Here is a 67258-nt window from a genome sequence, read left to right as displayed (position 1 = left end):
GCTGCAGGGAGCCGTCCCCACGGAGCTGGTTTTGCTTTAACCAAGCCCCATCCCTCTGCTGCTCTGAGCCGTTTCTCTTCCTAAATCCTGCATTACATCGAGAGTCTTTTAAAGCGTCTGCAGGGGAGGCCTGGCTGCGGTTTCAGGGCATTTTCTGTTTAACTCGCATTAAAGTGTAGCAGAGTTACAAGTGCATTAGCGGTGCTGCTCCCAAATTGCCGCTGTAACCTCTGCCCCCGGCCAATCCATCTTGCTGACACCCATTAAAATGAGCTCATGGTGCCGTTTTTATGGCCGGATTAAGTGGGGGATCTGCAGCCCGGGCGGTCGGGCGAGGGCGTCGCGCTGCTAATGATCCCTTCATTGATCTTTAATGATTTCCTACATTAGCACAAGCAGCATTAGCCCCGGCAGCTCCAGGACAGCCGCTGGGTGATTCACTGCAGCGAGCCCACAGCTGCACCTTCCCCCTTTGTGCAGCAACGGGCAGAATTCCCTGGGCAGAATTCCCGGAGAAATTCCATTTCCTGGGAGAGGACGGGCGGCTCTTCCTCCCCTCGGGTTTCCCACCCGGGGCTGGGATCTGCCCCAAAGGAAATTGCAGCACCAGGACTCGCCCAGCTGGGCTTCAAACCCTTCCCTGAGGCTGCCAGCCATGGGAAAGGCCCCAGGATGGCACCTGGGGACGGCACCTGGGGATGGCACCTGGGGATGGCACCTGGGGATGGCACTGGTGCTGGGACATCCTGGGGCTTTCCTGTGGCTTCCCCGAGTGTCCCAAAAGCTCGGCTGCCACCAGGTCCCCGAGGAGCCACCGCAGCCCCAAGGAGCTCTGGCTCCACTGGGTGATCTCAGGGCTGACAAGAAAAGTCCTAGAAAAACTCTTTGTTCAGCCCTGGGACAGAGGAGCTGCCTAAACAAATGAGGCTGCTCAGAGGAGGCCGGGTTGGAAGCCAAAAAAAGACAAACGGTGGCTCTAAAGAAAATAAACAAATAAAGCAGGAGCTCGTTTGCATCCCTCAGCCCTCAGCCCGACCACAGAGGATATTCTGGGCTGACAGCACAGCCAGTGTCTGACACCTGGCCCCAAACAGCCCAAATCCTCCCCAAAATCTTGCCCAGGCTCGTCCCCACCCCGATGCCGTGGCACAGAGGGTGCAATGGATGCTTTAATTATTACTTGGCCAGGTTTGAGCTGCTGACCCAGGGCTGCTCTGGGTGAGGGGTTTCACTGTCACCCCAAAAAGAGACCTGAGGCCCCCAAAAAGGGCATCACCTAAGACCTCAACAGTGCTTCAGCTTCTGTGGCCCAGGCAGAGGGGAGAAAGGAGGGAAAAGCCTCAGCTGTGTTAGGGAGAGCAGCCTCTGCTTGCTTCCTTTATTTAATTTATTTATTTTATTTTTCAGGCTGATTTCTTTTTTTCTTTCAGGCCACCCTGCATGGCTCAGTGTGCAGGGTGGCAGCGAGGCCTCGGGGAGAGGAAATGGATTTTCTGCAGAGCAGAAACCGAGTGAAAGGCAAGAAAACAAACAAACAAACCTCCCTGGAAAAGAGCACCCAGGCACAGGACAGGCTCAGTGGGAATTGGGCACTGCCAGCAGGAACAGAGCCCTGAACCCCCAAGAGCTCCTGTGGAGCAGGGCTGTGACCCCAGTTCCATGGGGTGCAGCTCCAGCCCCCCTTACAGACACCCCTTGTCCCTCCAGGAGCCTTTTCCAACTGGGAAAACCGCCGGGGATCAAAGGAAGGGGCTCCCAGAGCTCTGGGTCCTCCCAGCACAAAACCTGGGAGAGGATCTGGGCAGAGACCCAGCCCTGGGGGTTTTCATCCCATCCCACGGGGATCCCATTCCCATTCTATGAGATTCCCATTCCCTGGGGTTCCCATTCCCATTCCCTGGGGCTCCCATTCTCATGGGGTCCCCATCTCATGGGGTTCCCATCCCACAGAATTCCCATTCCCATCCCCTGGGGTTCCCATCCCATGGGATTGCTGCTCACATCCCCCAGGGTTCCTGTTCCCATCCCATGGGGATCCCATTCCCATCCCATGGGGATCCCATTCCTGTCCTGTGAGATTCCCACTCCCATTCCCATCCCACGAGGTTCCCACTCCCATCTCCCGGGGTTCCCATTCCCTGCGGTTCCCATTCCCATCCCACGGGGATCCCGTTCCCACCCCGGGCACCCCTCCCTGTGCCCCGGGCACCCTCGGCCCAGCGTGGGGCTTTGTCTCCCTCTAGTGCACGGAGCTCCGGAGCCTCCGGCCAGCGGCCGGGCCGGACAGGGCAGCCCGGACACGGCCGGAGCCCGTGGGCAGTGGTCAGTGCCGGACAGGGCACCCCAAACACGGCCAGAGCCCGTGGGCAGTGGTCAGTGCCAGACAGGGCACCCCGGACACGGCCCGGTGTCCCAGCCCCTCTCCTGTCCTGTCCCAGCCCCTGTCCTGTCCCAGCCCCTGTCCTGTCCTGTCCTGTCCTGTCCTGTCCTGTCCCAGCCCCTGTCCTGTCCCAGCCCCTCTCCTGTCCTGTCCTGGCCCCTGTCCTGTCCTGTCCTGTCCCAGCCCCTGTCCTGTCCCGGCCCGGTGTCCTGGCACAGACAAGGGTGTCCAAGCAGAGCCCGGCACCCCCGAGGTGGGCACAGCACCCCGGGTTTGTCACCTGCGGTGCCACAGCCCCCTCCTTCCACCCCTCCAGTCCCTGCTGCGCCTTCCGTGTGTCGTTCACACCAAAATCCTGGCACGGGCTCTGGTTATCCCTGCCTGGCAATCCCACTGAAATATCCATTATTCATCTATCTGTCCGTGATTCATTTATTCGCTGGGAATCTGGAGGCAATCACGAGGGCACTCCTGGTCATTCTGCCATAAAAGCATTTCTGAGCCTCCTCCCTGCCAACGCGAACTTGTCTCTTGTCTCTTGGTTTGAAGCACATTAATGAGCCATTACAGGGCTGGGCTCTGCTGCCCCGTGCCAGCGCCTCGGAGATTCTGAGATTGAGATAAACAAAGGGGGTTCCTTAATGAGCTCCTTAATGAGGGCTGGGCTGGGCTCAGGAGCTCCCCGGGGCCTCGGCCACACCACACCAGTCCTAAAAACCCGTGGCAGCCCAGGAAGGGCCAGGAGAAGCCACCAGAGCCGGCCAAAGGGCGACCTCAGCACAGTCCTGGCGAGCCCAGGACAGTGAGTGCCCGCCTGGCACTGCCACCCCCTGGCACAGCCCCTTGGGGACAGGGACAGCAGGGACAGGGTCCTGGCAGCCTCCCTGCCCTGCCTGGGTCACACCCGTGTCCCAGCAGTGCCGCCCCAGGGCTGGCCTGTCCCCAATTCCCCCAATCCCCCCAATCCCGGCCCAGGGTGACCCCAGCCCGGCCCCGCAGGTGTCACCGCAGGGAGGGGGGGGGGCACATTCATTGAATTTCTTTATTTTATTTCGGCAGTCCCTGGAGGGACAGGGAGCTGGGGGCTGTGGAGGGGAGCACAGGGGCTGGGGGAGCAGGAGCAGTGCTGGGCTCCAGCTGGAGCCGCGTCCTGGATCCCAGCAGGCACAGAAACGCTGCAGAGATGGATTTTGCATCCATCCTTGTGGCTCCTAGAATATCTTCATAAGCCACAATGTGCCCTTAATCCCACAACAAAATCAAGTCAAAGAGCAATTAATATTCTGATACCTGTGGCTGGCTGAAGTGATATAGAGCTGAAGATTTCTTTTTCCATTTCACTCCAACTGTGGTTTTGTTTTTTTCCAGCCATTCTCTGGTCAGTGGTTTTAGGGGCACCAAGGTTCACTTTTGTGGGTAACCTCCACTGTTAGCTGTTGATTTAATTAACTCAGGCTCCTCTGCCTCCTTGACCATACCAACCCCAGCAGGGCTGGAGAGCGAACGCAGGATTAAGGTCGGGGGTGAGGGGTTTGAGCTTAAGCTTTAAAATAAAAGCGCTGAGAAATTAAAAATGATGACTCTGAAGGACTGGGCTCTGCCATTGCAGGATTGTTTAATCCTAAACTCGAGTAGGAACAAACTTTTGTTGCCTAAGCTTGAACCAGGAGTTAATGGATGAGTCCAGCACCCAAAAGTGAAGGCGCAGCCACAGGGATGCTGCGAGGGGCAGCACCCAAGGGCAGCTCTGGGTGTTTTGCTGAGATTTCCCACTACAAAACCAGGGACTATTGGAATTTCTGGGCAGGTCAGGCAGGGAGGCACCCCCAGAGCCTGGGGAAGGGACCTGCTGTCCCCAGGAGCTGAGGCTCCGAGCCCAGGTGGGGCTGGGAGGAGAAGATTCCGAGTCCTTCATGTCAGGATCAGGGGGAAAACGCCCAAAGCAGGATTTACCGACACAGCCCCTCCTCTGGAGCCCAAAATAAACCCAGCCCCAGCCCCAGACCCCCAGAGCACCCAGGGGTGCTCCCTGAGCAGCTCTGACCTTCAGCAGCAGCCCCAGCCCCGGGTGAGCCCTTGGCCCCGGCAGAGCCTGCCTTGTTTTTAGCAACCTCGTTGAAATTTAAATTGATTTGTTATTTATCCAACTGACAACAAAGAGAGAAGAAAACAGTCCTAACTCAGTGCACAGGGGAGATTGAATTCCTGTATCACTGTCAGCTGCATTAACTGACTTCCTGGAGCTAAATTCAATTAGGGCAGCATTCCCAAGCATTAATAAATCAATACCGATGCCATTTTGATATATTTTGAACGTCTTTCATTATACATTTCAGGGCAGGGATTAGGGCTGAACTGGAAGTTAATGGGACGTGACAGGGCGGGTCGGCCCTGGGAGGCAGAGCCTGGCAGCTGGAATCGCTTTGTGCTGCAAAAGGTGAAACAAAAGAGCTGCTCGAGTTCCCTGTCGGGAACGATCCCGGCCAGGAGCTCTTCAGAGGAGCTCGGGGCCGGCGGGAAATCTCTGGGATGGAAACGGAGGCACGAAGCCCCTCCCGCAGCAGATTTCGGGAGGGTTCACACCTCGCCCTTGTCTCTCCCTGGAGCTGCCCTAAGAGAAAGGCTCGAGGCTTCCTCGATACTGGAGCAGAAAAGGATCTGAGGAGATTCCCCTGCAGCATTCCAGGCCTTGGAGGGTTTGTAAAAACCAGGGAAAGCGAATTTCGATGGGCAGAGAGTGACAGGACAAGGGGGGTGGTTATAAATGCACGGAGGAGAAATTGAGGTGGGATATTGGGAGAAAAATTCATCACCCAGAGAGGGGCGAGGAGCTGGGGCTGCCCCTGGATCCTGGCAGTGCCCAAGGCCAGGCTGGGGCACCCAGGGGCACTGGAAGGTGTCCCTGCCATGGCAGGGCTGGCTCTGCATGGATTTTAAAGTCCCTTCCAACCCAAACCCTTCTGGGACCCCAGAACTCTGTGGCATTGGCATTTTTAACCCTAAACCCAAAATTCCAGTGGCGCAGCTGGGCCCTCCCCAGCTCCCCGGGGCAGGAGCTTTGGCAGCACCCCTGGATGAGAGGAGAATTCCTGCACTGTCACCATCACATTTCCCAAAAAAATCCCCTTGCCCAGGGTTTTCTCCTGGGAAGCTGAGAAGCCTCAGAGGAAAAAAAAGGAAAACAATAAAATCTCATTTGCTTCTCCTGTGTTGTGCTGCTTTGGAACGTGGTTTGGACGTTGTTTATCCAACATGTGAATTGTTTTTGACTCAGTGACCAGTCAGGGTCAGGCTGTGTCGGGACTCTGGAAGGAGCCAGGAGTTTCCAGTATCATTCTTTGCAGCCTTCTGGTGACAGTCACGAGATCCTGTGCAGGGTGTGCAGAGCTGAGTGCTTGACAGGTTCAGTTCTGGATTTATAGAATGATACAGTAGAATAAAGTGCTTAATTAGCCCTCTGATACCCATGGAGTCCTCCTCATCATTCTCTCCCTTCATTGGGACCAAAAATATCCACTACAGTGGATCTTTTAACCTTTTTAAAGGTTAAAATATTATTAATATTTTAATATATTTAAATTATATATATTATATTATATTATGTTATATTATATTATGTTATATTACATTATATTATATTACATTATATTATATTATATTACATTATATTATATTATATTGTATTACATTATATTACATTACATTACATTATATTATATTATATTGTATTACATTATATTACATTACATTACATTATATTATATTATATTGTATTACATTATATTACATTACATTATATTATATTATATTATATTATATTATATTATATTATATTATATTATATTATATTATATTATATTATATTATATTAATTTTAATATATTTTAAAGGTTTAAATATTTCACCTTTAAAAAGGTTAAAATATCCACTGTATCCGCTATATTTTAACCTTTAAAAAGGTTAAATATTGCCACCCCCGGTGCCATCCCTGGCCATCAATCACTCACCCGGAGCCCTGCAAAGCACCAGTGAAGCCTCTCCCTCCCCCCAGGCCATAAAACAGCGCCTTGCAAAGCGCAGCCTGCGCCTCTTCAAGGCTTAAAAGCATCTGAACGGCCTGGAGGGACCATTCCTGCTGCACCTGGGGATGGATAAAGATGGAAAATAAAAAAGACCGAAAATAATCGGGTATCGACGGGGCTGCTGCGCTCAGCTTGGAGGAATTGGCACGGCTCATTCAGCCCTTTGGGACGGGAGTGGTGTGGGGTTCCTCCGGGTTTCTGGTGCAGAAAAAATGGAAAATGAAAAGTCTGAGGTGGCTCCTGGCTCGTTCTCAGTGAGATTGTCGCTGCTGTGTCCCCAAAAAGCCTCTACAGGGGTCAGGGGCACGCAGAGGAGGGCCCTGACCCTCCACAGAGACCCTTCCCCTCCCACCCAAAAACTTCCTCCTCCAAGCTTCAAAGCCCCAGAAAATCCCAGTTTTTCCTCTGCCAAGCAAGCCAGCCCCCTCCAGTCACATTATCCCACCCATAAAATCAAAATATGCCATTAAGAGCAAGCCAGAGTCAGGAGTGCCCTTTGAAAACCAGGTGTTTCCACTTTCAGGGGCACCAGAAGCTGCAAGGGCGCAGGGTTTATGAAGATTTTCCATGCTTGACTTGGAAAAACAAAATAAATCCATGGAAGGAGCCCCGAGAGGGCAGGGCCAGTCCCATCCTCTTGCAATTCATTAGATGCTTCCTCCTCCCGGGGCAGGTGCTGATCAAGGCAAGGGGCAGGAGGTGGAAAAAGCCGCCCCATTTTTGATCAAAACCGGTCAAATCCCAACAAAACACAAGTGGCTCTTTTGTCCAAGTGCCTTCCAAAGCCTTGTAAAAAGGGTAATGATTCCATAAAGCTCAGCCTTGGGTGGTTTGGGGGCAGCTCAGCTCAGACACCAAAATGCTGAGGGTCCCCAAATGAGCTGTGCCCTAAAAGGTGATGCTGAAAGCCAAATTAGGATTAATCCCAGCAGGGATCGGGGTGTGGGGCAGGCTCAGCTCCTTTTCACAGAATTATGGGAGTTTTTGGCCTTCAAGCCCATCCAGACCCTGGCAGGGACACCTCCCACCATCCCAGGCTGCTCCCAGCCCCATCCCATCCAGCCTTTCCCAAATTCTTCCACCGGGGCTGGGCTCCCCTGAGGGGGTCTGAGAAGATCCAAACAGAGCCGATTTTGCCCCAGCTGTGGCTTTGCCAAACAAAATCTGGCATTTTCTGCCCACTGCTGAGGGATCTGAGGGGGTTTATGGCTCCTGCAGGGGTGGAAACTCGGCTCTTGTGGGGTTTTGACTTCGCTTGGCCACGGAGACCAAAGCAAACAAACGAACGTTCAATTAACCCCGGGCTCAGGGAGGATTTCCCACCTCGGCCACGGGCAGCAAACCCTCCTGGATGCGATGGCAGTGACTGAATCTGGGCAAAACAGACCCAAAATCAGAGCCAGGCCCTCCCAGCTCTGCCTGCCAGGCTGCCCAGCGAGGGCAGTGGGTGCTGCTGTCCCTTTGTCCCCCCTCAAGGACCACCCAAGGGTGCACCCGGGGGTTTTTCTGGCCCGTCCAGTCTCCCTAAAGGGCATCCCTCCCTTCCCCAGGCAGCCAAACCCCACCCAGCCCCAGCAGAGAGCCAGATCCCCTCCCCAGTGCACAAAGAGGATTTATTCCCTCTCCGCATTCCACTTTAATTTCACATCCCCAGCAGCCCCAGCCCCTCCACCTGCCTCCCCACCCACGTTCGTGCCAGGTGAGACCCCAAACCCAACCACCCCCAGGGCTGGTTCCCCCCAACTTCCCCAGCTGAACCCGCTCGGGGGGGAGAAGGAGAAGAAGAATCAGGAATGGCTTTGCCCAGATGTGTTGCACAACCTTTAAAAAAGCAGAAGCCTCGCTTGCAGAGAAACCTGTGCTGGGCAGCCCCGAGGAGCCCCAAACCTCCCTGCCCACAGCCCTGATGAGCAAGAGCTCATCAGAGGGGAGGAATCCTCCGTCCCCACGCCAGGCATGGCTCCAGGTTGGGTCCCTGCTGCCACCAGCCCAGGCAGGGGACACAGACCCAGGCCTGGAGAGTCCCCAGGAGAGGCTGGATTCCTCCTGGTTTTAATTAATTAAAGATGTAAATCCCATGGCAAAGAGAGCTGGGGCCGTTGGGCACAAAATCCTGGGTATGGATGTGAAAATCAGCCAAATCTTCGACGACCCAAGAGGGAGAGCAATAAAAGACTGAAAACGGGCCCATTCCAGAAATAGCCCGGGCAGTTCCTGAATTACCTCGTGTTAATGGAGCTGCTGTGCTGCGCTGGCAGGACACCCAGAGCTGCCCTGGTGCCCAGCAATCGATGCAGGAGAGCTCTGCTGGCCCGGACGGCAGGGATGGGGATCCCACAGACCCCTAAAACCAAGCCCAGAGCAGGAACCAGCTGGACAGAGCAGGAACACCCCCCAGCTGCAGTGCAGCCCAAACTCCTCGCTTTTCACCCCAAACAAAGCTCTCCCTGCCCTCCCTGCTCCCAACACCAGACCCATCTCAGGGCCCAGCCCCTCTCCCTTTCCCTCCTTGCCTTCACTTCAGACGTGACCTTTTGATTTCTCGGGTAGAGTGTAAATTACATGTCGCCAGCATAAAATATTAAATCCAATTTATATTTAATTATTGATGTTATTATGTATTCCATAGTAATGGCAGCAGGAAAAAAAAGAAGATCTCCACCCCACCATTAAAGAGCTCGGTTGCATTAGCAGCTTCTTGAGGTTAAGATTTCTTCCTCCGCTCCTTCTTAACCGTAAGATTGATGGGGATGGGGGGATTTTGTAAATAGTCTTCCAGAAATATTTTATCTGATTATTGTACCTATAAAAGGGAGCCGGGAGGGGGAGAAGGGGCCTTTTTCAACCGCTGATAATTTGCTCAGCTAAAGGGCAAAGAGCTCCCCAGCAACCCCAGTGCAGGCCCCACAGGCAAAGAGGGGCCCTGGAAACCAGGCTGGGTTTAAGGAGAGAAAAAAAACCAAAGCTGGTGGGGAACCACAGTGGTTTTTCCAGCTGAGATTTAACCAGTCTGTTAAACTCCAGCGTGAGGTTTTTACTAAAATATTAATCAATTCTGCTTAGACTTGATTAAGGTAATTTTCTCCCCATTTATATTTAATGTGGGAGCCACCCAAGGTGTGCAGGGCTTGGTTGGGTTGGGTTTGTGGACACCCAGTACGGACTGGGTTCCCACCAGGGTCAAGCTCATCCCACCACCCCAAAGTGCCACAAGGAAACCCCCAAATCACCTTCAGCCCCGGCCACAGCAGCTTCAGGTTCACCAAAACACGGCAATAATTCCATTTATTCCGCAGTGCCCACGCCCCCACCAGCTCCTCACTCACCACAATAAAAACAGCATTAAAACCAGCATTAAAACCAGCATTATCCCCTCACTTTAAAATTCAAATCAATAGAGCAAATGGAGAGAATCCGACTCAAGAAAAGTCAGGAGAAGGAATCCATCTGGGGCTGCCAGGAGGCCGCTAAGTGCTGCGGTGTCACCCGCTGGGTGACAGCCTCTGGGAGCTGCCAGCTTTGGGGGCAAAGCCTCTCCAGCCCCCTGGGGCCCTCCCTGACCCAACAAAGAAATGGCCAATCCAAAAGGAACGCTTCCCTGACGGGGCTCAGAGCAGCCCGGGCAGAACCAGGGGACACGGCCTCAAGCTGCGCCGGGGAAGGTGGAGGCTGGATATTAGGGAGAAATTTTTTGCTGGAAGAATAACAAAGTTCTGGGATGCTCTTCCCAGGGAGGTGGTGGAATCACCATCTCTGGATGTGTTTAGAAAAGGGCTGGACGTGGCACTTGGTGCTATGGTCTGGTTGAGGTGTGAGGGCACAGGTTGGACTCGATGATCTTAAAAGTCTCTTCCAACCTCATCATTCTGTGATTCTGTGATTCTGTGCTGGGCAGGAGCTGCACAGGGGCGCCCAAAGGCTCTGCAGGGCTCTCTCCTTTCCCTGAGATCTTGCTCTAAAAAAAAAACAAAAAAATCCATTTAAATTTGCTCTTAAAGCAGCGTTTCGGAACGGAGCTTTCTCACCTTTAACTTATGGTCAGAAATGCCCCTCAGCAGCCTGGCCCAGAAGCCTCCAGCCGGTCCAAGGGATCACCCTTGGGCAGCTTTTCCTCTCCTGCAGCTCCAGGGCCGTGCAGGGATCCCCAGGTGAGCTCAGCTGCTGCTCCCCCACCTGTGCCGACACCCCAAGACCGGCGGGGCCAGGGCTGCAGAGCCTCCCGCGATCCTGCCCCGCTCCCCAGCCTCCCAATTTCCCCCTTTCTGCTGCTTTGCTTTTCCCAGGGCTCTGTCCCACGAGGATCTGGGCAGCGTTTGAGCCATTTCAGCATCGCAGCGGCCCCGAGGAGCAGCAGCAGCTTCCCCAGCTGGTGCTGGCAGCAGCTCGGGAGCAGCGCCAGCCCTTCCGCGGCTCCTCCGTGCTCCCATCGCCGCTCTTGGCTCTTTTATCTTCTTCCCTTTTTCTTTGGGCTTTTTTTTTGTTTTTGTCCCCCCAGCGGCAGGACCGGCAAACCCTCCGTGCTCCACGGCCAGGTCCGCATCACTGCCATCCTCATCATCATCGCCTCCCATCCCGCTCCGTCCTGGTGTTAATTAACGCAAATTGTCGCGCTAATTATCCCCTTCAATTACGGTCTGTGGTGCCCAAACCATTTCCAGCAGAATTCTCAACCCGGACCCCCGATCCAGCAGCGATTCCCGAATCCCATTCGCTCGCAGCCCCATCTCCCCCTCTATTTAAAGGACATTTCTGTGGAGAAATGACAGCGCGGCCCGAGGTGTTTCAGAAACACCCAAAACCCCCAGAAAGTGCCAAATCCCCACACCAGGACCCCGCCACAGCCTGGATCGTCTTTAATCCCATTTTTATCCCTGCAGCCCCCAATCCGGGTGGCACCAGCGCATTCTGCAGGTGACAAAACCCTGCTCTGCTGCGGCCGCGGGGCTGGGGCTGCCGTGGGGACACGCAGGGACGGCGCAGGTGACAAATCCTGGCCGCGGTGACAGAGACAAAGCCCGGCCACGGTGACAAACGCGGGCAGAGCCACCGCGCCGAGCTGACGCCTCCCTGCCGGGGCACGCTTGGAATAAAACTCTGGAATAAAACTGGAATAAAACTCTGGAATCGCTCTGGAATAAAACTCTGGAATAAAGCTCTGGGATCACTGCCCCGGGGGGCCGCGGTGTCCCGGCGGGGTGCGGGACAGCGAGAGGCCGCTCCCTCCTTTGTGACACCCAGGACGGGACCGAGCCCCCCACTTTTGGGGGAGCAGAAATGTCCCGGCTCGGGGAGGAGGCAAAGGACGAATCCCGGGGCTCGGTTTGCAGGGCAGGAGGCAAAGGGAGCGCGCAGAGGGGTGAATCCCAAACCCCCTCGCCGCCTCCGGGCCCATCTGGGTGCGAGGCTCCAGGATGGAGCCGTTTCCCCCTCTCCGCCCCCCGGGCTAATTTTACCCGCTCTGGCCGGAGCTCGCAGCCCCTGGTTCTCGTTACCGCCCCGCCGCGCTCCAGGCACGCAGCATTTTTGCAAAGTTAACAGGGTAGCAGAAATATCCTTGTTTTGGTTTTTTGCCTTTGGCCACTCCAAAGTTGCGCTTCCAAAGTTGGGAAAAAGTTACGAAGTAGCAAGAGGCGGGGGGGGAAAATAAAATGAAATAAAGTAAAATAAAGTAAAAAAAAAATATAAAAAAAGAACGGCCCAACTCAAAGCCAAGCGACGGAGATTAGACAAAAGCATAAATAACCTCTGGGCTCTGGGGGGTTGATCGTGCTCCAGGGCGAAAGAAGGGAAAAAACTCAAAATGTAAAAAACTGCAGTTTGTGTATTTAATAAACAAAAAAACCCAACCAAAACAAGGAGAATGTGCCCAGGCAGTGACGCCAGCCCGGCCCTGCGGAGGGACCCGGCGGCTGCAGCTCCCCAGCCGGGGTCCTGTCCCACAGCAGGGGCCTGGTTTGGGGCAAAATCCACAGGTTTGGATTTCCTTCTCCTTGGCACCGCTGGCACGGCCCCAGCTCGGGCACGGGGATGAGCTCGGGGGGTCAGAGACGGAAAACGGGGGAGAGCAGGGAGGGCAAGGCTGGCCCCAAAAGGGACAAATGGCCCGCTCGGAACGGCTCGAGGGCCCCAGGACTGGCTGGAGCTGGTGACAGCTCCGAGCAGCACCGGGAGCTGTCCCAGCCCCTGCCGAGGGGTGAATAAACGCATCCAGGAGCCCCCGGGCTCGCAGCAGCCCCGAATTTCTGCATTTTCTGTGTTTCGCATCCCGAGGGCCGAGCGGGAAGCGCAGCGGAGGGAACGGGGACGCTCGAGGGACAAAGCGGGGATGGAACCCAAAGCTCCGCGTCCCTGGAGCCATCCCGGCCCCGGGGACAGCCCGAGGTCCCGGGCGGGAGGAAGCGGCCCCAGCGGAGGGTGAGGAAGCTGCGGAGCCCTGGTGAACACATGGGCGAGGAGCGAAAGCCAAATGCAGAAGGAAGCAGAAGGTGACAGCGGAGATACCGTGACTAAAGGGACCTTCCCGGCCTGCGAGGGAACCGGCGCTGCCCGAGGCCGCCCGGGATGTGCTGGGAGCGCGGCGCGGCCCTGATAGCATCAAATGGTACCCAGGTGGTTCCGAGGATGACAGATAAAGGCGGCGAGCGGGAACGCGATTGCAGAAGTGACACCCGCGCCGCTCCTCGGCCCGGCGCGGCGGTTTCGCACCTCAGGTCCCAGAGCACATTCCCCAAACCCAGCCCTGGATGAGCATCCTCAAAGATTTCCTCACCCCGAGGCTGGCAGTGTTGGGGCAGGGCTGGGCAGCATCCCCGCACCTCTCAATGCCCCCATTCCCAAAAAATCCCCTCTCAGCCCCGCTCTCGGGTGCCTTTTCCCCACACCCGACCGCACCGACGCTTCTCCATCGGGGAATTATTGCCTTCGGTGCCTTCCTCAGCTGCCACAAAGGACGGCAGAGCTCGAGGGGCTCCCAAGACAAAACACGAACCTCCCAAAATCGCCTGCCCGGCAGCCGGGGGGGCTCTGGGTGAGGGATGCTCGGGGCAGGAGCATCTCCCGTGGGACGGGCGGGACGGAGCAGCCTCGGAGCAGAGCTAAACTCGAATTCCCCCTGGAACTGAGATCCCCGGGCAGGAGCAGCAGCCCCAGCTTGCTCGCAGCCTTGCTCCGCTCCTTTCACCAAAGTCTCACCATATTAAGCAGCTGAACTGCATCATCCGAGGAGTGTCAAATTGGTTTTAGATGGTTCTAATTATAACCAGGAAGTTTTAAAGTGTGTGGGTGGAAAGGAATGCAGCAGATTAATTTAATAGCAGTTACCACGGCACAATGGCGCTTCAATTAAGAGTTCTTTCTGACTGGGATTTGTTGGTTTCGTGTTTTTGGTTTTTTTTTTTTTCCTTTTCCCTGTTAATAATAAATGTCACAAATGAGAATAGACATATTACTTCATCAGATGCTTTGGCATATCTCTTCGCAGAGAGCCTTTTGTGCAGAAATAGTAGCTGAAAGGGTAATTTTATGGGGCTTAGCACTCACTTAACACTTTAGGAGCCAAAATCGGGCCTCAGCAGAAACCCAGGAAGCTGCACCTGTTTCCATCCCGCTGCAGAGCCACAAAGAGCCCTCCCCGCGCTGGGGAATGGTGTGTGAGGCACGAAGCCGGGGCCAGCATCCTGCTCCGGCGGCTGGGGAGCGCATGGCGAGCGCGATCTGCGCTCCCGGAGCCTCCTCCCGCTTCCCCGGCCTGTGAACCCCGAGCCGGGGGTGGCCCGGGGGCACGGAGGGAGCGGGGCAGGGAGGAGGCTCCGTCCCTTTGAACAGCGTGGGGGTTCCCAGTCCCAGGTGTCCGGACGGGAAGCGCCGCTCCCGGCCCTGCCAAGAGAGAGGGGCCGCGTGTGGGGCGGGCTCGGGGCCTCCCCGGGGCCGGGATGCGCCCCACGGGTCCCTGTGCCACCGTGTCCCTGCAGAGGGGACAGCGCAGCCCCGTCCCTCCCCTGCGAGCCGCTCTCATTAACGCCCGGCGCTAATTACCGCAGCCCCGGAGCGCGGCCGGGCTCGCCGAGCCCCGGTTCCCTCCCGGGGAAGGTTCCCTCCGCTGCTGGAGCCGTTCCCCGGCACAGGGAACCCGCCCGGCCCGGAATCGCCTTGGTCGGGGTTTGTTTGGTCGGGGTTTGTTTGGTCGGGGTTATTTTTCCCTTTGAGAGGTTGATTCTGGTGGGTTTCGAGGGGGAGCCCGCTGGGATGGGGGGCAACCCACGGAGAGCCCGAGGCAGGCTGGGAAAACCCTGAAATCCTGCCCCATAGAGTCCTTCTGCCCCATAGATCCTGCCCTATGGATCCCCTGTACCCCACAGATCCTGCCCTATGGATCCCCTGTACCCCACACATCCCCTGTACCCCATAGATCCTGCCCTATGGATCCCCCGTACCCCATACCAGCACCAGCCTCATTTTAATCCTTTAATGATGCCTGGGGTGTGTTTCCCATGCCAGACACCCCCCAAACTGCCCCGCTGTGGGTCAGGGACACATCCCCGGCACCCCAAACTGCCCCGCTGTGGGACAGGGACACATCCCGGAGCCACCTCAGCGCCCCCTTCCCCTTTTTCCCCCCGGCCCTGCCCAAGGAGCCCGGGGGAGCTTCCCCGGCCACGGCCGAGTGCTGGAAAACAGCAAAGCCCGACCGCTATTCCCCAAAATCCGGCTCTGTCTCGGTGATTTGTGTCCGCTGCGATATCGAACCGCTGCCTGGAGGGACTCGGCTACTTAAAAACCCCGCGCAGGAGGCAAACAGGGAGATTTATTATTTTACTTTTGTGGTTTTCAGATAGTTTATGACACCGGGCTAATAACTCCCGAACCAAAATCTTCATTGATCCGGGGGAAACGTGACGTTATCCTCCCTCCCCGGGCCCCCGGAGGGGCTGCTGCCCTCCAGGGATGGCTCCATCCTGGGGGTGCTCCCGCCGGGTGTCCACGGCAGGGACAGGAGCAAATCCTGAGCAAATCCTGAGCAAATCCTGAGCAAATCCTGAGCGCCCAGGGCACCCTCCCGGCTCTCCCGAGGCGCTGGGATCCCTTCCAGCATCACCGCGATTGTCCCTGTCCCTCTCCCAGCTCCCTCCGGCCTCCTCCTTCCCCTCAACAGCGCCAGCAGGACCCCAGGTCCACCTCCCCGCGTTGAGGACATTAATGAATTGTCACTTGTCGCGTGGCCACGCCCGGCTCTCCATCCCTGCAGGTTTGGGGCGCTCCCCCATCCCAGCGGGGTGAGGCACAGCCGGGCTGGCACCTCCCATACAGGGACATCGGCCGGGTGTCCCCGCGGGGACACGGGCACGGGGAGGTTCGTGCGATAAAACCCCAAATCTGCCTCATTTCCCATGCACCGGAACGACCGCGCTGCTCTCAGCCAGGAAACCCCGCCAGGTTCCGGCTTTTAGGGGAAAGGACGAGACCGGAGCCGCCCCCGCCGCGGGCTCCGAGAGGCTCCCAAAGGAGCGGCCCTGCCTGGGGAGCTGGGGCTCATCGGCCCGAGGGGCTGTGGGTCTCAAACTGCAATCCTGCTCTGGATCCCAAACTGAGAAATCCTGCTCTGGATCCCAAACTGCAATCCTGGTGTGGATCCCAAACTGAGAAATCCTGCTCTGGATCCCAAACTGCAATCCTGGTGTGGATCCCAAACTGAGAAATCCTGCTCTGGATCCCAAACTGCAATCCTGGTGTGGATCCCAAACTGAGAAATCCTGCTCTGGATCCCAAACTGTGCATCCTGCTCTGGATCCCAAACCATCCCAGCCCACTGCGGATCCCAAACTGTGCAATCCTGCTTCCCCAGCCTGCTGTGGATCCCAAACCACCCCATTCCCCCAGCCCACCATGGATCCCAATCCACCCCACCCCACTGTCCCCAGCCCACTGCCCCAATTCCAGCTCTGATCCTGGGCTGGAGCATGGGCAGGGGGGGCTTGGGCAAGGCAGCTCCTCCTGAGAGCACCAGGGACACCCAGCAGGACCCTCCCTGTGATTCCAGAGGGAAAACAAGGAGGATTTCCCCCTTTGCCCACCACAGGGACACCCAGAGGACCCTCCCTGCGATTCCAGAGGGAAAACAAGGAGGATTTCCCCCTTTGCCCACCACAGGGACACCCAGCAGGACCCTCCCTGCGATTCCAGGGAAAGCAGGGAGGATTTCCCATTTTTCCCCCCGGCTCTCTGCTGGCATTAAAGACAAACCACTGCCATCATTTGAACTCCACGATCAGGACCTAATTCAATCCCACCCTGCTCATTGTTGGAGGGCTGAGCATTAAACTGAAACCCTAAGCCGGGCCTGCAGTCATTTGGCTGGGGAGGAATTGATTTTGGCCATCAGCACTTTCTCATTTTCGATGGAGTCCCCACGTAACCAGGTTAATTTCTGTTAATCCCATTAGCCAGGTACTTCTGGCTCTCCAGCCCAATGATTTTGTGTCTGATCTGAAAGATTGTAATTGCAACCCAAGAGGACACAAACAGGAGCCTGTGATGGAGAGGAACCGGCCTGACACAGACCCAGCTTCTCTTCCACCTAAAAACCAAACTCTCTCCAAATTTCCCCCTGGTTAATGACCACACACAGTAAGTTCTGTCCCTAATTAATTTCCCCACAGTCCAGATCCCCCCTTTTGCTGGATTAATGTTATTATTACAAGTTTGATTGGGTCCTGTGCAAGTTCCAGGCCCGGTTTTATTTTTCTTGACTCAGGTCAGTGCTGGGTTAGGTGTAACCCTAACCCAAGGGCTGCCCGGGGGGGCTGATCCCAGTATCCCACTGGAGCCAGCCCAGGGCCCCCAGCCCTGAGGGAACCCCTGGCACTGCCCCAAGGGAGATTTGCCCCAGGTCTGGATCCCCAGCTGGGGGAAATGGGGGTTCCAAAGGGGGGGAGTTTTAAACTAAAAGAGAGGAGTGCCCCCAAAACACCCAAGGTGTGGCAGGGTCCCCACCTGGCTGGGGACATCGGTGCCCTGTTGTCACTGCTAATGAGGGCTGGGAGTGGGGTGAGCATGCCTGCAGCCCTGCCTGCATCCCTGCACCTCTCCCTGCATCCCTGCATCCCTGCCTGCATCCCTCCCTGCATCCCTGCACCTCTCCCTGCATCCCTGCAGCCCTGCCTGCATCCCTGCATCCCTGCACCTCTCCCTGCATCCCTGCAGTCCTGCCTGCATCCCTGCACCTCTCCCTGCATCCCTCCCTGCATCCCTGCACCTCTCCCTGCATCCCTGCAGCCCCGCCTGCAGCCCCGCCTGCATCCCCTGCTCGCTAGGGCTCCTTCCTTCCGCAGCCGCCGCGCTCGGAGCACGCCCGGGCCGGGGCAGCAGCTGCGGAGCACTCGGAGCTCGCTCGGGCAGGAAACGCCGGCGGCTCCCGCAGCTGCGGGGCTGGGCCGGGGCTCACACGCGAGGGACACGTGGCACGGGCTGGTGGCACCGGGGACACCGGGAGGGGACAGCGGGAGGAAGGGCTGGGCTGGGCACCGGGACAGGAGGGACCTGCGGGGACACGGGAGTGACCACCACGGAGTGTGGGGACAGGGGAGTGACCACCAGAGCTCGGGGACATGGGAGTGACCATCAGAGCTCGGGGACACGGGAGTGACCATCACGGAGCTGTGGGGACACGGGAGTGACCATCACAGCTCAGGGACACCAGAGTGACCATCACAGAGTGTGGGGACACAAGTGTGACCCACGGTGGTGCAGGTCCAAGTTGTGGCACTGCAGGTCTGGACTGTGGCATTGCACACCCAAACCGTGGAATTGCACACCCAAACCATGCAATTGCACACCCAAAATATGGAATTACACACCCAAACCATGAAATTGGAATTGCACACCCAAACCCTGGAACTGCACAGCCAAAACATGAAATTACACGCCTAAATCACAGCACTGCACACCCAACCCCTCCATATCCCTGTCCCCTGGGCTGGGGGTCACACTTCTGGGGTCCCAGGCTCTATGACCTCTGGCACACTGTCACCATTACTTTTCCATTACTTTTCCATTATTTTCCCATTATTTTTCCGGGAATCTCCCAGGCCTCTCCTTTCTCCCTGCCCCAGCCCAGGAGCTGCACCCTGAGATCCCTGATAAGAGCTCGGGGGCAGATAAGGGATGCTGCTCCCCAGCCTGGCCAGGATGTTCCCCTTTGAGGGGCCCAAATCCACCCGAGATGAGTCAGTTCCTCCGAGCTCCAGCCCCTGTTCTACATGGAACTAGAATTTTTCATTTCATTTCGGCCCTGCAGGGGAGGCAGAGCTGGAGGAGACAATGGAGGCAGCTGTGAGAAACACAAACACTCTGAAATCTAAAAATAAAATAAATGTCAGTGCCAGCCAGAGCAGCCCTGCCTGTGCTCGCTGCCAGCCCTGCAGGAGCTCTGGGATTTGGGAATTTGGGACAATTCCCTGCTGGGCCAGGCCAGGCTGGGCACCCTCAGCAGTGATGGCTGGAGAGAACACCTGGGACAGGGGCTGGACAGAGTTAAAGGAGTAAAGTAGGGGTTTATTAAAAATATTTAAATGTATTTATTAAGAATCCTTCACAGGATGCACCTGGGGCAGGGCAAGAGCCTGGCCATGGCTACACCAAGATGGATCTGAGTGAGAGTTTTCACTTTTCATAAGTTTTGGCCCATTTTCATATTGGGGTAAATTGTTTGGGGGAGACCCCAAGGGTGGGGCTGTCCTGGGGTGTTTTTAAACCCAGGGAAGCGGAGCTGAGGGGGCAGAGGAGTTCTGGGTGGTTTTAATCCCTTAAACAGAGGAGGGGAGCAGAGCTAAGGGAGCAGAGGAGTTCTGGGGTGTTTTTAATTGGAGGGAAGCAGAGCTAAGGGGGCAGAGGAGTTTTGGGGTGTTTTTAATTGGAGGGAAGCAGAGCTAAGGGGGCAGAGGAGTTCTGGGGTGTTTTTAATTGGAGGGAAGCAGAGCTAAGGGGGCAGAGGAGTTCTGGGGTGTTTTTAATTGGAGGGAAGCAGAGCTAAGGGGGCAGAGGAGTTCTGGGGTGTTTTTAATCCCTTGGCAGAGGAGGGAAGCGGAGCTGAGGGGCACAGGCCAGGCAGGGCCGCCTCATGGCCGGGGCTTTGTCTCCCTCTGCTGGGCGGCCGCGGCTCCGCTGCAAACCCTGCTCCACGGAAATCTGGACTTGCTCCGCTCAGAAATTGCAACAAAACTTTTTTTTTTCCCTGTAACGTTGCCCTGTTCTGGGTCTCCTGAGGGATTTTGCGCATTTTGGGAGAATTCCGGAATCCAGCAGCGGCGGCAGCACCTCCCGCCCGCTGGGGGGCGCCCTGCAGGACGCGCCGGAAGCCGGAAGTGCTGGGAGCACCGGAAGCGGCGGAAGGCGGAAGTGCCGGCGGGGGGCGATGGCGGCGGCGGTGTCGGCCCTCAGCAGCCTGGGGGTGCCCGAGGCCGATGTTGGGGTGAGGCGGGGACGGGACCGGGTGGGACGGGGGTCCCGGCTCTTCCCGGGGCTCCTGGCTGAGTGCAGCTCGTTGCAGAGCGAGGAGGAAGAGGAGGAGGAGCAGGCAGAGCCCGGCCCGGCCGCGGCGGCGGCGGCGGAGCAGAGGCGGGAGGAGCGGCTGCGGCGGTTCCGGGAGCTCCACATGAAGCGGGTACGGGACCAGAACCGGGCCCAAACACTGCCTGGCTGGCTCTGGGGGTCGGGCTGGGCGATCTCCAGGCGTCCCTTCCAGCCCTGATTGCTCTGAGGTTGTTCGGGGTGGGTTCGGTCTCCCGGGGTTCGGGGTTGTTCAGTTTGGGGATTGTTCCCCTCGGGTTTGTTCTCTCTCTCTCTCTGTGCTGGAGTTTTGCCCTGTTTGGTTCCAGTACGAGGCCTGCAAGCTGAACAGCCAGGAGGTGGTGGAGGAGGACAAGAGGCTGAAGCTGCCCCCGAACTGGGAAGCTAAAAAGGCTCGGCTGGAGTGGGAGCTGCAGGTGCAGGAGAAGAAGAAGGTAAAGAACTCCCCCAGAGCCCGGGGTGTGAGCTGGGATTACCAAAGCTGGGCTGGGCTGTGCAGAGCTGGGATTACCAAAGCTGGGCTGTGCAGAGCTGGGATTACCAAAGGTGGGCTGGGCTGTGCAGAGCTGGGATTAGCAAATCTGCTCTCAGGAATGTGCAGCCAGGGGTGAGGACTACGAGCGGGTGAAGCTGCTGGAGGTCAGCGCCGAGGACGCTGAGAGGTGGGAGAGGAAGAAGAAGAAGAAAAATCCCGACCTGGGCTTCTCAGGTGATATTGAAAATTGTATAAAATATATTTAAAATGCTATGAGATACATAAAACAATGCTATTTATATATAAAATGACAGATTACACTATAGAAAAAGCAGATAAAAGGGATTACAAATTTTTCTATAGCAGAATCTTTGTGGTCAGTAATAACTTGTAAAAGCCAATGTGATAAAATATATTAAAAATTGTATCAAATATATTTAAAATTGTGTAAAGTGCATAAAATAATGCTATAAAATACATAAAAAATGTTATAATATATATAAAAAATCTACAGAATACATTACAAATGCTATAAAATATGTCAAATACTGCTGTAAAAGCCAACAATTTCTGTCCTTTTTAACCCAGACTACGCGGCGGCGCAGCTGCGCCAGTACCAGCGGCTGACCCGGCAGATCAAGCCCGACCTGGAGCAGTATGAGAAGCTCAAGGAGCAGCAGTGAGTCCTGCTGTCAGTCCCTGTGGCATCTCTGAGGCTCAGCACACCCTGAACTCCCTCCTGCCTGTTCTGTAATCTCCTGCTTCCCGAGGGGTGTGGGGTAATTAATGAGGTTCATTTCTCCCAGCCGAGCACTGCTGAGCTGGAGGAGTTGTTCACCCAGTGAGGTCACGTTCCAGTTTGTAATCAGGCACTTCCTGGAGCAGGGTTTGGGGTTTTTAAGCTTGCTTTAAGGACTGAGACCTGCCCAGTTTGTGCTCAGACAGATTTGGCATTTCTGGGGGGTTCTGTATCTTCCAGAGGCACCTGCTGGTCCCTCTGTTGGGTTTAATGCTGACATTTGTCACCTGAGTCTGGGAGTGCTACAGCTGAGTGCGGTGTGACAGGGGAACTCGGGCAAAAGCAGGGAAACCACAAGGACATGGACAGGAGAAGGGTGAGGGTTCAGAGTGAAAGAGGGGAGGTTGAGGTTGGATATTGGGAAGAGACTTCCCTGTGAAGGTGTTGAGGGCCTGGTAGAGATTTCCCAGAGAGCTGTGGCTGCCCCTGCATCCCTGGCAGTGCCCAAGGCCAAGTGGGACAGGGCATGGAGCAGTTTGGGATGTAGGGGGGGCACTGGCTGGGCTGGGAGGTCCCTGCTGGGATTCCAGGAGCCTCAGCACTGCCAGGTGTGTAACTGTGCTCTCCCACAGCGGGGAGGCCCTGTACCCCACCTCGGACAGCCTCCTGCACGGCACCCACGTGCCCTCCAAGGAGGGCGTGGATAGGATGGTGGCAGACCTGGAGAAGCAGTGAGTACAGGGAGGGGACAGGGGGCAGGGCAGGGCAGGGGGTGCTGCAGGCCCAGGCTCAGCCCCTGTGCCCCACAGGATCGAGAAGAGGGAGAAGTACAGCAGGAGGCGGCCCTACAACGATGACGCCGACATTGACTACATCAACGAGAGGAACGCCAAGTTCAACCAGAAGGCAGAGAGGTTCTATGGGAAATACACAGCTGAGATCAAACAGAACCTGGAGAGGGGCACGGCCGTGTGAGCCTGCCTGGCACAGCTCAGCTCGGAGCCTGGCCTGTGCGAGCCTGGCCTGTGTGAGCCTGCCTGGCACAGCTCAGCTCAGAGCCTGGCCTGGCACAGCTCAGCTCGGAGCCTGGCCTGTGCGAGCCTGGCCTGTGTGAGCCTGCCTGGCACAGCTCAGCTCAGAGCCTGGCCTGGCACAGCTCAGCTCGGAGCCTGGCCTGTGCGAGCCTGGCCTGTGTGAGCCTGCCTGGCACAGCTCAGCTCAGAGCCTGGCCTGGCACAGCTCAGCTCGGAGCCTGGCCTGTGTGAGCCTGGCCTGGCACAGCTCAGCTCGGAGCCTGCCTGGCACAGCTCAGCTCGGAGCCTGGCCTGTGTGAGCCTGGCCTGTGTGAGCCTGCCTGGCACAGCTCAGCTCAGAGCCTGGCCTGTGTGAGCCTGGCCTGTGTGAGCCTGGCCTGTGTGAGCCTGGCCCAGCTCACTCCTGGCTCCTCCGTTGCCGTTTCTATTTTAAATTGTATCAAAAGTCGATTGTAGCTGTTGCTCTCTCAGCTCAGTGGAGTTTCCTGTGCTGAACAATGTGCAGAATTCAGCTGTAAATAGCTTTGGCTGCAGCAGTAGCCAGGTTCTGCCTTTCATGCTCTAAATAAACTCTTTGGTCTAACTTGGGAGTTGATTTCCTCAGCTTTGTGTGCCAGCAGGATGAGCAGCAGTGCCATTCCCATGGAAAGGCAGCTCCCCCTGGCCCTCAGGAATTCCAGGGTGGGATTGCCCTTGCCAGTGCAGCTGTGCAGCCTCAGCCACAGGGACAGGATAGACACAGAATCCTCCCGCCCATTCAAGGGCTAATTAAAGAAGCTTTCAGACATGAGCAGTCCAAGTCAGTTTATTTTATTAATAATCTATTTATACAAAAGCCAAGTTTAACCAGTTACTCCCAGTCCATGCAAGAGCTCCTTGTGTTCCTGAACTCCTTTCTCCTGGAGCAGAGGTCTGGACCCCTCCTGCCCTTTCCCTGCCTGCCTCACAGGGAGGCTGATCTTAAACCAAATAAATACAAGCCTGTACTGGAGCCATTCCCGTGGCAGGCAGCCACAATCCTACACAATCCCCACCTCCAGAGGGGACCCAGGGAAGGAAGATCAAGGCAGGATCCACTTTGGGAATGATGCAACAGTTCTCCTGTGATGCACCTCGAGAGGAGCTGGAGTGCAAAGGAAACCCAGAAATAACCACATGAACTCAGGCCTAACGCCTGACACATCCAGTGCAAAACTAAACTTTATTCACTTGAAGTAAACAGTTACACAAGGTAAATCCAGGTGTGCAAAGGACAGCTACTCAACTATGGTTTAGAAAAAGTTACCCACCTGCAAGTTCTAGTCCAATAAAGCAATATAAAATATTTACAAATATACACAAGATGCCCATCTGTGGCTTCTGGATCTGTGTGCTCTCTATCTGAAAGAGAAACCTAAGATTCCAAAAATTAAGACCTCAAAATAAATACTCAGTATTAACAAGTCTTCCAGCCCTCATGAGTGTCCCCCCTGTGCTGAGGGTGTCAAGTGCTGCAGGGGCAGGGGCTCCCCTCAGCGTGCCCGGAACAGGGAGCTTTTGGGTGAGAAGTTCAGGAATGTTTTCTTCTCCTCCTTCTTGACAGGAACCCACTGCCCATAGGGGCTTCCCTTCCTGTCATCCTCCCTGGCTGGAGAAACCACTGGCTCCTTAACCACAGTGTGGCTCACTGGCTTCTGCAGGGCAGGCTTGGCCATTGTGTTCTGGGGGAAAAAAAAGAGATTTCCTGTAAGAAAAGGTGCTAAACCCAAGGGGTTTATCTGTGCTGGTCTTATAAATCATACAATGCTTTCTCTCCAACTCCTGGAATTCCTGATGCCTACTCTGGTATCAATCACATGCACTTAACACAGGAGAAATCCCTGAGTCCTGTGTTTGCATTACTGGAACATGTAACCTGAGATAAGCTGTGGTTTAAACTAGGTCCACTTTTGAATTGTTTGGGTTGAGGGTAAACACTTCTTTCAAACACACCACTGAGGTGTATTCAGGGTGCTCTACCAACTCCTGCAGGGACATCATCAGCAGACATGAAATTATGATTGTTTGGGAAAAGGCCGAGCTGGGGCTGCATCACTCACATTAGGGCTGAAGGAAATGCTCCTCTGGATGGTTGCTCTCTCCATGCCAGCCTTGCTCACGTCCTCAGCTGCACTCCCAGGTTGCTAAAGAAGAGCAGACACAGCTTAGGAGGGGATCCCTGACCCAGGGCAAGCACAGCTTTCTGTGGAGTGGTTCACATTTCATCTAAAGTGGCTGTAAAGCTACAGCACAGCAGGGCTGAGCCCAGGGTGCAGCTGTGCCCCTTGCTGGGGCAATGGAGGCAGCTCCAGCCCCGCTCAGCCCAGAGAGGGCTCAGGGCCCCAGCAGAGCAGGGACAGCAGCTCTGCACACCCATCCTCTGGAGAACAACAACCAACTTATCTGCAAGGGATGCAGGCCTCTTCTTCTGTACTCTCTCAACATCTGGAATATATTGCATATGTTTATGAAAGGGATGCCTGCACCGTTTGTGTCAAACCCTCAGCAAATTCACTTCCCTTTGCAAGAGCAGCACCTGAGCCAGGCAGTGGCTGCAGGTTTGTATTTACTGTGACTCAGGGGAACACACCACGACAGAACCAAACTAAAATTCACTTTAAGCTGCTCGAGTTTCTCCCTCCCTTCAATTCACAGCAGCTACAGCCCACAAAGTCCCTTAATTACCACCAGATTTTCTTCCTCATGTCTGGAACCATAGTCATGATTTCTATAAGACAGAAATAAAGTATGTAAAATGCATTGTGTGCTTGGGTATGGAATTTCTGGGAAACAGTTTGTTGCACATGAAAAGCTTTTAACAGTTAAAAAATGCAGAAAGATTTAACCTTAAAAAAAAAAAAAAAAACCAAAAAAAACCCCAAAAACCTCAGGCTATTCACTAGGTTTGGCAAGGAGACTCCTGGTTTTAGGTCAGAAAGGCATAAACCAGTGGAATTCATGGGAATTGTCCCATGAGGAGAACAAGTCAAAGGAACAAGTCTCCTCTCCTTCCCCAGCTGTCCCTACTGGACACTCGGGGATCAACCACCTCTGAGAGGGCTCTCTGTGCTTCCAGCTTAAGGCAGAGCCTCGAGGCATCTGGAGAAGTCTTTGTTCAAGAGCTTGAACTACAGTACAGCCATGCAGACAAGTCTGAGAGGTGTTTACCTTGTCAGGGAGAACACTCCATACTTACCTCAGCTGACTCCGTGCCTTCCTCACGCTCCTGCTTCTCACTTTTGATCTCCTTGGCAGGAGCAGAGATCTTCAGGCTGGCTGGCAGGACAATGTTGTCTGTTCCCAGAGCTTTGGCAGCATTGGCTTTTGCAATTTCCAGGAGTTCCCTCTTGTCTACAAGAGGGAGGAATAAAAAAAAAGTGCTTTGTGTCACATTAAAATCCATGTGTACCCACTCAAGCCTAAATCCTGCAGGTTTTACATCTATGCCATCATCAGCTGGGCCTAATCCCATCACAGCCTGTCCCCTGTGCCAATTAACCTTCTCAGGAACAAGTTTTATTACATTTGTAATGCAGTTTTTAACACGTTAGTCCAAGCACGCTGAGGTTTCCTTCACTCGGCCATTACAAACCAAGCAAGCGAAGGACAGGCAATCTGTGTGGCCCCAACAACCCCTCCCGGCAGTGTCTGCCCCAGAGCCCTCCCCGGTACCTTTCTCGCTCAGGTGCAGCGGTGAGTGGCTCCGGGAGCGCGTGCGGGAGCGGCTCCTCCAGCCCCGGTAGGCCTCGGGGTACACGGTTCTGCCGAAGCCGTAGTAGCGGCGGCCGCGGGAGCGGGAGCGGCTGCGCGAGTAGGAGCGGCGGTAGCAGGCCCTGCCGCGGGACCAGGAGCGGGAGCGGCGCCGGCCGTAGCGGTGCCGGTAGCGCCGGGGCCGGTAGCGGCCGCGGTAGCGCCGGGAGCCGCGGGAGCGCGAGCGGCTGCGCGAGTAGGAGCGGGAGCGGCGCCGGGAGCGGCGGGAGCGGCGCCGCCGGGAACGGGAGCGCGAGCGGCTCCAGCTGCGCGAGGAGCGGCCCGAGGAGCTGCTGGAGCTGGAGCTGCGCGAGGAGCGGCTGGAGGAGCGGCTGGAGGCGGAGCAGCTCCGCCGGGAGCGGCCCGGGGAGCCCCGGTGCTCGGGAGAGCCCCGGTGCTCGGGAGAGCCCAGCCTCAGGTCGTCCATGAACTCCGCCATGTCGGCCGTCTGCCCCGCGCTGCCCTTCTGAGCGCTGTCAGCCTCGGCCCCGGCTCTGGCTGCTGCTCGGCAGTGCCCCGTCTCTGTTCCTGAAGGGAGAGAGGCAAGGTCAGTGCTTACGGCACCGGGGCACTTCCTCAGCAACAACAAACGCGGGGACACGCAGGGATCAGGGATGATTAAACACCACAACAAGCCCCGGCCAGCTTCCAGTGACAGCTCAGCTCGGCACTTCCCTCTCCCGCGCTCAGCCACAAAACTCAAACGCGAAGTTGTGTGAAAAAAGAAAGGCTTCAGTTCAAACCATGAGTGTCTGATTCTGTGTGGAATTCTGGAGAGAAGTACGTCTGTGTGGGTTTTAAGTGTAACTCCTTTTGCAGTACCTTTTTTCCTCCAAAAAGGAGGAAAATCTTGATATTCTTGAAAAGGATTTTCAAGATATTTCATCACCCTCTATGACACATCTATGATACAAAATAACCATTTGCCTGCAGCTCACTACAAAGTGAGGAGCTTTCAGCTACAATTCCACGCAGGTTTTTACTCCAACGAGGGGAAATAAAACTATCTTGTAAGTATAAAGCAGCTAAGATCTTGCCTGTATTTTGTTTTAGAACTCCTGGCACACAGGCCCACACATCCCAGCAGTGTGTGCAACAAGCTGCTGTTAAAAACGCTCCGTGCAAAGCCGGGTGATGATTCAGTGGCCGTGACTCGCACAGGACGCAGTAATTCTTATATTAATAATTAAAATGGCTGTCCCTGGAGTGGCAGCCATTTTATGGCTACAAAGGTTACTCGGGGTAAGGATCTTATCACAAGACTTAAGCCCGGAGTTACGTAACCAGCTTACAGTTAAGGGAAGCTCGCTCTGACACGGAATTTCTATTTAGCGCTCGGTGCAAAGCGAGGTTAAGCAACAAACCCAACCCCCGCACTGAAATCTATTTGAAATATAACTTGCGGGAGAGCTGTCAGACGCACTTCTCTCGCTACTACTCCACGTAAAGTTTCACTATTTCACCTCTAGGCCAGGGCCAAGGTCACACTGCCGGGATGGTAATAAAAGAAATCTCCGGCTACCATCGCTACCCCCCGCTCCCGGCTCGTGTCCCGCCCGGTCCGGACCCCTCGAGCCCTCCCGGTCCCGCCCGGTCCCGCACTCACCGCTGGGCGCTGCCGGGCACGCCCCGCGCTGGTTCCCCTGAGGCACCTGCGCGCTTCTGGAATAAAACAAATAAAAACCCATAAAAATCCACCCGTGAGCGATCCACAGCCCTCACCCCGCAGCGGCCACCGCGATCGGCCGCTCCCGCCTCCTCCCCCCGGCCGTGCCCCGGCCCGCTGCCTCACCGGCTCCAGCCCGCCGGGCTGCCCCCGCACGGGTCCTGAGGGGAGAGCCCCGCTTCGTGAGTCACCCCCATAGCGCCGGGCCCGCTGCGCCAGCCGCGATCGGCGATAGAAACGCGACAGAGGAGCGACAGAACCGGAGGAACCTCCGCCCGTTGCCGCCGCCCGCCAGCGACTGAAGGCGGCCCCAGAACCTTCCAGAACGTCCCCCCCGTTACGCAACCGCGCTCGCGGCGCACGCGCCGGCCCCGCCCCGCCCCCCGCCCCACGAACGGCGGCCCCGCCCCTCGCCGCCCCTGCGCGCGCGCGCTGCGCCTGCGCGCGGCCGCCGCCGCCGCGTCCCGTGACGGTGAGCGAGGGATGCGCGGGGAGCGCGCGGGGCCGGGGGCGTGCACGGTGCGGGGGGTGAGCGGGGTGCAGGGACCGGGGTGCGGGGGGTGAGCGGGGTGCAGGGATTGGGGTGCGGGGGATGAGTGGGGTGCAGGGATTGGGGTGCGGGGCATGCGGGGATGCGCGGGGATTGAGGTGCGCGGAATGCAGGGATTGGGGTGCGGGGGATGCGCGGGGTGCAGTGACCGGGGTGCGGAGGATGCGCGAGGGATGGAGGGATTGGGGTGCGGGGGATGCGTGACCGGGGTGCGGGAGATGCGCGGTGCGCGCCCCGTGGCCGCGCGGGGTGCGCGGATCGGGGGTGCCCCGGTGGGATCCGCCGGTGGCGGTGCCCGGTGCTCGGGCGGTCCCGGGGCTCGGGGGTGCCGCGCCCCGGTTCCTGCGCGGACGGAGCCGCCGTTTCCTCCCGCAGTCGCGGAGCCATGTCCGGATTCCTGGAGAGCCTGCGCTGCTCGGAGTGCGTGGACTGGGGCGAGAAGCGCAACACCATCGCCTCGGTGGCCGCGGGGGTGCTGGTACGGCCCCGCCCTGCTCCCCGCTTTGGGCTCCTTTGGGGGTTTCTGTCCCGAGATAAAAATCAGGAGTGGTTTGGGAGCCTCTTGTCCCGCGTTACGAGCGGAAGGATGGGAGGAAACGGCCTCGAGTTGTGCCAGTTGGGTAAAAGGGGAAATTTCTGCACGGAAGGGTGGTCAGGCAGTGCTGGAGTCGCTGTCCCTGGGAATGGTTAAAAAATACCGGGATGTGGCATTTGGGGACATGGTTTAACCACGGTGGGTTGGAATCGATGATTTTAGAAGCTGTTCCGGCCTTAGCGGTTCCAGGGAAAGGAAGAACAGGGATACATTGTCCCTGTGTGTAGCAGCAGAGTTACTGACAAAATCCAGCCTGGTTTCCTCCGTCCGTTTTTTAAATTTCACCGTTTTTCACATGTTTCACGATGTGATAATAACTGCTGGAGTGGGCAAATCCCTGCCCTTGCAGACAGCTTGATCCCAAACCGATGGTGTCACGGTTTAGTCTGGGTTGGAGGCTGTCAGGCTGTTCAAATATTGATGTTTTTCTAGAGCCATCTCACAGGCTGAGCAAAGACTGTGTCTGTGTTTTAAGCTCTGTATTTGAAGCTCTATCTGCATTTTAAACTCTGTATTTGAAGCTCTATCTGCATTTTAAACTCTGTATTTGAAGCTCTATCTGCATTTTAAGCTCTGTATTTGAAGCTCTATCTGCATTTTAAGCTCTGTATTTGAAGCTCTATCTGCATTTTAAACTCTGTATTTGAAGCTCTATCTGCATTTTAAACTCTGTATTTGAAGCTCTATCTGTATTTTAAGCTCTGTATTTGAAGCTTTGTCTGCATTTTAAGCTCTTTTCCCCCCAGTTTTTCACAGGCTGGTGGATCATCATCGATGCTGCTGTGAAATACCCTCAGGTGGAAGACTTCAACCATTCCTACCACGCCTGTGGGGTGATAGCCACCATTGCATTCCTCATGTGAGCGTGAAAAAGTTGTAAAATTTTAAAAGTCATAAAATAGCATATTTATAAATTATTTTAATAGTATGTTTAGATAGTATATTTAATAATTTTAAAAACGTATTTATAAATTATTTATAAATTGTATTTATAAATTATTTTCTCCAATGACACTGGACAAACCAACACTCCATCAAATTTCTCCTTCTCTGTGAAAGAATGCAAACCAATGAGTTATTTACATAAAGCGTGTGAGAAAGTTCATCCCACGAATGCAAACATCAGAAGGCTTAGAAAATCTTCAAAAATCAGGGTGACAGCCTCGTGATGTGCACTTTGCACACAAGGCCCCACCCCAGCAGGGCAGTGAGAGTGAGAAGGAGATTTTTAATGTCACTTTTGTCCCCTTTTGCCCAGGATCAACGCCGTGTCCAACGGGCAGGTGCGGGGGGACAGCTACAGCGAGGGCTGCCTGGGCCAGACAGGTACCAGGGCTGGGGGTCCCTGTTCATTTTATATTTTTTGAAAAAAAAAAAAAAAATTATTTTTGGGGGGATTTTTTTTTTTTTTCTGGGAAGCTGAGAAGCTTCAGAGAAAAATGAAAACAATAATTATCTTATTTGGTTTTCTTGTGTTTTGTTGTTTTGGAGATTGTTTATTTAATAGGTGATTGTTTTATTGTAAATTGTTTTTATTTATCAGGGGTTATATTGATTATATATGATTATATATTTATTATATATATTATATGTATGATATCTATTATTATATATTTATTATTTATTATATTGTTTTTATTAATCAGGGGCTAAGCTGTGTCAGACTGGAAAGAGAGCCACGAGTTTTTGTTAATATCTTCTAGCTTTTTGTTTGTGTATTTTTTTGTATTTTTCAGTATAGTTTTAATATAGCATTTAAAAATATAATACAGAAAATAGTTTATAAAATTGCTTTATAATTTATATCAATATTATATATATTATGTGATGTAATTTATACAGTACATTATCTATAACAGCACATCCCCATCCCCTTGCAGGGGCTCGCATCTGGCTCTTCATTGGCTTCATGATGGCTTTTGGCTCCCTCATTGCGTCCATGTGGATTCTCTTTGGGGGCTATGTGGTTAAAGGTAAGAGCTGAGCCTGGTTTGGGGAGTTTAAGGTGTTTTAAATGATTTCTGAATTTTTAGAACTGGTGTTCAGAGGGTTTCTAGGCAGGCCCAGTTTGAATATCTTGCCCTACACTCCACTTTCCCATATTTTTACTGATATTGGGATGGATTTGATCTAAGTACAAACTTCCTCTACAAACCCAGCTGGGAACTCCATGGATATAATTAAAGTGCTGCAGTTTTAAGGGAATCATTCCCTGGGTGAAGGCTTATTCCCAGAATACAAATTACTGAGTGAGCTCCTGCAGATTGCTCCCAAAGCCTCTCTGCTGAATCAGCCCAAGGGAAATGGCATGTCAGAATTGGGATATGCCTGAAAATTACTTCAAAAAAATTTATGGAGATTTTTTTTTTTCTCTTAGAAAAACCAGTGGTGTATCCAGGAATAGCAGTGTTTTTCCAGAATGCATTCATCTTCTTTGGGTAAGACTGACCTCTTTTATTTGTTTCCCATTTAATTTTAATGATAAAACCCTGAAAGTTGCTGTGACCTGGTTGGTGCTAAAGTCCTGTTTTGTAAGCACACCTGTGTGAATAAACTGGGATGTGCCTGCACAGGAGCTGCATTAGCAAATCCCCCTTGAATCCTTGTGTTTTAAACAGGAGGGGCTGGATTTGTGGTGTCCCTTTGTGTTCCCACAGGGGCCTGGTGTTCAAGTTTGGGCGCACAGAGGATCTGTGGCAGTGAAGCCCCTGGAGTGCCCTGGGCTTTACCTGCACCCCCCAAGTTTTGTAAAACCATTTTGTAAAACCTTCCATCGTGGCTGAGGAGAAATCAAGGAAAGCTGGAAGCACTAAATCCAGCTCTACTCTGGTTATTTTTTTTACTCTTGTACGTCCACTTCAGTGTTGTGGTGTTTTTGAGAAATGTAAAATTCCTACAAACAGCAGTGGAGTCACTTTTCTAAAATGATGTTTGTTACAAATAAAAGGAGAGTGGAACATGGATGTATTTAACCAGCTCTTTCTATGATGTTATTTACGCTCCTAGACTTATTAAAAATGCATTTAAACAACCTTTTAACAGATATTTATTAAATATTTCCTATATCTGGGCAATATAACCATTTCTTCCATTTCAAAACTTTCTGGTGTGTGGCTTTTCTTGTGTCATTCAGAACTGTGGTGGTTTGGGATTTTTCTTTCCCCTCCATCCCTGAGTGTTTCCTTTATCCTGTGGTGATAAAGAGGAGCTGGCTGGGAAGTACCAACTCCCAGCTGTGTGTAGAAGCTTTGGGCAGCTGCTGAACTGCTGCTGGCTCTCTGGGAGCTGGGAACAAGGAGACCTGGGAGCATTCCCTGGGAGCTGCAGGGATCTGCTGATGCAGCAGGGAGTGGATGAGGCCAGGGAGCCCCAGCAAAGGGCTCAGCCTGTCACCAGCTCCCTCCCTCACTGCTCCTGGGCTGCTGCAGGAAGGGAAACAGCCACGGTTCGGTTTTCACTCTTTATTAGGTAAGCACTGCTCAAAGATCTTCTACATCAGCTATTTCTGAGAGAAGGAAACACTGAGGATCCACTTAAATCACCAATCCCCTTCAAAGCAGGGTTGGCTGGCAGAGGATGCCCTGTCCCCACAGTCCTGCTCTCCAGAACGGCTGCTGGCAGCACTGAGACCCCTCCCCTGCGCTGTCCCCCCGAGCTGCTCTGAGCTCTGTCTGTGTTTTACACCCAGGGCTTTCAGGAACACCACCCACAGCTGAGCTCTGGCCAGCAGAACCTCCCAATATCCAGGTTTTACCAGGAGTTCTGGCCCTGCTCCAGCTCACTCATCCAATCCTGGCTTGTCAAGGCCTTCAGCAGAATCAATTCAGCTTAAAAACTTGAGTGCTTTGCTAGATAAGAAGTGCTCCTTGAGAAATGACACTTCCAAATCCATCATTCTGCCTGGTAAACTCGGGAGTTAAAAATAGTTTAATGGTTCCAAGCATTTGGATTGAGAAGCCATGAATGCATATCTTACAAAAATGTTTTAAGGTAAGGCCAACAAAGCAGAAAAGCTGAATGCACCTGAAGTTTGCATCTGTGAATTCACACCCTGTATCTTTCAAGAATAACTGGAACAGTTGCATTTTTGAGTGTCCATTGGGGTGGTTTCTGTGGGCCTGAGAATTGGTATTTCAGTGCTCTTTGAACCCATCATAGCTGTTCAGTTTTTCTGGTGATAAAGAGGAAAATCTTATCCTGGTCCTGTCTGTCAGCTGGGACCCTCCACTCAAAATCCAACAGACAAGTGGGGAAACTGTGAACACAAACATTCTTGTATCAGAACATATCAAATCATCACAGGAAAACCCCCAAAACCAATGGAAAAGCTGATCAAAAGCTTATTTTCACCCATTTGTTAATCCTGTAATTCAGATACAGCCTCACATCAGCACCTAAGGGTGCCCAAGGACTGTTTGTGCATCAAAATGTGCTGGGAAAAGGAATAACTCCTTATTCCCCATATTTTCAATTCAAATACCCGGAGTTCTTCATCAAGGTGCTGAATGAACTCCCCCAGAGAGAATTTGAAATAATTTTGAAACTCACCTCCCAGTAAAACTGGTCATCAAAGTACTTGGAGACATGCACAGCTTTCAGCAGTTTGATGTTTAGGATCAAACCTGTTGGTAAAAAGAGAGAGATCCAAAATAAACACAAACAGCAGGGCAAGGGGAGGATTGTGTGGAACAGGAGTTTCTTGGCAACATTTATCCCATTGTAACAAATCAAAACACAAATTCAGACCTAAATCCTCCAGCAGAGCCCCCCTGACTCAAGCTGGCCTTAAATACAAAAAGAGGCTTGCCAGGATCAAGGGATACTAAAAATGAATTGCTTTAGGTAAAGCCCCGTTAAACAGCTGCTAGATTATGAAAATACATCAAAATGATGAGTTTCTAGCATGAGGAGTGCCTGTGTATTAAACACAATCTGCCTTATCAGCACTCTGATGGGAATCTCTGGATTTTTGAACAGTTGGTTAAACACTGAGCGTTTGGTTATTTCAGCTGGATGTTTTCTAAAGATCTGCTCCTTCTTCATTACACTTAAAGTAATGCAAAGGTTTAAATAAATTAAAACACTCCAAAAATCACTGTAGGGTGTGAGGTTTGAATATATTAAAACACCCCAAAATCACTGTAGGGTGTGAGGTTTAAATAAATTAAAACACCCCAAAATCACTGTAGGGTGTGAGGTTTAAATAAATTAAAACACCCCAAAATCACTGTAGGGTGTGAGGTTTAAATAAATTAAAACACCCCAAAATCACTGTAGGGTGTGAGATTTGAATATATTAAAACACCCCAAAATCACTGTAGGGTGTGAGGTTTGAATAAATTAAAACACCCCAAAATCACTGTAGGGTGTGAGGTTTGAATAAATTAAAACACCCCAAAATCACTGTAGGGTGTGTTTCCCAGCAATTCTCACTGGCCATTTCTCTGTTGCCCCAGACAGAATGAGGGGCTGGGGAAAAGCAGCAGCTGCCACAAACCAGAGCGTCCCACAGGAGCCACGTGAGGGCTGATGCTCCCAAAGCAGCAAAAAGTCCCAAAAATCCCAAATCAAGGTTGATCAAAGGGCTGCAGCTGGGCTGAGGCAGCTCCTGACGTTGTTGAAACTTTGCACATTTGCTCCAAATGGCCTAAAAAGTGACAAGCCCCAGATTGGGGCATCTTCTGTCAATAAGACAGGACCCAAAAGTGGAAGTATTTTCATCTTCTCACCTCTCCTGTCTGCAGTTGAAGGCAGCTGTTAAACCTTGGTTAAAATAGGATTTCAGCACTGAAAGAATGGTGCTGCTGGGTTATTTCTGTGCAAAACAGCTCTGGCTGGGAAGAGCCCCTGGCACTCACTTGTCCCACAGATGACTCAGCCAGAGCTGCTCCAAGGAAATGAAGGGATTCCTGGGATGTTTCAGTACTGACCTGTAATCAATCCTGTTATCAAGGCAGTGCAGATGGTCTGGCAGAAGGCACCAATATAAACAAAGGCATCATAACCCAGTCTGAAAAGCAAAAGATGTGTTTCACCTTTTATTTAACATTACCAGTGTGAATGAATCTGCAGCTATCAAAATCTCTCGTAGAAGCTGTAATTCTCAAATCTGCAGCTGCAGTGAGATGTTTTAGGAACATACCAAAGCCTAATGCAGACTTCAGAAGATTTATTTTCTCCATCCTTTTGGTATTAAAACTTCTTTAAATGTTTCATTAAGAACACGATGAGAAGTGCCAGGCCCTCATGCTGCACTCTCATTTCTCCCTCCCTCCTGAGCTCCTCAAAACATCCCAAACCCTAGAGTGAGCCTTGCAGGGAGGCACATGCCCAGCCTTCATCTCCTGTGTCTGCTGTATTTAACATAAGCAAAAAGGGAGACAGAAAACAGGACCTAAAGTCTGCTCAAATCTCAAATTCCTTTTTAATGACTTTTTTTTGGTTTTGTTTTTCGACTTCAGGGTTATCAGGGGTTACCTGATATAAAACAATGTATCTGTGATGACATTCAGGCTCTCTGGATGTCCAACAACTCTTCTCAGGGCACACTGCAGTGAGGATTATTTATCTTCATTATTTAATACAAGAATTTATGTACCTGGATAATTCATTCCATCGTGTGTCAATCCCATCTTCCACAACTCTGAGAACAACGGCGGCCACAGCTCCAAGCACAGCAGGCAAACCAAAAGTGAAATGAACTCCAGAAGTATCCTGAAGCTTCAAGGCAGGATTAAAGCACCTCTGGGAAGAGGAAAAGGTTTGATTACACCCAGAAACACAAGTTGGTAATTGCAGATCAGCTGTTGCAGACCCAGAGGATGAATTTGCTCTCAGGAACTGCAATCCTGCACTCTGCTCAAAACACCTCAGGTTTCCTAGTTTGGAAAAGAGGCTTCCCTTGGGGTATCCTGCACTGCAAAAAAACCTGCCACAGCTTATCCAAGAAGCATTTAGGGGACTGAGCCTTACCTGGACACAGTGAGACCCCAGGATGGCGATGGCACTGGCCAGCAGCCCCAGCAGCATGGCAATCCAGGGCTGGCGGATGCGCTCGGCGGTGTAGCTGACGGCGACCCCTCCAGCCAGCACTGCACTGCGGATCTGAGCCTGGGAGAGCAAGCACAGCGAGCAGGGACTCCTTAGAGGGCTGGCAGGGATACAACAGGGGGCAGTGCCTCTGCACTGGAAGAGGAAGGTGCACATTCAATGTTGGGAGGGAATTGTTCCCCGGGAGGGTGGGCAGGCCCTGGCACAGGTGCCCAGAGCAGCTGGGGCTGCCCCTGGATCCCTGGCAGTGCCCAAGGCCAGGCTGGGCAGGGCTGGGAGCAGCCTGGGACAGTGGGAGGTGTCCCTGCCATGGCAGGGGTGGGATGAGGTGATCTTTGATGCCCCTTCCCATCCAAACCCCTCAGTGAGTCTGTGACTGTCAGATCCTGGACAAGGTTTCACTTCCTGAGAGTACCACAAAGTCTCTTTGAAGAGAAAAACCCCACGCAGGGTTTTCCCTCATCCTTACCATTCTGAATTTGCCATCCTTGGAGGTCAGAGCAGACAACATGAAGGCAGCCACAGCACTCACTGCGAGGGCCAAGTAAGTGTTGAGCACTGCTTGCATCTTGAAGGAAGGCAGGACAGAATTGAAGCTCGGCCAGAACACCCAGACAAACACCGTGCCTTGGGGACAAGGAAAGAGACCCTCAGAGCTGCTCTGAAGCACAGGGAACCATCACTGCCTGTCTCTGGAGGGCTCCAGCCCACAGTGTGTGCATCCCCTGTAACTCCCAAACCTTTCCCCAAGCAGAGCTGCTCCAAGGTCGCTGCCGGTGAGGAGCTGGCAGTGTCACACCTCCTCTGGCAGGAATGCAAACAGCTCCTTCTGCTCCTCATGGGCAGCGTTTGGGCAGCACAGGCTCCTGGAGCAAGGGCCCTGCCTGGCAGGAGGCACCGCTCCTCACCTGCCTGGGGCAGCACGGCACACACCCGATTCCAGCCAGCAGAGGGACAGACGGACACAGGGACACAGGGACAGGCACCTCAGTGGCCTCAGAGCACCTCGGGCTGGTCCCACCCGGCCCCGTGGCCCGGGGCTGTGCACAGACTCCAGCACAAACACAAGCTCAGCTCCTTTGGCATTCCCAGCTGCTGTGCTTTGTTCCCATCACCGATGCTGTGTTCCCCACCCCTCGGAGGTGCCAGACCCTGGTGCAATCCACCTGACAGTGACATTTGATGTGCTCTTGTCCAAGACCCCTAACAGGTGACACAGGCATTGTCACTATGAGGCACAAATCCAGTTTCCATTGCTACTATCCATGATTTCAGTGCACCAAGGCACAGATAACCCTGCCTCAGACAGGAGAGGCCGTTTCAGCAACTCTAAACTTAAGGTGGCACTGAGGGCTTGTGAGATGATTCATCCTATTCCCATTGATCAGGCAGTCAGTCAGTCATAAATACAGATACAAAATCCTCTGCAGCATTCTTATGAGGATCTGCTCAGCTCTGGAAATAAACAGCAAACAAGAACCCAAGGGACACAAAAGAGCAGCATTGAAATTTTGTATTCCCCAAACTGAGCACAAACTGACTGAGAATGAGACTCTGTGGACCCCTGCAGGAAGCTCTGGGCTCAGCTGGTGGCAGTTGCACTTCTGTGATAATAAAGACACCAAATTGCTCCCCTAAGAAAAGGAATGAAAGCCCCAGGCACTGAGCCTGTCCCTCCCCAGCTCCTCTCTGGTGGGCCTGCCTGTATCACACTCCCCACCCTTCACCAGGCTTTATCTCCTTATTTCCCTTACCAGCAGGGACTGCCCTTTTCTATCTCTGTGCACCACCTGGACCAACAGCCTGAGCTCTGCTCAAACACAAGTTATGAGCTCAGCTCTGGCACACAGCCCCTCACCACAAGCCAAGGGGACAACCTGGCCAGGAAAGGGAGTGCTGAACCTGGAGAAAGAGCTGGAGCAGCCTTTATGCTGAGGTGACAAAGCAAACTGAGCCCCAGCTGTGGCAGGAGTGGCCTCTGGGCCAGGCAGGAAGGGGGCCATTGTCACAAGCAGCAGCAGTTCCTGTGCTTGGCTGCGTCCAGAGCTGCATTTTGCATTTAAACTCCCAAGCCCACCCTCATGCAGCTGGGGCAGGGCAGGCAGGACTCACCCAGCACTGAGAACAGCTCTGACTTCGGGGTGCTCCTGTTCTTGTCCAGCCCTGGGGGAGGCTCAGGGAAGCAGGAGGCGAGTGCCAGGCCAAAGTAGGCTCCAAAGAGGTACACGTGCAGCCCAGTGAGGTGCTCTGGGACCTGCCCCAACACAACATCCACAGCTTATCGTGGGCTGAGCCAGGCCACACAGAGCCTTTGCTCCAAAGCCCCAGTGACATTTCCCCCCACGTTTCTGCAAATCCCTCCAGGGTACCTCCAGGAATGTCTCGTTGATGTATCTGCTCACGGAGAAGAAGGTTAATTCCACCAGGGTCATCACAATCAACTGCACAGGATTGGCCCTGCCCAGGACAGCCCCAGTGGAGATGACCACGGCAGTCACGCTCACAAAAGCCCTCGCTAGACTGCAAGAAAGAGAGGAAACAACAACAGCTCAGTCTCAGGGTGACACCAGGGCCAATAAAAAGGAATTACACAGAGCAAGGCACTCAAAAACCAAAAGCCCTCTAAAATGCCTGTAAATGTGACTCTGCCCATCCCTCCCAGGGCCCCACAGGGAGCAATCAGCAGTTCTGCACCAGCCCAGCTCTAACATGAACTCATTACCTTTCCAAACCAAGTTCATTTTGCTCTCCCCTAAAGAAAACTAATAAATCTTCTGCCAGCACAGAGCACTGGACACCAAGAACAACGAGCAGGAAGTTGAACCCAGTGCTGCTAAAGCCATATCTTCTCAGAACCATCAGGAAGAAGCCAAATCCAAAAATCACCATGTGGTTGACATCTTGGAATTCTGCAGGACAGAAAAGAACAAGACAAGCAGTGAAATTATTAATACAGATTTCTGGTTTAAAAAAAAAAAAAATTAAAAAATTACAATGAACTAAGAAGCCTTCAGATAAGAATTTAAGTGCCACTATTGTTTAGAGCTTGCAAAGAATTCCAGAGCTTTCTTCCCAATGTATAATCAGAGAAAAAATACCCTCAATGCTGAATTTATTTTTACACACTGATCTGAACGGATCAGCATGTGTAAATGGATCAGGATGGGGGCTGAGAGGTGAAAACCCCAACAGAAAACTGACCAAAATTACAATTTAGTCTTGGATCCCCATCACACCTGTGACATAAAGAAACTCCCAGCACTCCTGGCAAGTTCAAAGAGCAATAAAACCATTCTGCTCCTCACCACCAGACCCTTCTGTGCAGGGAACAGGGGTGCCCCCTGTTCCCCAGGGGGGTGCCAGGCTTACCTGGGTAGGAGTTGGAAAAGGAGTAGGTGTCACTGACACCTGGGAAGCCAAAGAAGGAGCGGAGGAGAAGCAGAGCCTGCAGCAGAAGGATCAGCCAGGGCACGCTGCAGCGGAAGCTGAGGTAGCGGGAAGGCATCGTGCACTACATGGAGCAGCAGCTCAGGAGAGATTCCTCTGGTCCCTGCGCCCTGTGGGACTGTCCCTGCACCCTCACACCAGCAGCAGAGGAGCCGTGGAGGCCAGCAATGGGAGCTCAGTGAGAGATAAAAAGGCTGAGAGGCGTGAGCAGGGAGCAGCTCCTTATCTGGGCTGTGGCAGGAGCCAAACGGAGTCCGGCTCGCATGGGCTGAGCTCAGAGTGTCTGTGGACACAGCCACGGGCACAGCCATGGGCACAGCCAGAGCCACGGGCACATCCAGCTCCTTTTTCTGGCAATCCTGTGAACCCACAGGTAATCCACACAGAGCCAAACCTGGAACTTTTTCCAAACAGGGCAACAGCTCAAGCAGCAATTTAGGAGTTAATTTAGCTGGCACAATGAGGCTTTTTTGCTACGTGCTACTAAGTCCCATCGGTGTTAACATCCAGGGAGAACACTCCAAAGGTGAGGAATTCACCTGTTTTCCCTCAGGATGGCACATTGGACAGGTGATGCTCGGATTCACAGCTTATGTTTCCAAACTGGGACCAAAGCTTGGTGATCTTTGACAGGGTGAAGCACAAAGTAACTTTTATTAGGGAAAAGTTCTTCCCCACGAGGGTGATGAGGCCCTGGCACAGGGTGCCCAGAGCAGCTGTGGCTGCCCCTGGATCCCTGGCAGTGCCCAAGGCCAGGTTGGACAGGGCTTGGAGCAGCCTGGGACAGTGGAAGGTGTCCCTGCCACGGCAGGGGATGGAATGAGGCGATCTTCAAGGTCTCTTCCAACCGAAAAAAATCCGCGATGCTCCAATTGTAAAGTATAACTCCACCACAAGGAAAACACCGGGCCGGGCCGTGACTCGGCAGCCCCCGGCGGCGGCAGCGCCGGCGGGACCCGCCCAGTCCCGGCCCTCACTGAATGCCCGCCCCCTCCCCCACAGACCGCCCTTAGGGACTGCCCTCCCATTGGCCGAGAGCAGCTCCTCCTGGCCTCTGATTGGCTTATCTCAAGCACCGGCCGTCTTTGGGCCGCGCGTCCTGTATTGTGATTGGTCTGTGTCTTGTCACTCAGATAGGAGCACTATTTATTGGCTGGCGCGGCCTGTCTGTCAGGCTGGGGGTTATTTTGCTCTCCGGTGAGCGGCAGTGCAGGCCGCCTTGTGGGGGAGGCACCGGGCGTCACAAACTGTCACTGCCTGGCTCTGCACCTGAGACGGGGTGTCCCCTTCCCCAACTGCCCATTTGCCAGCGAGGCTGTCAATCAAGCGGGAGAGGTGGAACCTCGGTGCTACGGTGACAGAGGAAATAGAGCCCTCCTTCTTCCGTTTCCGAGTGGATGGCTGAGCTGTCCTTTTATTTCTATGTTTCTTCTCCATTGGACAATTTTGCTGTCGGTCACCGCAAGGGGCGGGAATCAGCTCGCAGCACAGTAGGCAGGAGGAGACCAGAATCTGCATTCTGATTGGTTGATAGACCATCAATCACAAATAATCCTCTCTGACTGGGTTGTAGGGCCGTCATTCACAGTGGTGGGCGTGCCACGCGACGGCACGAGGCGGGTTCAACTTTCTGACACTGCGATTGGTCCGTTCTACCGTCTTTCTGCCTTTCCTCGCTGCTGATTGGTCAGACATGCTGTCACTCAGGTGGGATCAACCGTTTGATTGGCGATCGCCGGGGAGGCGGGGCGCTGCGCGGCGGCTGCGCGGGGGGACACGGCGGGGAGGGACGGACCAGGAATTATTTTTATTTCTTTGTTTCCCGGGGAAAAAAAAAGGAAAAAAAGGGAAAAAAAGAAAATAAACCCAAAAAAAAGCCCCGCGCTCGGGAACCCCCCGCGGGGGCGGATGGTGCTGCCGTGAGCGGGGCGGGCCGGGCCGGGCCGGGCCGGCGGGATGAAGCGGCGGAGCGCGGACTGCAGCAAACTGCGGCGGCCGCTCAAGCGGAACCGCATCACCGAGGGCATCTACGGCAGGTACCGAGCGGCCGCCGCGGCGCCGGGAGCGGGCGGTTCGCGGCCCCGGGCCCCCCGGCCGCCCCCCGGCCCTGTCACCGTCATGGCGCCCCGGCGCCCCTCAGGCGCTGCCCCGCCCCGGGCCCGCCGGGACTCCGCGGGGCCGGGGCTGCTGCTGGCCAAGGTGCTGCCGGTGCTGCCGGGAGGGAGCGGCCGGAGACGGCCCTGGGGTGCGCGCCCAGCGCTGGGGCCTTCGCCCTGGGTCACCCCCGGTGGTGCCGGAGCTCCGACCTCGCCTGGGGAGGGTTTCCCGGCCGCGTCTCACAGCTGGGCACTGCCGGAGCTCCGAGCTGCCGCTGCCGCCTCAGCTGGGTCTGCCCGGGGAGGCTTTCCCGGCTGGGCATTCCCAGGCTCCGGCTCGCAGCGGTGCCGAACTGCCCGGTCCGGCTGCTCACTCGGGGTCTCACAGAGTTGTTCTTGCCGTGCTGGTGGGGCTGCCGGGGGGAAGCCCTAAGAGCCACGGGAGCAGGAGGCTGGCTGGGAATTGCCGGAGCAGGGGTGGATGGCCCGGTGTGGACCCGGCCCGGTGTACCGGGGACCCAGCCCGGTGTGCCGGGGACACAGCAGGTACCCGGCTCAGCCCTGACCCCGGCGGCGCGGAGCCAGGCAGCGCTCAAGGGAGATGCACGTGGGTTGTGTTTTTTCCAGGTGCTCCCAGGGCTGGTTTGTGTCCTAGGGATGTGATGCTCCAGTTCTAAACTGGTGTTTTCCAGGTGCTCACAAGTTTGTGTCCCAGGGCTGGTTGGTGTCTGTGTAAGGAGTGATTCCAGCTCTGCTCTCCCGAGTGTGGCAGGTTTTTGTGGCGTGCAGGAATTGTGCATTTCTCAGTCAGCAGGGGTTTGGGTCAGGAGAGGCTCGGGAGCTGGTGAGAGCTGTAGTAAATGTGCTGCTGTCCCATTTCTGTTTCTAGTTCAGTGGGGTTGATGAATGCACTGCCTGGAAACCTGAGCGAGCTCATACAATTCAGATGTTAACTTTGCATGAGGGAAGCAGCTGCTGGGGAGCTGTGACAGGAATAAAATTGTCCCAGTGTGCTGCTTATCCCACTTGTAGTGGATCTGTGAGAGTAGAGAGCTTCTTGCTTCAGACTTTCAGGTTTTGGGAAAACCCCGCCTGGAATGGTAGAGAAAAGCATCCCTTGTGTAGAAACGATTATTCAAGGTGAAGAATAATTCAAATATATAAGGAATTGCTTATAACTGGATTTCAAAAGTCATTCCAAATGCTTTGCTTTTGAGGTTACTGGAGGGAAGGTGCGGTTGAGAGAAGGAGGGAAAATCAGGGAAAGCTCAGAGGAGCTCCAGGAGCTGGGTGTGCAGCAGGGAGAGCTGCTGGAGTCTCTGAGCAGCTGAGGCGCCTCTGCCTTTGCTTCTCCTGGGATGCTTTGGTTCAGGAATGGATCCTTAGCCTTTGTTTCACGTGGCATTTTGCTAAACAGAAACAAGCAGTGTGCTCAGAGTGTTGTCATACAGAAAAGGAGAAATAGTGAAAAGGCTTTTCCCTTCTAAGCAGAGGGAGGTTCTTCTACATGGATCTGGGATGTTTCTCTTTTTTTAAAATGTTATTTCTGTCTCCATAATTCAGTGGTCACATACAGGTAACTTCTCACAGAACTACAGTTGTCTAAATTCTTGTAATTACTGCACTTATTTATTCAGCTTATCTTAATTGTCCCCATCAGCTTACACAGACCCAGTAAATGCAGTTATCAGGAGGAAGCATCCTGGGTTTATGGGCAGAGCAGCCAGGCTGAGCAAACAGCAGCATTGGGATACTTAACTCTTTGTTTTGTTGGGTTTTTAAATTAAGCCTGATTTTAAATTAAGCCTCCTGCCCAGCTTGGCATGTGAGCACGGCAGAGCTGTCACTGTGAGTGAGAGCTGGGAAAATGAGGAGTTTTGGAGCAGGTGGAGCAGAGAAGGAAGGAATTGTCCTGCAGGGAAGCTCTGGTGGCAGAGTTCATTGCACGTGTAAAACTGAGGCAGATTATGAGAAGTGATAGAAAAACAGAGCAGAGTTAGAAATATAAAATCCTGGGCTGCACTGAAAGGTGTGGATGATCTGTGAATGCTGACTTTTGCAGTGACTTATGCTCTTTAGAAGTGTTGCAGGATCTGTGGAAAGAACTCTAGTATAATTTAAAAGAACTGCTTTCAACTAACCTCCAAACCCACCACAGTCATGGTAGGAATTGGAGGGTCTCTTATTTCCACACTTTATGTTCCAAATTTTGCCTTCTCCTGTGTAAAACAATGGCAGCAGTTTAAAAATGCTGAAGTGATTTAACATCTCCTACCTTTGGCAGTGTGCAGGCATTAACCCCCTAATTGTTAATTAAAGTATTCATTGCAGCTTGTCATCAGTTAAGCAATTAAAGTTTATTTGTTCCTGCTTGTTCTTAAGTCTCCCCAGTCCCCATCTTTGATCTGGCTAAAATCCTCCAGCTGCACTGCTGGTATTGCTGCTTGTGGTTCTGCTTGGTCCCCCTTTCCTGGCTGGGGAAGTTTCAAGATGAATTCCACACATCCCTGCTTGAAGTTGTGCTGTCACACCAGCTGATGGATGCTGTCTCATGGATTCCCTGACAATGGTCCTGAAATACTCCATGTTCCTTCAGAGCAGGGCTTTTTCAGCTGGGATATAAATTGCCCTTTATGGCAGGCACTCCGTGGGCTGGCAGCCAGGTGGGTGCCTGGCAGGGGAGGCTGGCTCGTCTCCAGGTGGCCCTGGTGGCACAGGACAGGGTCCCTGGGTGCCACGGCCCCAGAAATGCTCCTGGTTCCCTCTGCCACCCAAATCCTGACAGGGCTGAATTCCAAGGGCTGCGTTTCTGACAGCCAAAGAAGCTGGAAGGAAAACATCAGCACTACCTCCAGGAATGTGGCCTTTTTTAGGCCTTTCTTGAAAATCCAGAATCATTCCCCCTGCTCATTTATTTTACCAGCTTCCTATAGAGGGTGAAGCATTTTCTGGAGGTCTGGAACAAAGCAGCAGCGCTGCCTTTTATGACTTGAACTCCGGTGCAGGGCTCCAGTGTCATTTATCCTACATTTACCGTGCTCTGCTGTGCCCTGGCTCTCGCTCCCTGCAGCTGAAGGGGCTCCTGTGGCTGCATTTTGGAATTCTGGGGTTCACAGCTGAGCCCAGAGCTGGCAGTGCTGCTGTCCCAGCCCCACGGTGCTGGGTGCTGACTGTGTGCCCTGCAGGGATTTGCTTCCCTTTCCTCCTGCCCAGCTCAGGGCTGGGTGCCCTCTGTGCCCTGCCAGGACACTGAAGCAGGGCTCAGGGAGCTTTCCTGGCCTTCCTCACATTTCTGTTCCTTTCCAAACCTGTAGCTGGCAGGTGTTTGACGTGGTCAGTGCCAGCAGTGATGTTTTCTGCCTTTCAGACTCGCTGTGTTTCCCTTCTCCTGCCCACTGATAATAATCTTAGCTATCTGTTTGTGTGTTTCTTTAGATAAAGCTTTGATATTTGCTGATCTCCACTCAGCCTGCCTGGTGTTGTGGCTGCTGCCTAACCCTGAGGTGGGGGGGTCGTGGATTATTTGGTGATTTCACCCAAATGCTCAAATTCACCTTTTTAAAGCTCACCTGTGCCCTTGGCTCCCTGCCAGGCTGGGGATGCCTCCCACTCCATTGTCTTGGATGAGTCAGGCTGGAACAAGCCAGGATTGCCTTTCCAGCCTTGGGGCCTTGCTGATAATGGTGGGATGGAATTAAGGCTTAATCCACCCCCAGTTTGGGTTTGGGGTGCAGGATTGGGTCTTTTTCTAGGGATTTTTGGCTGTGTTTTTACCTTACAGCTGGCAGAGGATCTGCTTCTGCAGGGCAGTAAAAGGAGAACAAAGAACAAGAGAGGGAAAAAGAAAAAGGGGGGGGGGAGGAAATGGCATCTGGCACTGGCAGGGGGAGGAAGAATAAGGAGGAAAATTATTTATTTGCAAATTCAAAGGGGGAGCAGAGGCACGGCAGGGTTATGAATAAATCTTTCTATTCAGTGTACATTAGCCATCAATTGACCTTTCAGAGAAACTGCAGCTCTGGAATCCCTGCTCCTCCCTGCCCTGTGCCCTCTCCTGGTGTGGATGTGTCCATCCTTCCTTCCTCCTTTCTCACCCTCCATATGCTGTGCCCTGGCCCTAAACCTCTGACATGTGTCAGGAAATTGGATAACCCAGATTTTAGGGATTTATCTGCAAGAATCTTCCCTGTACTGGGATCCACCTCAGAATTCCAGTTTGCCTTGTGGAATACACTCGAGCCTGTTCAACAAACAGGTTTTCTGGGGGATTTAATTCCTGGGGATGTGTTTCAGCTGGGCTGGGGCTGGCCTGAACACAAACCTGGCTGTGCAGCACCTCAGGGGCAGCAGGATCTGAGGTTTGGGCCCCTTCCCTGCTGGGGCCAGCCCAAGGACTGAGGCTTTGAGACTCTCCTGAACTCCTGGAATTCTGAGTGGCTTTGGAGCCCTTCAGACAATGAGGAATAGGCTCTTTAACGCTGTTGGCAAAGCCTCCTTACAAGTGTTGCATTGTTCCAATTCCACTTTAGAAGGTGCTAAGTGTCAGCGGGGCCCTTGGATTGATATGAATTTAATATCAGAAATCACTTTAATGGCTGTGGTACAGAACTCTTGTTCAGCAAATGCTTTCTCTTGGAGTGGCACTTCAGGCTTGAGCAGCATTAGTCCTGACAGCCCTCGCTGGCTGGGAAAAATGGGGTCTCCTCTGCCTTCCAGTGGCAGGAAAATAAACAAAAGCCACGAGAGTAACCCAGGAAAAGGCTCCACAGCACAACTGAACTGAGCAGGGAATTCCTGGCTGTGGTGCTTTTATGGAATTCCTCAGATCTGGACCCAAATGTCGCCTTTAGCATCGAACATTCCCTGAATGCAGCTGCTTTTTGCAGATTTCTGGTGAGGATCTGAACTGTGAACAGGCAGGGAAAGGCAGCCTGGGGGAGCACCAGGACAGTGTGGCCATTGGAGGGGGTTTGCTGTGGGATGTTTTTTGGGTTGGAGGGGTTTTGCAGTACTCACTGCAGTTCCATTCTTCTCCAACAGTGATTTGTGACTGGGGCTGGGTCCCTCAGAGCTGAGAACACTGGAAGCCCTTCCTGAACTTTCCAAGTGTGTGCCATTCATTTTGTTTCCATTCCACTGAAGTGCTTCCTGGAGCCTTTTGCTGTATTTTTTCCCAGCCAGTTCAGTTGATAAGGGCACTCTCAGGCACCTGCCATCCACCTCTGACTCCCAAGAAACCCAGGAATGTTCCCAGCCCTGTGCATTGCACCTGAACTTGGGTGAGAATTGCACAAGTTCGGTCATTTCCCAACCTCTGCTGGTACCCAGCTCTTTCCCTGGAAATTTGGGGTTTTGTCTCTTCCCCAAAGCTCTGAGCCAGTTCCTAAAAAAGCCCCGAGCAGGGCAGAAACTCGACCCTGCCTGGCACAGGTGCCAACCCTTGGCACCTCCCTCTGAACATTCCAGGGCAAAGTTCTGCTGGTTGTGCTGGCAGGGTGGCAGAGGAGGGAAAACAAGTTACTAAAAGGACAATTTGCATTTGATTTAAATGAGAAAAAAATATTTTTAACCCCCTTGTTGTTGTTGCTGTAACCTAATAGAGTGCAGCAAGGTATCTGGGGTGGTGGGGTTGGGGGAAAAAGGAGTTTTGCTTCTTTTTTGGAAGAATGGATTGGGCTGATGCCTCAAGTGTTACTTGGGTATGAGCTCAGAATGTTTTTAAGCTCTGTTGCCAAGAAGGATCATCAGTGGTTCAAAATGCAAGACTCAGAACATGGGAATGTGGCTCAGAAATCATTAAAAATAGAAGTTAGCCTGGTCTCAGGCCTCATGTGCTTCCATTTCTCTGGGGTTTTGTTTGTTTGTTTGTGTTTAAGGGATCCATTTGCCTTCATAGAAATGTTTTCAAATCTAACACCGATAACTCAGTATCCAAACTGTCTTTAAATTGCTGTAGGCTTAAAATACATCTCAGTTTATTGGTGCTGCAGTCTGTGTTAGACGAGAGAACATCTGCAGCCTGCTGAGGAGGGGAACACAAAGTTCCTGAGCACCAGGGGCAGGAGAGGGCTGGAAAAGGAGCATTGCAGCTGGGAGAAGTTACCTGTGGCAGGAATGAGTGAGAGAATGTGTGTGAGAATGCAGAGGGACATGGGTGCTGCTGAGCAGTGACCCTGCTGATTATTGGGGAAAATAAATGCACTTCAGTGTGAGCTTCGTTAGCCCAGGCCTGCTGTAATGGGATAATAAAAAACCCAAACCTAAACTTATTTAATAAAGTTATTTTGGCTGACATTTCCTTCTGTGTAATACAGTTGTTCTTAGTTTTAATTCGGAATATTTTAATTAAAAAAAATTAAAAAGTCAGTTTGTCTGTTGGAAATCCTGACCTGAAATTTCCTTTTTCTTTCCCCCAGCACCTTCCTGTACCTGAAGTTCCTGGTGGTGTGGGCCCTGGTGCTGCTGGCAGATTTTGTGCTGGAGTTCAGGTTTGAGTACCTGTGGCCCTTCTGGCTCTTCATCAGGAGCGTTTACGATTCCTTCCGATACCAGGGCTTGGTGAGTGGCACAGAATATTCCATTTTCCACAGTGACAGTGGCACAGAGTATCCACAGGAATATTCCCAGGAATATTCCATTTTCCACAGTGACAGTGGCACAGAGTCTCCACAGGAATATTCCATTTTCCACAGTGACAGTGGCACAGAGTATCCACAGGAATATTCCATTTTCCACAGTGACACTGGCACTGAGAGCCCCCTCACAGCACCAGGGCTTCTCTCTGATGGATACTTTATCTATGGCCAGTGGAAATGAAATAAAGATTTATCCAAATTTCACCACGGAGAAATAATGTTCAAATTTCTGAGCTGGGTTTGAGTTAATCAGAATAATATATAACCTTATATTGTTTAAATTTCTGAGCTGAGTTTGAATTAATCAGAAATTTATATAACATTATGTATGTGTAAACAGGCAAGAATTTCTGTATTATTTTAAAGAAAACCCTCTGATATAGACTTTTAAAATATTTTTATATATATATACACAGACATATGCTATCTATATATAGGGCTGTATATATGTCTATATTAAAAATATATGTATATAGCCATAGAACATATTGTTATTTATATATTTATATAAATATAAAAATATATATTTATATAAAATATATATTTATTTATAAAATATTTATATTAGTATATATAAAATTTTAATATATTAAAATTAAACATGTAGCATTAGAAATATTGGTGAGTTATAAAAATATAGCTGTTAGATATTTAATGTAAAATGTATTATATGTATTTTAATGTATACAAAACACTACATTTGGGTTGGAATAACCAAACTCTCTTCTTTTGCCCCCTCCCTCCTTTCTTTCAGGCCTTCTCAGTATTTTTTGTGTGTGTAGCATTCACCTCCAACATCATCTGTCTGCTCTTCATCCCAATCCAGTGGCTGTTCTTTGCTGCCAGCACCTATGTGTGGGTACAGTATGTGTGGCACACAGGTGGGCATTATTCTTTATTTACAACTTCCTGACTCATTTATAACTTCTTTGTTTCCAACTTTTCTCTATTGACAACTTCCAGGGCTCAGTAAGGATCTCCCATCTTTTAGGAACAAAATTCCTCTGCTGTTGCCTCACTTAATGCAGTTTTTTTAGTTTGGTTTTTTGTTTTGCACTTGGGGTGCATCTCCAGTAAGCAGGAACTGGAGGGGAATGAACAGGAATTCCAGAGCAGTTAAAAGAAAATTAAATTCCTGACTTTAAAACTCTCCAGCAGTGATTCAACGATTACAGAGCACACAGCACAAGTCTGTGGCAGTGTTCTGTTCTTCCACACTCAGTTGATGTGCTGATAATTTAGTTAACAATGCTCAAATATCGATTATTTCAGTGAGCAGAGTTAATTCTGTGTTAGCAAAGCTGGATCCAGTTTCTGAGCTGGTGGTGCCAGAGGCTGCCCTGACAGTTTGAGGCTTCCATGGAGAATCCTTGTCCCCCTCTGCTGCCCTTTTCTCCCTGAGTTTGTTCTCACAAATCCCTGGGTTTGGATGAGGAAATGGAGCTGGAGGAGGTGCTCCAGTTCCTTCCCTCAATCAAAACATTTTAGGAATCAATCAAATTGAATTTAAATTATTTTTTGGGGTAACTTTTCACTGCCCAGGTTGTTGGGGCTGGGGCTTTGTGGCAGCTGTTGTGTCAGCCCTGATGCCAGGGTTTGCAGGGTGCTGTGAGCAGCCCTCCCTCAGCTCTGTGCCAGCTCAGTCCCTGCTGATAACAGCGGGGTGGGCGCTGAGGGCAGGGGCTGGGACCCACTTGCTGCCCAGTTTCAAATACCTGCAGGATCTGGGGCTGCTTTTGGGGCTGTATTAATATGTTCAGGCCTTATCTGAAGGTGTTCAGGGCTGATGCTTAGAAGGAATAACCTGATGGGCCAGTTTTAGCTGTAGCTATTGAGTTGATTGAATATTTTAATTCATGGCAACCTCAGGAATTACTCATTTTCAGTGCTCATCCAAGTTGATGGGAACTTGCTCTTTTTTTTCCCTTTTTTTTTTTTGTCAAAATCTTTAAGGTTTGTTTCCTCAGACTCCTGAAATAATGTAAAAATAACTCTCAACTCCTTGCTGCCTGTTCTCTGTCCCTGAGTGTCTCTGTTTCCTTCTCTCCACAGAAAGAGGTGTGTGCTTACCAACAGTATCACTGTGGATACTTTTTGTTTATATTGAAGCAGCCATTAGATTTAAAGATTTAAAAAACTTCCACGTGGACCTTTGTCGTCCATTTGCAGCACACTGGTGAGTGCTTCTCTGTCCTTTCCCTAGCAACCTTTATTTCACCAGGAAAATGAATAAGCAGGCCTTTTTATTTGGGTTCAGGGCTTGGCTGTCCAGTTTTCCCCTCACAATTCTGCCATGAAATATTCCATGAGAAATGTGTGTAAACAAGGGCCCAGTGCCACCTTTCTGTGCTGGGAGGAATTTGCAGTGTGGATATTTCGAGCATTTCCTGAAAGCTCCCGTGGAACAGCAAAAACCACTTTATAAATCAGTTTCTATGGACCTCGTTCATACATACATGAATATGTGTATATGAATTGTGTATATATTTGATTAATATTGCTTTTTTCTTTCCTCCTTAGCATTGGCTACCCTGTTGTGACTTTGGGCTTTGGCTTTAAAAGTTACGTCAGCTACAAGATGCGGCTGAGGAAGCAGAAGGAGGTGCAGAAGGAGAATGAGTTCTACATGCAGCTCCTGCAGCAGGCTCTGCCCCCAGAGCAGCAGATGCTGCAAAGGCAAGAGAGGGAGGCAGAGGAAGGCAAGTTATCCCTTCTTGTGTGCTCTGTTCTGTGCTGCTCCAAGGGAAAATAAACCCCGGAGGAGCTGGGGGGGTGTTTGAGGGTCCCAGGGTGAGGGGAGAGATGGGAATCCTGACTCCATGTGTCAGAAGGCTGATTTATTATTTTATTATATATATTATATTAAAGGAAAATGATATATTAAAAGCCTACTAAAAGAATAGAAGAAAGGATTTCATCAGAAGGCTGGCAAGGAAAGGAAAGGAATGATAATAAAATCTTGTGACTGTCACAGCCTCGACACAGGTGGCTGCCATTGGTCACCAAGTAAAAACAATTCACATGCTGGGTAAACAGTTCTCCAGATCACATTCCAAAGCAGCAAAACATGGAGAAGCTGAAGCTTCTCAGCTTCTCAGGAGAAAAGATCCTGGCAAAAGGATTTTTTATAAAATATGTCTGTGACAAGGAGCTGCTCCAGCAGCTCCTGGCTCCGTTTGGTGGGAGGGTGGTGAGCTCAGGGGGGCAGAAATGAAATCACTTTGGAGGGGTTGATGTGACAGAGAAAGGGAATGATGGCTCAGTTCCTCATTAGCATCAGTCTGGTCAGTCAGTGCTGTGTGTAGCTGTAGTATTTATTCTTAAATCCCTCTTTCCTGCCTGGAATGAGGCAAAAAGCCTTAAAATAGGTGACTTTGGATTCTCTTTTCTAGAGAGCCTCCAATCCTGACTGTTTCCTGCAGGAATGATGGATGTGTCCATAATGATTTTTTCTTTCTGTGGCACAGTATTGATGGATTTAATGAACTAAGTTGGTTTTTTTTTCCACTTTGGTGTTGCAGCAGCCAAAGGATTATCTGATATGGATTCCTCAATACTCCTGCAGCACAATGGAGGCATTCCAGCCAACAAAAAAATCTCTGCAACGTTGCCAGAGCTGGAATATCGAGAAAAAGGGAAAGAAAAGGACAAGGATGCAAAGAAACACAACCTTGGAATAAACAACAACATTTTGCAACCTGTAGACTCTAAAATACAAGAAATTGAATATATGGAAAACCATATCAATAGTAAAAGATTAAATAATGATCTTGTAGGAAGTACAGAAAACCTCTTAAAAGAGGACTCATGCACTGCCTCGTCCAAAAATTACAAAAATGTCAGTGGGGTTGTGAACTCCTCACCCCGCAGCCACAGTGCAACCAACGGGAGCATCCCCTCCTCATCCTCCAAAAATGAGAAAAAACAGAAATGTGCCAGCAAGAGCCCGAGCACACATAAGGACTTAATGGAAAACTGTATTCCTAATAACCAGCTAAGCAAACCAGATGCACTGGTAAGGTAAGTTGGGCCTGAGCCTTGTCTCATCCTCCCTTGCTCCAGCAGGACTCGGGGCTTTCATTTGCTTTTGATCAGGAAAATGTCATTTGTGATCATGTAGAGAAGCCAGAATGGTGCAGCGGTGGGGCAGGATCTGCAGGAGATGTGCAGAGCTGTGTTCCTGGCCTCTCTTTGCAGCCTGGAGCAGGTTGCTTCGTTTCTGGCTCAGGATCTGCTGCTCCCCTGGCTCACAGCTCTGATGTGAGGCACCAGAAATGCTCTGGTGGAAGGCAGGAGCAAAACCTGAGAAAATCAGCTCCTGTGTCCTTGCCAGCTCCTGCGTCCTTGCCAGCTCCTGCCTTGCCTCTCCAGGGAGGTCACTGGGCTTCCTCGCTGCCTGAACAGGTGGTTTGCTTTTGTTTTTCCTTTGAAGTGTTTGGCTTTTGCTTTAATCTCCAGCTGCAAGCGTGGAGGCAGTGAGTGCAGAGAGCCAGGGCTGCTGTGGAGCTGAGCTCAGCTCTGGGGTCTGATGGAAAATCCCAGCTTTGCCTGCTCCTGGAAGTTCACAGGGACGTGGACCTGTGAGGTCAGAGGTGTTGGCTTGTGCTGCCAGGAGAAGCAGCCGTGAGCAAAGGGCTGGGACTGTGCATGGAGACATGTCTGGAACTAAAACCGTTCCACAGTTCTGCCCTGCTCCAGCATTTCCCACCTGCCCATGTCTCTTACTCCTTACTCCATCAACGGTGGTCAGCTGAATTGGCAGATCAGGCTTGTTTTCCATGCAGGTACCTTTGATAATTGGGCTTTTATCTCAGAGGATTTGTGCTGTGGGAACACAATTACTTCAATGGAAATATTATCTTGCCTTCTGATAATCACTCTCTCCCTGATTGACATACCCCTGCTAATTAAACACCGGACTAATTGATACCTAATGTGTCTATAGGACCTGTGTGGGGTTCAGATAGCAGCCAGTGTGATCTGTGACAGGATCCTGCCAATTAAACACTGGACTAATTGATACCTAATGTGTGTATAGGATCTGTGTGGGGTTCAGATAGCAGCCAGTGGGATCTGTGACAGGATCCTGCCAATTAAACACTGGACTAATTGATACCTAATGTGTGTATAGGATCTGTGTGGGGTTCAGATAGCAGCCAGCCAGTGTGATCTGTGACAGGATCCTGCCAATTAAACACCCATACTAATTGATACCTAATGTCTCTATAGGACCCGTGTGGGTTCAGAAAGAAGCCAGTGGGATCTGTGACAGGATCCTGCCAATTAAACACTGGACTAATTGATACCTAATGTGTGTATAGGATCTGTGTGGGTTCAGAAAGCAGCCAGTGGGATCTGTGACAGGATCCTGCCAATTAAACACTGGACTAATTGATACCTAATGTGTGTATAGGATCTGTGTGGGTTCAGACAGCAGCCAGTGGGATCTGTGACAGGATTAGTCCAATTAAACATCCATACTAATTGATACCTAATGTGTGTATAGGATCTGTGTGGGTTCAGAAAGCAGCCAGTGGGATCTGTGACAGGATCCTGCCAATTAAACACCTGGATTATTGAGGGGCAGGATCCTGCCAATTAAACACCCATACTAATTGATGCCTAATGTCTCTATAGGACCTGTGTGGGTTCAGACAGCAGCCAGTGGGATCTGTGGCAGGATGGATGCGCTGCACGTGGCTCTGCCTCAGTGCCAGCCCTGCTCTCCTCATGAGCTCTGTTTGCTCCTCTCTGAGGGACAGAGGGCTCAGCTCAGTTTGCTGCAGTTCCAAACGTTGCTTTGAGCAGAGGGAAGGGGAGGAATGGGCTGCCAGCCTGAGGATGTGTGCTTGGACAGGGTCTGAGGGTTAAACCTGCTGTGTTCAACAGTTTCCTGTTGAAATCCTTGTGTGGGAGCTCAGAGCAGGTGCTCTCCAGTTGCCCAAGGTGAGTTTGGGATCACAGAAATGAGCCTACAACAAAACAGATCCTGTCCTGAGGGAATTCCAGCTGCTGGAAGGACACAGAACACAGCTGGACTCTGGGAGGGCCTTACTCTGCCCTGAGAGGGAATTGAACTCCTTCAGGCGAGTGGTTTTGGGATGTGTGGCTGTGGAGTTGTGCCACAAATCCCTGGAGCTGTTCCCTGTCCCTGATGTCCCTGTGCAGGCAGCCCAGCAGCACCAAACCCAGCTCCAGCTCTTGTTTCTGCCCAGCCTGGCTGGGCAACTCCCACACCAGTGGGAGCATAAACTCACCTGACAAATTGGATGGGATGGATGCACTTAAATTTAAAAATTCATGGTGCTTTTTTATTTTAACCTTGTCAATTATCCCGTCCCTGGAGTTCCAGGCATTTGTTCATCATTTTTTCCACTTCCAGGAGTGTTACTCATTCCTGTTATTAAACTTTCAGTCTGCTGGAGCCTGGAAAGGGCTCAGTGAAGTCCTCATTTGTTCAGACTCAGCTCAGATCTGCTCAGCTTCCAAATAAAGCTGCTTTTTCTGACTGGGTGTCCAGCAGGATGGCAGACCCGAGCTGCTTTCCTTTTGTGTCCACAGATGATGGCCCTGGGCTGAGTAACCAGCAGCGAATGTGGAATGTTCCTTCTGCAAATGTGAAATGTTCCTTCTGCTGCTGGGCCTTGGGATTAGCAGGGCTGGAGACAGGCAGGATCAGGAGGTTTTGGAGACCAGGAGTTTTACAGGGTTGTTGACTCTGAAATGTTTGATGTGATCTGTGTGGAGGGGTCCTGAAGTTAAGGTTTATGTATATATTTTACACATGCTCCTATTTGAAGCTGAGCTTTTCTTTTTGCTGTGTCTGGTGCAATGTCAGAACCTGAGTTTTGTGGACAGGAACCTCCTGATGCCCATCCCTGGGGATTGCCCCATCCTTGCTGGAGCTGAGGGGTCCCAGGGGCTCAGGAACCTCTGGGGTTTTCTGAGGCCTCTCCTGAGGGTGCTGGAATCTTATCAATCCCTTCATCAGTGAATCTGTGATCTGAGTTCCTCTTTCCCAGCTCCCTGGCCATGGGGCTACTGGAGGGATCCATTTGGGATCAGCCTGGGTCCCTTTGCACTCTGCTGTTTGTCAGGAGGTGCAGAGCAAATCCATCTCTTCTCCCATTTCCCTGTCATTTCTGAGGTGGAACAGATTCACAGCCTCAATGTATGGAACAAGTCCAAGCTGTAATTGCTGCAGAATTATTTTGTTGTTGTTGTTGTTTATTGCACATTACACTGCAAAACCCCTGACCTGCCTCTGCCTTTCAGCACCCTTAAAATGCCTGCACTGAAAGCACACAAGAGCCAGGCAGTGCAGCTTGGCAGGACTGTCTGTATGCACAGAGGTCCTGCCTTTGGCACACGAGGTGGTGAACAAGCTGTCTCATGTACTAATTATTCCCACAGATAACGAGGACATCTTCTGGCAGTTGGGCTGGGAAAATTCTTGGGGAAGCAAAAGCTGCTCTGCCACAGCTTATTTCACTTTTCCTAAAATGGTGTTACCTGCAGAGGCAGACTGGGAGGTTTTTAATGTGAATTTGTGGCCGTTTGGTGCTGATGCTGTACAATTTGGTGACATCACTGATGGGCAGAGAGGGGCTGGTGCCTCCTGCTCAGCCCCTGCCTGGGTTCAGGCAGCACAAGGTTTCCTGTGGCAGCTACAGGGGGGTGATGGCCAAGGTGTCCTGCCCCAGGGAGGCAGGCACAGAACACAAAATCAGGATTGGGATTGGAAATGAGGAGTGTGGGAGCCAATCCCTCCTGCAGCCCCTTCCCCAGGCAGCAGAGAGCTCAGGACAGAACATTTCCAGCCCTGGCAATGGCAGCAGCAGGGACAGGAGGGCCCTGGCTGGTTTTGGGGGGGGGGATCCCTGGCTGTTTTTGGGAGGGGGGGGATCCCTGGCTGTTTTTGGGAGGGGGGGGATCCCTGGCTGTTTTTGGGGGGGGATCCCTGGCTGTTTTTGGGGGGGGGGGATCCCTGGCTGTTTTTGGGGGGGGGGGGATCCCTGGCTGTTTTTGGGGGGGGGGGGATCCCTGGCTGTTTTTGGGGGGGGGGGATCCCTGGCTGTTTTTGGGGGGGGATCCCTGGCTGTTTTTGGGGGGGGATCCCTGGCTGTTTTTGGGGGGATCCCTGGCTGTTTTTGGGGGGATCCCTGGCTGTTTTTGGGGGGATCCCTGGCTGTTTTGGGGGGGATCCCTGGCTTTTTTTGGGATCCCTGGCTGTTTTTGGGATCCCTGGCTGTTTTGGGAGTGCAGGCTGCTCCCAGGAGCTGCAGGCAGAGCCTGTCAGTCCCACAGTTGCCCCCTCAAAGGAGCAGCTTCCCTGCAGGAGCTGCTGGTGCCAGGCAGAGCTGGGGCTTTTGGAGAGCAGCTCAGGGCCCTGTGGGTACTTTAAAATGATAATTTCTGTATAAACAGTGTTTCATTCACCCAACAACTGCCCTGTCCATCATTTAACACTGCACAGGGTGGCACCACTCACCTGAAGCAGCTGCTGCTGTTCCCATTTTGGGGCTGAGGCTGGAATATTTGCTCAGGTTTGCAAATTCTTGCCCTCAGCAGAGCACCAAGTGATTTGTGCACTTCCCTGTGAGCTGGGTATTTGCTTTGTGCTGTTACTATTTGCCTGTAAGTTGATTTTTATTTTTTTTTTCTGTCTGAGGGTGCTTTTGACCATTTATAGGGCACTGAAGGAATTCATCTTGTGGGAGGGCACTTCCATGGCCCTGGGGAGGCAGCTGGGGCAGGAGGGGGGGTCCCAGCCCAGCCCTGCTCCCCTGGGGCTGCTCCTGGCTCCTCATTCCCCCTCTCATCTCTCTGGGTGTTCTTGGTGTTCCAGACCCACCTCTCTGGATTTCCTCAGCCTTGGGGGTCCCACGCTTCCCCCCTGCCCTCAGTGGCACAGGCTGTTCCTTCTCCCTGCCCTCAGTGGCACAGGCTGTTCGTTCTCCCTGCCCTCAGTGGCACAGGATCTTCTCCCTGCTCATCTCTCAATGCCTTTTAGGCTGAGTTTTCCCTGCCCTGAAGCCCAAAAATGTTTCATTAAGAAATCAGAAGGCTCCAGCCATTCATCTGCACTGCTGAGTGTCACTAAGGGCAGCTCTTTTTGGCTTTTGTGAGCGCTCTCCTCATCTTAATGTCCCACTGCCACCAATTCAGAATGGAAGGCCAGGAAATAAAACCACCTTCATCTTCTTTATGGACACTTAAAAACTCTCAAATCAATAGCTGGCAGAGCAGAGGAGGATTGTGTGAGAATGGCTGGGATGTATTGCTTTCAGGAAGTGTGGAACAGAGTTCAAAGGGGTTGATTATTCACCTGTGATGTGTTTTTAGTCTAGGAATCAATACCCTCATTTGTGGGGGAAAGTGAAAGTGAGCTGAGTGCCTCTCCTCCAAAACGTGTTTTTTATTTAACAATATTTTAATTAAAAAGATTACATAGATCTTCAAGAACTTTCCAAAGCTGCAATTTCAAGTGTAGAGCAGATGGTCTCTGTTCAAGAGCAATTAAAACTAAATTTACTGACTCCTGAGCTGGGGGTGACTTAACACATCCTCTTACTCGGCATGCACATCATGTGCTGCAAGAAAACTCCAACATGTTGAGGTGACAATTCACAGCTCTGGCTGGCAAATCCAAATCAGCATTTGAGGACAGAATTAAATCTCTGGTGGCTCTGTCCTGCTTTGGAGCAGGACAATAGGGGTACAATATTTACAATTCCTTCCCAATACCCATCACCTGTGTCAGACACTGAGCTTCTACTCTAAACCAATCCCAAAGTGCCAACATCACCCAGAAGATGGGGAGGCCAAGAAGGAGAAGGAGAAAGGCTGGACGTGCCAAGATTCCTCCATCTTGCCCCTTGAACCCCCATTCTAAAAACCCCAAAAATCGATTTTTCACCCTGTGATAAATCCACTGTCATTCTACTTAAACTTTCACGGCTTGTAATTCTCCATATAAAGGTTGGTAATTGTTTTTTCCAAGGGCTGAATCAAAGGCACAGGGGGCTTGGGCTCTGTGCCAAGGTCTCTGAGCCCCTGGGCAGGGGCTGGAGCCCTCCAGGGCAGCCAGAGGAGTTCCCTGGGTTCCAAATCAAGTAATAAATCCAAAGATTACCCCAAATAAAATAGAAATAAAATTGCTTTATTTATCCCAAATAAAGTAATAAATAATACAGTGTAATAAATTAATAAATGAGCCTGGAGAACACGGAGTCTGTCACAGACATCTTTTATGGAAAATCCTTTCCTTAGGATTTTTCCTTTTGAGAAGCTGAGAGGCCTCAAGAACGAAGTGTAAACAGTAATTACCTGCTGCTGTGGAATGCAACAGGTGGATCTGGGATTGGCTTATGTTAGTTATTTCTAATTAATAGCCAATCAAAGTGAGCTGGCTCGGACAGAGAGTTCGATCCACAAGCTTTTTTTATGATTCTTTCCTTTTTCATTCTTAGCTAGAATCCTTTCTTCTATTCTTTTAGCATAGTTTTAATATAATAGATATCATAAAATAACAAACCCTGTGAAACAGGGAGTCAGGTCCTCCTCTCTCCCTCGTGCTCAGCGCCCGTGAGCGCGGTCCCGGCTGTCAGGTGCGTGGCGCTGCCTCTGTGGGGCTCCTTGTGTCCCTTGGGAGCCCGTCCCCACGCGGTGCCGCTGTCCCTGTGCCCCCAGGTTGGAGCAGGACATCAAGAAGCTGAAGGCTGACCTGCAGGCCAGCAGGCAGGTGGAGCAGGAGCTGCGCAGCCAGGTGAGCTCGCTGAGCTCGGCCGAGCGCGGCGCGCGCGCGGAGACCGGCCAGCTGCGCCAGGAGAACGAGCTGCTGCAGAACAAGTACGTGCCAGGGGAAAATGGGCACTGGGAAACACCCTCCCCTGGGCTGGGGCGTTTGGGCTGCTCAGGCAGCCATGGGGCACCGGGAAGGACGGAATTGTCACTGGGAATTGTAATCTGGAAATTGCGGGGGTCTCGGGGATACGAGAGTAGGGGTAAATTTGTTATTAGGGATTGTTGTAATCTGGACATTATGGGGTTCTCAAGGATATGTGAATAGGAATAGCAGTTGGTTATTAGGAATTGTAATCTGGAAATTGTGGGGGTCTCGGGGATACGAGAGTAGGAGTAAATTTGTTATTAGGGATTGTTGTAATCTGGACATTACGGGGTTCTCAAGGATATATGAATAGGAATAGCAGTTTGCTATTAGGAATTGTAATCTGGAAATTAAGGGGTTCTCAGGGATATGTGAATAGGAATAGCAGTTGGTTATTAGGAATTGTAATCTGGAAATTAAGGGGTTCTCAGGGATATGTGAATAGGAATAGCAGTTGGTTATTAGGAATTGTAATCTGGAAATTGCGGGGGTCTCAGGGATACGAGAGTAGGAGTAAATTTGTTATTAGGGATTGTTGTAATCTGGACATTACGGGGTTCTCAGGCAGGGATATGGGAGTGGGAATGACAGCTCGTTATTAGGAATTGTAATTTGGATATTATGGGGTTCTCAGGGATATGGGGGTGGGAATGACAGCTCGTTATTAGGAATTGTGATTTGGATATTATGGGGTTCTCAGGGATGTGGGAGTAGGAATAACAGTTTATTTGGAATTATCCAAGATTTCCCTTAATCTGGAAATTAAGGGGTTCTCAAGGATATGTGAATAGGAATAGCAGTTTGTTATTAGGAATTGTAATCTGGAAATTGCGGGGGTCTCGGGGATACGAGAGTAGGAATAAATTTGTTATTAGGGATTGTTGTAATCTGGACATTAAGGGGTTCTCAGGGATATGGGAGTGGGAATGACAGCTCGTTATTAGGAATTGTAATTTGGATATTATGGGGTTCTCAAGGATATTGGAGTAGGAATAACAATTCATCATTAGGAATTGTTGTAATCTGGAAATTAAGGGGTTCTCAGGCAGAGAAATTAAGGAGTTCTCAAGGATATGGGAGTAAGAATGACAGTTCATTATTAGGAATTATAATCTGGACATTATAGGGTTCTCAGGCAGAGATATGGGAGTAGGAATAACAGTTCACTATTAGGAATTGTTGTAAACTGGAAATTAAGGGGTTCTTAAGGATATGGGAGTAGGAACAACAGTTTGATTTTTGTGTTAAATAATCCTAAAATGGGAGGCAAATCCAGGCAGATTTTAAGCTCACTCCCATCCCTGTCCCCCTGCAGATTGCACAACGCTGTACAGATGAAACAAAAAGACAAACAAATGATCAGCCAGCTGGAGAAGAAGCTAAAGGCAGAGCAGGAGGCACGAACCTTTGTAGAAAAACAATTAATGGAAGAAAAGAAGAGGAAGAAGTTGGAAGAAGCAACTGCAGCACGAGCTGTGGCCTTTGCTGCTGCTACCAGGTGCTCTGCCCTTGGGAGCCTTTGGGGTGGGAGGGAGGAGCCTGGGTTTGATCTTTTACTTTAAAAAATCTTTTATTTAAAAAAAAAGGCAGCTTTATTTGCGTTGAGAGGCTCATTTGTGTTAAAACAAGGCAGGCCTGGGAGATGCCTCCCCTGCAGCTGAGCCTCAGTGCCTCCATGACATTTACACATGTACAGGAGGAGTGTGCTCTAAATGACCTGCTCCTCCTGCAGTGTGCTCTCAGAGCTGTTGTGTCCTGTTCAGAGGAGCATCTCCCTTCACCTGGGAACTGGCAATCAAGGCTTTGTGCAGTGACATTGGCCATAATTCTGCAATTTTCCTGCTGGGGCAGTGCTCCCTGTGGGGTTCTGTGTTCCCACAGCAGCACAAGCTGGGGGCACTGTAACCTGCAGGGCTCCAAATGTCTGAAAGGAATTATTCCTGCTTTTCTGCTCTCCCCAGGAAGGAGTGAATCTCTCATCAATTGGAACATTGAATATTTGATCAATATTCCAAACCTCCCAGCAGCTGAGGTGTGACACTCAGTAACTGCATTGCTGCAGGGCAATGGCTTTGCTGGACACACCAAAGCTGGCTCCTTCTTTCCAAGCTTCAGATTTTATTTTATTTGAATTGTTGGTGCTGCAAGCAGCCGAGGAGGGGCAGGCTGCCTGTGCCCCCTGAGGGCTGGGGCAGGCTGCCTGTGCTCCCTGAGGGCTGGGGCAGGCTCCCTGAGCTCCCTGAGGGATGGGGCAGGCTCCCTGAGCTCCCTGAGGGATGGGGCAGGCTGCCTGTGCTCCCTGAGGGCTGGGGCAGGCTGGCTGTGCTCCCTGAGGGCTGGGGCAGGCTGGCTGTGCTCCCTGAGGGCTGGGGCAGGCTGGCTGTGCCCCCTGAGGGCTGCTGCTGTCCCAGCTGCTGAGCTGTCCCTGTGTCTGTGTCTCTGCAGAGGGGAGTGCACCGAGACCCTGCGGAGCCGCATCCGCGAGCTGGAGACCGAGTGCAAGAAGCTCAGCATCGACATCAAACTGAAGGAGGACCAGATCAGAGAGCTGGAAATCAAAGTGCAGGTAATGCCCCAGCTCCAGGGGCTCAGGGCAGCACCCAGGGAGAGCTCCCAGCCCTCCCACATCCCTGCACCTGCAGCACAGCAATGCCCAGGGAGCGCAGCTCCTGCAGCTCCTGCCCTGGGCTGGGAGCGTGAGGCCAGCAGGGCCCAGAGGCTCCTTCCAGACCTTTCCATGGATCCAGCGGGGCCCAGAGGCTCCTTCCAGACCTTTCCATGGATCCAGCAGGGCCCAGAGGCTCCTTCCAGACCTTTCCATGGATCCAGCAGGGTCCATCCAAACCCTTCCATGGTTCAAGGCTCCAAACCATTCCATGGTTCCAGTAGGCCCAGAGGCTCCTTCCAGACCATTCTGTTGGTTAAATGGGGATTTTTCCCCCCAGACCCCCTGGTCTGTGTAGGCTGAGGGTAGGATCCCCTCAGTAGCGTTTTTCCCCTCATGCAAGGAGCCTGTGACACTCTCATTATAATAAACCATAAATTTCACTAAAGCTTGCTGATTCAGGGCAGTCTGGAGCACTGGCCAGGCCATTGTTTTGGTGTTAAAGTGCCTGAATATTGAAAATACTTTGTGGCAGGTGTGCAGCAAATAGAGTTGGGTTTGTTACAGCTGAAGAGCTCAAATGTGTGCCCTTATTTCTGTGCTAAGGATGTGCTCAGACTGACAATCTGCATGAAAATGGATTTTTAATGCCCTTTCAAAGCCCACCTGGTGCTGCTGTGGACTTGTTTCCCAATCACAGGTGCAGCCTCCTTGTCCCTGGATTTACCAAACCCCTGACAACAAGTGTGGCTTATCCCTGGAGTGTTTGAGCATGGCTCTCAGATAATTAAACCCAGCTCTAATTAAGCTTTCTAATTTCACGAGCGTCTTCAGACTGTTAGAGAAGCTTTTTGTTGCAGGCATTAATATTCTCCCCTTTGCACTGTTGTCCCTCCATTTGAAGGTGTAGAATATTTCTGTATTTTTCCCCCCCAGCCACAGTTTGCCAGGATAATTGCTCCCTGCTTTTCCCTTTCCTTAATTCCTGGCATTGCAGCACAGTGAGGTTTGATGTGAGATCCAAGCAATCCCTTTATTCAGCTGCTTGGAATGGCCTTTAGGGAAGGTTTTTCCATGTTTTTGTGCAGCAGGGATGGAATCCACATCCCTGGAATGTCCAAAGCCAAGGATGTGGCACTTGGGGAGGTGTTTTAGGTGGATTTGATGCTCTCTGAGGCCTTTTCCAGCAGGAGCACTTGTGTGATTCCAGCCTTTTCCTGAGGGAAACGTTCCCACACCCCAGCCTGCCCCAGCTGCCTCTTGGAGAGGGATTTGGGGTTTTGGGGTGGAGGGCTGAGGCCCAGAGCAAATGTGCTTAATCACAGCTTTAATCACCTGCAGGGTGGAGGTAACCTTAATTATCCAGCACTTTAATTAATGCCAGGCCCAGGCTGGGGAAGGGGAAACATTCCTGGCTCTGTCTGCTCTGTGAACTCCCCCACGGTGGCATTTTTTGCCCCCTAGGATCACTTTTTTGCCCCTAGGCTGACATTTTTTGCCCCCTAGGATCACTTTTTTGCCCCTAGGCTGACATTTTTTTCCCCCTCAGGGTGGGTTTGTTTTGCCCCCCAGGATGGCATTATTTGCTCAATAGGCTGACATTTTTTTGCCCCCTAGGCTGACATTTTTTGCCCCCAGGATGATATTTCTGCCCCCCAGGATGATATTTCTGCCCCCAGGATGATATTTCTGCCCCCTAGGATGCCATTTGTGCCCCCAGGCTGGCACTGCTCCATTCTGACCCCAGTTTTCCCTGCAGGAGCTGAGGAAGTACAAGGAGAACGAGAAGGACACCGAGGTGCTGATGTCGGCGCTCTCGGCCATGCAGGACAAGACCCAGCACCTGGAGAACAGCCTGAGTGCAGAGACCAGGATCAAGCTGGACCTTTTCTCTGCCCTGGGAGATGCCAAAAGGCAGCTGGAGATTGCCCAAGGTACCTGGGGGCTTCCATCCCACGCAATCCTGCGGTTTCTCACAGGGAATTTGGCATTTCCAGCTTTGGGAATGCGGAGCTGGAGCCATCTGAGCTCACCTTCCCAGCCCATCATGATAATGAACGTTGAAATAGGTGTTTTAATTAATTCATGGTTATTTTCTGCAGTTCGTAAACCATTACAAGGAGCTGGAGATCTTTTAAAGCTCTGAAAGAACTCTCTCTTTAAAAGGGATAAATTTAATTAAGCCTGTTATTAAGCTGCTCTCCTGTCATCCTAATAATAATATTTTATTACTCCTCAAGTAAATAGAACTTAAATTTGAGGAGAATCCAACCTGTTTTAACCCTGAGCAGGTGAGGGGAGTGTGGGCACTGCTGGTGATGCCACCAGAGGGAGCAGAAAACCAACATCAAACCCAGGCCAGGCTTTGCAGCTCTGCAAACCATGGAGCAACTCAATAACTTTGCATTTCATTTCCCTGCAGAAGGTTCTTTGACTGCAGGAATATTTAATTAGAGGGAGAAATTGTTTTGTTTTGTTTCAGCAATGGGTTTTTTTCCATCACCTGGTTGCAGGAATTGCTGTGGTGGTGTGGAAACTCAGAGAGAAATGATGGAAATGGGAGAGTTTGGAAAATTAACAACTTTTATGACCAAATATTTGCTTTTTGTGAGGAGTTTGGAGAAGGGGAATGAAAAAAAGGCAGAAAAAAAATGGCAGAAAACCGAGATTAAATAGAATTAATCTTTAGGGTTGGTGCAGCTGTGAATCCAAATGATGCAAAATTATAATGGGAGAGCTGAGCTTTGTTCTGTAGCAATTGGAGACAACCAAATCCAGCTGTGAGCACAGACCAGGAGCTGCACAGGGGCTGATTTCAGGGGTGTCAGCCAGGGAAGGGCAGGCTCTGAGCTGCTGGGTGCTGATTTCAGGGCAGGCTCTGAGCTGCTGGGTGGTGGTTTCAGGGCTCTTAGGCTGGGGAAAGGAAGCTCTGAGCTGCTGGATGATGATTTCAGGGCAGGCTCTGAGCTGCTGAGTGATGATTTCAGGGCTCTCAGCCTGGGGAAGGGCAGGTTCTGAGCTGCTGGGTGGTGGTTTCAGAGCAGGTTCTGAGCTCCTGGTTGGTGGTTTCAGGGCAGGCTCTGAGCTGCTGGGTGATGATTTCAGAGCAGGTTCTGAGCTGCTCTGTGGTGGTTTCAGGTTCTGAGCTGCTGGGTGGTTGTTTCAGAGCAGGCTCTGAGCTGCTGGGTGGTGCTTTCAGGCTCTGAGCTGCTGGTTGATGCTCTCTGAGCTGCTGGGTGCTGATTTTCAGGGCTGCCAGGCTCTGAGATGCTGTGTGATGATTTCAGGGCTCTCAGTCTGGGGAAGGGCAGGCTCTGAGCCCCTGGGTGCTGATTTCAGAGCAGGCTCTGAGCCCCTGGGTGCTGCTTTCAGGGCAGGTTCTGAGCTGCTCTGTGGTGGTTTCAGGCTCTGAGCTGCTGGTTGATGCTCTCTGAGCTGCTGGGTGCTGATTTCAGGGCAGGCTCTGAGCCCCTGGGTGCTGATTTCAGGGCAGGCTCTGAGCCCCTGGGTGCTGCTTTCAGGCTCTGAGTGCCGCTGTGCTTTGCCGTTCACAGGGCAGATCCTGCAGAAGGATCAGGAGATCAAGGAGCTGAAGCAGAAGATTGCAGAGGTGATGGCAGTGATGCCCAGCATCACCTACACTGCGGCCACCAGCACTCTGAGCCCCGTGTCCCCACATTATTCTTCCAAATTCGTGGAGCCCAGCCCCTCTGGACTCGACCCCAACGCCTCCGTGTACCAGCCCCTGAAGAAATGAGGGAATGCCGAGGTTCTCCGTGCCCCAGGGGTCTCTTGCAGTCAAGATGAAATTGTTTCGTGTGGGACTGTGTTTGTTGTCATTTCCAGCGGGAGAAAAGAGCATTGGCTAGAACTGCCCATTGGTTTTTCTTGTAAATTTTTAGGGAACCTCACAGAACTTTGCGATTTATTTTCCTTGGCCAACGCATTAAAAACGATTCTTGGTTTTCAAGTAGCCAATTTTGCCTTTTTATGTACTCTTGCATGGTTTCCTCTTGAAAAAAAAACAAAAAAAAACAAAACAAAACCACAGGGCTTTGCTTGGTTTTGAACCCTTTCTCCTCAGTTTTTTATTTAATTATTAAATTGGATTTGCAGATTCATCAGTGAGGAAAACCCCTCAGTTTTCCAGTGAAAGGGTTAAACAACCCAACAAAGCTTTGATTTATAGATGTGTTCAATACAAACACGTGGATGTTGCAGAAGATAATTTGATTTTCCCCCCCTCAAAGGACCAAACAAATTCCAGGGGCGTTGTTCAAGGGAAGGAATAAAGAATAGCTGATGATGTGACGGTGGTTGTTGTGTGAAATATTTCTATCCCCATTGGTGTTTTTTCAGTCACGGAGAATTGCTGAACAGCCTGGTTCACAGTGCCTTGGGAAAAGACCTTTCAAGAGGAAACTTGATGGTTTAAACTGATTTTTTTTGCCCCCTTCACTGTCATCCAGCTTCTGCATCAGGGCCCAGGCTCAGAGCTGCTCGTGCTGGGCCAGGGCCCAGGCTCCATCCTCGGTTTCATTTCCAAACTCTGCAGTTTGTTCTGTCCTCGGTGGTCCTGCCCTGGGGCAGCGGAGCTGGAGCTGTGCAATGTTCTGTACACGAGACGCTGGAAAGCTGCCCAATAAAAGCTGCAGTTCTGGGGGTTTTTATTTGGTTTTATTCACCTCTCATTGACACTCGGCCTCCCCTCCTGTCCCGGTGGTTCCCGGCCCTGGGAGGTTCATTGGGGGGGGTTCACTGAGGAGTTTTCAAGGAAACCCTTGAATTTCACACCAATTAAAAATGTGGGTTTGGGGTTCTTATTGGGGAGTTTTCAGGGAAACTCACAAGTTAAAAATGTGACTTTGGAGTGTTTCTTCAGGAGTTTTCAAGGAAACCCTCAAATTGCACAAAACACTCGAATTTAACACAAATTAAAAATGTGAGTTTGGGGTTTTTTATTAAGAAGTTTTCAAGGAAACCCTCGAATTTAACACAAATTAAAAATGTGAGTTTGGGGTTTTTTATTAAGAAGTTTTCAAAGAAACCCTCGAATTTAACACAAATTAAAAATGTGAGTTTGGGGTTTTTTATTAAGAAGTTTTCAAGGAAACCCTCAAATTTAACACAAATTTAAAATGTGAGTTTGGGGTTTTTATTAAGAAGTTTTCAAGGAAACCCTCAAATTGCACAAAACACTCGAATTTAACACAGATTTAAAATGTGGGTTTGCATCCACAGAAAGGGATTTTTGCAGTGGGTCAGGGTGGGAGGGGGGGGAGTTGGGAGGGGGCAAAGCCAAGAGAAAATCCAGCCCCAGCTTTGGGACTTCACAAACAAACAACGACTCTGGAGGTTCTGAAAAGAAAATCATTTCTTTGTTTTAATTATGGAACAACAACAACAAGAAGAAGGAGCAGGGCCCTCGGGGCGCAGGGAAAGCCAAATTCCAGGTGTGCATTTGCTGTGGGTGCTTTTGGAGCCCCCTGGGAGCTGCTCGGAGCTTTCCCATCCCGTGCTCAGCATGGAATTTATCCCTGATTTTTATCTCCAGCTCCCCCCCTTGGGCACCTTCTTGTTCCCCACTTGGTCTGGGCTGCATCCTTTATTTTATTTTATTTTTTCCTTCTGTGGGGTTTACAAAGAAGAAACATTTTCTTGCAGATAAAAAGGAATATTTTT

The 67258-nt window shown here is 51.7% G+C and overlaps 5 protein-coding genes across 9 annotated transcripts; 3 read left to right on the top strand and 2 right to left on the bottom strand.

The window, feature by feature from the left end:
• The first annotated feature begins 19839 nt into the window (after positions 1 to 19839).
• Positions 19840 to 22353, top strand: SYF2 (SYF2 pre-mRNA splicing factor). The gene is made up of 7 exons (XM_066564674.1): positions 19840 to 19927; positions 20006 to 20119; positions 20334 to 20459; positions 20617 to 20734; positions 21089 to 21179; positions 21872 to 21970; positions 22049 to 22353. Exons 1-7 carry the CDS (start codon positions 19871 to 19873, stop codon positions 22212 to 22214), a joined length of 771 nt encoding a protein of 256 aa, XP_066420771.1. The 5' UTR covers positions 19840 to 19870; the 3' UTR covers positions 22215 to 22353.
• Positions 22354 to 23455: 1102 nt separating this feature from the next.
• On the bottom strand, positions 23456 to 28024 carry RSRP1 (arginine and serine rich protein 1). Its single transcript, XM_066564673.1, has 6 exons — positions 27834 to 28024; positions 27648 to 27703; positions 25964 to 26569; positions 25488 to 25642; positions 24352 to 24435; positions 23456 to 23973 (listed from the first exon to the last, which is right to left on the bottom strand). Exons 1-6 carry the CDS (start codon positions 27902 to 27904, stop codon positions 23785 to 23787), a joined length of 1161 nt encoding a protein of 386 aa, XP_066420770.1. The 5' UTR covers positions 27905 to 28024; the 3' UTR covers positions 23456 to 23784.
• A 94-nt stretch (positions 28025 to 28118) lies between these two features.
• On the top strand, positions 28119 to 31951 carry TMEM50A (transmembrane protein 50A). 4 transcript variants are annotated; one of them, XM_066564739.1, is made up of 7 exons: positions 28119 to 28179; positions 28633 to 28735; positions 29599 to 29711; positions 30111 to 30178; positions 30733 to 30825; positions 31230 to 31290; positions 31510 to 31951. In XM_066564739.1, the coding sequence occupies exons 2-7, from the start codon at positions 28643 to 28645 to the stop codon at positions 31553 to 31555; spliced, it is 474 nt and encodes a 157-aa protein (XP_066420836.1). In that variant the 5' UTR covers positions 28119 to 28179; positions 28633 to 28642; the 3' UTR covers positions 31556 to 31951. The 4 variants fall into 4 exon arrangements, with proteins under 4 accessions (XP_066420836.1, XP_066420834.1, XP_066420835.1 ...); XM_066564737.1 differs by having other exon boundaries at positions 29584 to 29711; XM_066564738.1 differs by lacking the exon at positions 28119 to 28179 and adding an exon at positions 28196 to 28226 and having other exon boundaries at positions 29584 to 29711.
• A 347-nt stretch (positions 31952 to 32298) lies between these two features.
• On the bottom strand, positions 32299 to 39696 carry LOC136565980 (RH-like protein). The gene is made up of 10 exons (XM_066564903.1): positions 39272 to 39696; positions 38625 to 38811; positions 38272 to 38422; positions 38015 to 38156; positions 36372 to 36529; positions 35825 to 35962; positions 35451 to 35596; positions 34783 to 34862; positions 33401 to 33474; positions 32299 to 33107 (listed from the first exon to the last, which is right to left on the bottom strand). Exons 1-10 carry the CDS (start codon positions 39405 to 39407, stop codon positions 33081 to 33083), a joined length of 1239 nt encoding a protein of 412 aa, XP_066421000.1. The 5' UTR covers positions 39408 to 39696; the 3' UTR covers positions 32299 to 33080.
• Positions 39697 to 41134: 1438 nt separating this feature from the next.
• MACO1 (macoilin 1) lies at positions 41135 to 65887 on the top strand. Of its 2 annotated transcripts, none has more exons than XM_066564920.1 (11): positions 41135 to 41385; positions 47862 to 48003; positions 48835 to 48961; positions 50133 to 50256; positions 50601 to 50779; positions 51605 to 52100; positions 58773 to 58931; positions 60287 to 60469; positions 61417 to 61537; positions 63336 to 63510; positions 65131 to 65887. In XM_066564920.1, the coding sequence occupies exons 1-11, from the start codon at positions 41306 to 41308 to the stop codon at positions 65331 to 65333; spliced, it is 1989 nt and encodes a 662-aa protein (XP_066421017.1). In that variant the 5' UTR covers positions 41135 to 41305; the 3' UTR covers positions 65334 to 65887. The 2 variants fall into 2 exon arrangements, with proteins under 2 accessions (XP_066421017.1, XP_066421015.1); XM_066564918.1 differs by having other exon boundaries at positions 51602 to 52100.
• The last annotated feature ends 1371 nt before the right edge of the window (positions 65888 to 67258 follow it).

Source organism: Molothrus aeneus, chromosome 23 (genome assembly GCF_037042795.1).
Source record: "Molothrus aeneus isolate 106 chromosome 23, BPBGC_Maene_1.0, whole genome shotgun sequence".
In the NCBI taxonomy this organism is placed as follows: Eukaryota; Metazoa; Chordata; class Aves; order Passeriformes; family Icteridae; genus Molothrus; species Molothrus aeneus.
Note: the sequence above shows the minus strand (reverse complement) of the source record. Positions and strands in the feature narration are given on the sequence as shown.

Excerpts from the sequence above, each read along its gene's own strand:
- RSRP1 (XM_066564673.1), bottom strand. The coding sequence starts at position 27,904 with ATGGGGGTGACTCACGAAGCGGGGCTCTCCCCTCAGGACCCGTGCGGG. Across the intron at positions 24,436-25,487 it reads AAGGCACGGAGTCAGCTGAG|CAACCTGGGAGTGCAGCTGA; the intron begins GTAAGTATGGAG and ends GCTCTTCTTTAG. Across the intron at positions 23,974-24,351 it reads GCATTTCCTTCAGCCCTAAT|AACACAATGGCCAAGCCTGC; the intron begins GTGAGTGATGCA and ends TTTTTCCCCCAG.
- MACO1 (XM_066564918.1), top strand. The coding sequence starts at position 41,306 with ATGAAGCGGCGGAGCGCGGACTGCAGCAAACTGCGGCGGCCGCTCAAG. Across the intron at positions 48,962-50,132 it reads ACAGTATGTGTGGCACACAG|AAAGAGGTGTGTGCTTACCA; the intron begins GTGGGCATTATT and ends TTCTCTCCACAG. Across the intron at positions 50,257-50,600 it reads CGTCCATTTGCAGCACACTG|CATTGGCTACCCTGTTGTGA; the intron begins GTGAGTGCTTCT and ends TTTCCTCCTTAG.
- TMEM50A (XM_066564737.1), top strand. The coding sequence starts at position 28,643 with ATGTCCGGATTCCTGGAGAGCCTGCGCTGCTCGGAGTGCGTGGACTGG. Across the intron at positions 28,736-29,583 it reads CGGTGGCCGCGGGGGTGCTG|CTCTTTTCCCCCCAGTTTTT; the intron begins GTACGGCCCCGC and ends CTGCATTTTAAG. Across the intron at positions 30,826-31,229 it reads TGGGGGCTATGTGGTTAAAG|AAAAACCAGTGGTGTATCCA; the intron begins GTAAGAGCTGAG and ends TTTTTCTCTTAG.
- SYF2 (XM_066564674.1), top strand. The coding sequence starts at position 19,871 with ATGGCGGCGGCGGTGTCGGCCCTCAGCAGCCTGGGGGTGCCCGAGGCC. Across the intron at positions 20,735-21,088 it reads TCCCGACCTGGGCTTCTCAG|ACTACGCGGCGGCGCAGCTG; the intron begins GTGATATTGAAA and ends TTTTTAACCCAG. Across the intron at positions 21,180-21,871 it reads GAGAAGCTCAAGGAGCAGCA|CGGGGAGGCCCTGTACCCCA; the intron begins GTGAGTCCTGCT and ends GCTCTCCCACAG.
- LOC136565980 (XM_066564903.1), bottom strand. The coding sequence starts at position 39,407 with ATGCCTTCCCGCTACCTCAGCTTCCGCTGCAGCGTGCCCTGGCTGATC. Across the intron at positions 38,157-38,271 it reads TCAACGAGACATTCCTGGAG|GTCCCAGAGCACCTCACTGG; the intron begins GTACCCTGGAGG and ends GTGTTGGGGCAG. Across the intron at positions 35,963-36,371 it reads AGGATGGCAAATTCAGAATG|GCTCAGATCCGCAGTGCAGT; the intron begins GTAAGGATGAGG and ends TTGCTCTCCCAG.